General features: G+C 42.7%; 1 protein-coding gene across 1 annotated transcript; it reads right to left on the bottom strand.

The window, feature by feature from the left end:
• Window positions 1-33,619: 33,619 nt before the first annotated feature.
• LOC311137061 (TBC1 domain family member 15-like) lies at window positions 33,620-53,732 on the bottom strand. Its single transcript, XM_084171383.1, has 17 exons — window positions 53,627-53,732; window positions 52,732-52,827; window positions 52,562-52,636; window positions 51,998-52,154; window positions 51,480-51,687; window positions 50,007-50,109; window positions 49,643-49,852; window positions 47,129-47,257; window positions 46,767-46,870; window positions 46,455-46,549; window positions 38,900-39,016; window positions 38,566-38,666; window positions 38,304-38,403; window positions 35,493-35,590; window positions 35,174-35,290; window positions 34,955-35,041; window positions 33,620-34,813 (listed from the first exon to the last, which is right to left on the bottom strand). Exons 1-17 carry the CDS (start codon window positions 53,648-53,650, stop codon window positions 34,610-34,612), a joined length of 2,025 nt encoding a protein of 674 aa, XP_084027509.1. The 5' UTR covers window positions 53,651-53,732; the 3' UTR covers window positions 33,620-34,609.
• Window positions 53,733-72,089: the final 18,357 nt, after the last annotated feature.

Genomic DNA, 72,089 nt, shown 5'->3' with positions numbered 1-72,089 from the left:
TCACAGACCTGTTCGTTTTTCTTTAAGAAGCCCTCCTGTTCTCCACTCATTACCTGTATTAACTGCACCTGTTTGAACTCATTACCTGTAAAAGACGCCTCTCCACACACTCAATCAAACAGACTCCAACATCTCCACAATGGCCAAGACCAGAGAGCTGTGTAAGGACATCAGGGATAAAATTGTAGACCTGCACAAGGCTGGGATGGGCTACAGGACAATAGGCAAGCAGCTTGGTGAGAAGGCAACAACTGTTGGCGCAATTATTAGAAAATGGAGGAAGTTCAAGATGACGGTCAATCACCCTCGGTCTGGGGCTTCATGCAAGATCTCACCTCGTGGGGCATCAATGATCATGAGGAAGGTGAGGGATCAGCCCAGAACTACACGGCAGGACCTGGTCAATGACCTGAAGAGAGCTGGGACCACAGTCTCAAAGAAAACCATTAGTAACACACTACGCCGTCATGGATTAAAATCCTGCAGCGCACGCAAGGTCCCCCTGCTCAAGCCAGCGCATGTCCAGGCCGGTCTGAAGTTGGCCAATGATCTGGATGATCCAGAGGAGGAATGGGAGAAGGTCATGTGGTCTGATGAGACAAAAATAGAGCTTTTTGGTCTAAACTCCACTCGCCGTGTTTGGAGGAAGAAGAAGGATGAGTACAACCCCAAGAACACCATCCCAACCGTGAAGCATGGAGGTGGAAACATCATTCTTTGGGGATGCTTTTCTGCAAAGGGGACAGGACGACTGCACCGTATTGAGGGGAGGATGGATGGGGCCATGTATCGTGAGATCTTGGCCAACAACCTCCTTCCCTCAGTAAGAGCATTGAAGATGGGTCGTGGCTGGGTCTTCCAGCATGACAACGACCCGAAACACACAGCCAGGGCAACTAAGGAGTGGCTCCGTAAGAAGCATCTCAAGGTCCTGGAGTGGCCTAGCCAGTCTCCAGACCTGAACCCAATAGAAAATCTTTGGAGGGAGCTGAAAGTCTGTATTGCCCAGCGACAGCCCCGAAACCTGAAGGATCTGGAGAAGGTCTGTATGGAGGAGTGGGCCAAAATCCCTGCTGCAGTGTGTGCAAATCTGGTCAAGACCTATAGGAAACGTATGATCTCTGCAATTGCAAACAAAGGTTTCTGTACCAAATATTAAGTTCTGCTTTTCTGATGTATCAAATACTTATGTCATGCAATAAAATGCAAATTAATTACTTACAAATCATACAATGTGATTTTCTGGAATTTTGTTTTAGATTCAGTCTCTCACAGTTGAAGTGTACCTATGATAAAAATTACAGACCTCTACATGCTTTGTAAGTAGGAAAACCTGCAAAATCGGCAGTGTATCAAATACTTGTTCTCCCCACTGTATATACACAAAAGTATGTGGACACCCCTTCAAGTTAGTTGATTCGGCTATTTCAGCCACATCCGTTGCTGACAGGTGTATAAAATTGAGCACACAGCCATGCAATCTCATAGACAAACATTAGCAGTATGGCCTTACTGAAGAGCTCAGTGACTTTCAACGTGGCACCGCCATAGGATGGAAAAATACGTTTCCAACAAGTAAATTAGTCACATTTCTGCCCTGCTAGAGCTGCCCTGGTCAACTGTAAGTACGGTTATTGTGAAGTGGAAACATCTACCCTTTTTGATGTAGCTTATTTTTAGATATTGTTTGGAACAATATGCTCTTCAAACTCATCAAATTTCCAGAGTGGGCTCTCTGGTACTTTTAAAGATATTACCCATTTTATACATATAAATTGACGTTAAAGGTCCTTAACCAATTACAGCCTACCTTTAAATTCACTTTCCCCGTTGACTGTGTTGGTGGTACTAGTAAAATGTATCATAACTTCAGAATTAGCAGAGAGCCCAGTGTAAAAATGTAAAAATGTAATGTACTTGTAGAGTATATTGTTCCAAACAATATGCCTTTTAAAATGAACAAAATCAAAAGGGCTTTTAAGATTTATATTAATAATTTTTATGTTGAATACGTTTACACATTTGTATTTCAGAATCTAGACATACTCTGTATGTTAGCGCACACTATAAGGAGTATAATGGCACCAATATGTTGTCTGTATCATGGACGGTTCACAGATCACTACAGGAGGCATGTATAGGCTAAAAAGGGCCTAAAATGGTCACGTTCATCATTTTCAAAACAAAAAAATGGTTTGTGATACAAATGTAAAAAGTACTTCAAACATCCCTCCTTCCAATGAAGTTCATATGTGAGAATTGCCAGAACAATCTGCGATGGTTTGGAATCACTCAGCAAGTATTAAAATCGCTCATGACAACTGCATGCTCCGGGTGACTTTTCTTTGCAGTCAAGTATTTTTCTTCTCCCCAACAGGGAGTTTGCCAAGACAATCAAGAGGCCGTTCTCAGTGTACTACAACCCCTACACCCAGAGCATAGACCTGCTGAAGGACACCAGGAGCATTGAGAATGGGGTGCAGGACCTCTGCAGGGACCTGACCACCGTCTGTGACGCCCTGGACAAGATGAATACATACCTGGGAATATAGCTCTCTCTCTCTCTCTCTCTCACTCTCTCACTCTCTCACTCTCACTCTCTCACTCTCTCACTCTCTCACTCTCTCACTCTCTCACTCTCTCACTCTCTCTCACTCTCACTCAATTCAATAGACTTTATTGACATGTCAAGTAAAATTACTTACATTGTCAAAGTATAGCTATAACAAAAATGGTGGGACCAACAGCAATAATAGTAGTAGTGGAAATGGGATTACCATTAACAGCAACTACAATATCAATGAGAATAACAATACATTAAAGCAATAGTAGTCGACCAATCTCAACATGACTGAGAAGACACATTACATGGTATGAAAGCCAAAACCGGAAATATTATTGACATTACACTTTTCACTGGCTGTCCCTCAGGCTGTGGCAGGAGGACACATATTTGGCTGCCAAAATTGCACTATTTGGCTGCCAAAATTGCACATTTTGGCTTTTCACCCAATAAATATTGGATTTTTTCTTCCTCTTTTATAGTTTCATATTCATTGTACTGAATGATAATTTTTGGAAAGAAAGATTCTCTTAGGTCTGAGTATTTGTCACAGTGTAGTAGGAAATGCAGCTCTGTCTCTACCTCTCCCCGGGGGCAGAGTGAGCACAGCCTGTCCTCTCTGGGCAGCCAGGTTTGCCTGTGACGACCGGTCTCTATAGGCAGACTGTGCTCACTGAGTCTGTACCTAGTCATTGTTTTCCTCAGTTTTCTATCAGTCACAGTGGTCAGGTAGTCTGCCACCATGTACTGTCTGTTTAGAGCCAAATAGCATTGACATTTACTTTTATTTTTTGTGGTGTCTTTCCAATAGGTGATATATTTTTCTTTTTGCTTTGTGATGATTTGGTTGGGCCAGATTTTCTGAGTGCTGTCCTGAGGCTCTATGAGGTTGCTTTTGGTTAGTGAACTGAGCCTCAGAACCAGCTGTCTGAGGGGACTCTTCACTTGTTTCCTCTCTTGACATAGTAGAGCTATGTTTTGGAGTCACTTGTTTTTAGATGGTTGTAAAATTTGATGGCTCTTTCTTCTATTCCAATAAGGAGGGGGTATTGGCCCAATTCTGCTCTACATGCATTATTTGGAGTTTTTCTTTGCACTTGCAATACAGTCTTGCAAAACTCTGCATGCAGTATTTCGATTAGATGTTTGTCCCATTTGGTAAATTCAGTATTAGAGAGCGGACCCCATACTTCGCTGCCATATAGAGCAATTGGTTCTATAACTGATTGGAAAATGTTGAGCCAGATTCTAATTGGAATTTCGATTTTAATATTCCTTTTAAAGGCATAGAATGCTCTTCTTACTTTGTCTCTCAGCTCATTCACAGCCATGTGAAAGCTACCTGTGTTGCTGATATTTAGTCCTAGATAAGTGTAATTTTTGGTGTGTTCTAATAGAACTGTGTCCAAATAGAATTATATTTGTCATCCTGATTTCCGGACCTTTTTTGGAATATCATTATATTCGTTTTCTTTAGATTAACGGTCAGGGCCCAGGTCTGACAGAACCTGTGCAGATGATCTAGATGCTGCTGTAACCCCTCCTTAGTGGGAGACAGTAGCACCAGGTCATCTGCGTACAGCAGACACTTGATTTCAGTGTTGTGTAGGGTGAGACCAGGTGCTGCCAATTCTTCTAATGTTTTTGCCAATTAATTTATGTAGATGTTAAATAGTGTTGGACTTATTGGGCAGCCCTGTTTCACTCCACGTCCCTGAGAGAAGAAGTCTATTTGCATGTTGCCGATTTTAATCGCACATTTCTTTTTAGTGTACATTGATTTAATAACATCATATGTTTTCCCTCCAATACCACTTTCTATTAGTTTGTAAAAAAAGACCTTTGTGCCAAATTGAATCAAATGCTCTCTTGAAGTCTACAAAACACGAGTAGATTTTGCCTTTGTTTTGGTTTACTTGTTTGTCAGAGTGTGGAGGGTATAAATGTGGTCTGTTGTACGATAATTCTTTACAAATCCAATCTGGCTTCTGCTTAGGACGTTGTGTTCATCAAGGAAATGATGTAGTCTGCTGTTTATGATACTGCAGAGAATTTTCCCCAAGTTGCTGTTAACGCAAATTCCTCTGTAATTATTTGGGTCAAATTTGTCTCCATTTTTATAAATTGGTGTGATCAATCCTTGGTTCCAAATATCAGGGAAAATACCTGCAGTTAGGATAATGTTGAAGAGTTTGAGTATAGCCAGTTTGAATCATCTCTCTCTCTCTCTCTCTCTCTCTCTCTCTCTCTCTCTCTCTCTCTCTCTCTCTCTCTCTCTCTCTCTCTCTCTCAAGCTGTTTTATTGGCATGAAAAACATTGTCAATATTGCCAAAGCAACAATGTACACAACAATAAAATTATAAACAATAACAAATAATAATATAAGATGGTAGTAAATAATAATCAAAATTAAATACAAAAATAATAACAATAAAATGGTAACAGTCAATAGTTGAAATGTAATACATCTAAATATGGAAAATGAAACTATAACTAACTTATAACTAAATAACGGTCATCTTCACCATTACATCAGTACTACAACTACCATCATCATTACTACCACCACCATCATTAAACTGCCATCATTACCATTACCACCCATACCACTATTTGGAATGATAAACAACAATAATAATGGTAATAACAATAATAGCAATAACAATAATAATAAGTAAGTTACTATTTATTATGCAGATGTTATTATTCAGTGTCCCTCAGGCTATGGCAGGCAAATACATATTTGGCTGCAAGAGGAGCCATTGCTCCTTCGCCCATGAGTATTTTTAGTTTTTCTTCTGGGTTTAATAAGTTCAAATTTGGAATAAATGTAGTCATTTCTGTGAATAATGAATCTCTTTGTGAGGAATATTTATCACAGTAAAGGAGAAAGTGCATCTCTGTTTCTACCTCCCCTGTCGTGCAGTGACCACATATACGCTCCTCTTTGGGTAGCCATGTCTTTTTATGTCTACCGGTTTCTATTGCCAATTGATGGTCACTCAGCCTGTACTTGGTAAGGATCTGTCTCTGCTTCGTATCTCTGACAGAGTAGAGATAATCAGCCAATTCATATTCTCTGTTTAAGGTCAGATAGCAATTTAGTCAGCTTTGGGATTTTGTTTTGTTTTTCCAATGTTGTAAATATGAGTCCTTTGATTGGTTCATGATTTTGTTAATTGGAATTCTTTCTTTTGAAACAGTGCTGGTGTCAGCTTGGTTGGTTAGGTCCAACACCAGCTGACTGAGAGGGCTCGTTTTTGGGCTCAGCTCTTGGGTTTTAAGTGCTTTAAATTGCAGACGTGAATTTGGACTTGAATTTAGATGTAGCCAAAATGTTAATGATTTTTTTCTGTATTTTCATTACTACTGGAAAGCGGCCCAATTCTGCCCTACATGCATTAGCATTCGTTTCTCTGGACTTGTAGAATTTTCCGACAGAATTCTGCATGTAGGTCTTCAATTGGATGTTTGTCCCACATTTTAAAGTCCAGTTTATTGAGTGGCTGGACGGAACCAAAGCAAAGAAAGTAAATATCAAAGCCCCCTCTCCTACCTTACCTGCCTACCCACTACTTACTTAACTAGCACCTCCTGGTGCACTAACCAAAATACAAGGGATGGTCCGCCCAGGTCTTTCCTAGTGTGCATAGACAGTATATTTCTACGGGTAATGTATGCCCACGGGCCTCTTGCCTAAGCACTCCCTAGGTGCCTTCCCCTTCCCCCCTTGGGAACAAATGAAACAAAATTGCACAAACTGGTTCACAACAAAACCTGAGAAAAAAAACTAACTCAGGACAGTAAAGAAACTCTCTAAGCAACAAACTAACACAAAACATTACAATTGGTTCTCACAGCAACAACTACACAGTACATACCAAATGTCTTAGCTACAACCAACATGCTATAAATCTCAGCCATTCTGGTTCCCCCCCCCCCCCCTTCTGAGCAACTGGTGCTTATATAGCTTCAGAAGGAGTTGGTAATTGGAGACAGCTGCGTCCGCTCTCCAATCATCAATGTTTATCGACCAAACAGCTGCTTGTTGGGGAATCTCAGGAACCCATTTCCTGAAATACATACTTGAAAATACACAAACCACAACACAGAAACTGGGGAATGTAACAGCCCCCAAACCTCACTTCCGTAAAGAGCTATTGGAAGGATTACACTGTCAAATATTTTGGTCCAAATTCTAATTGGGATGTTGATTTTGAATAATTTCATTTTTATTGCATACAATGCTCTGCAGGCTTTTTCTTTGAGTGCATTCACTGCCATATTAAAGTTTCTCGATGCAGATATGGTCAGACCAAGGTATTTGTAATTTTTAGTGTGTTCAATTATGGTGTTGTTCAGGGTGAATTTATATTTGTGTTTCAGACATCTTTTTTTTGTTGAAAATCATGATTTTAGTTTTTTTATTTATTTACTGCCAGGGCCCAATTATGGCAATATTTGCTCTAGAATGTTAAGGTTCTGTTGAAGACCTTCTTTGGTTGGTGATAGAAGTACCAAGTCATCAGCATATAGCAGGTATTTTACTTCTGTGTCAAATAGTGTGAGTCCTGGGACTGGAGAATGGTCCAACATGTCTGCTAATTCATTTATATAAATGTTGAAAAGATTTGGACTCAAACTGCAGCCTTGTCTCACACCTCGACGTTGTGAAAATAATTATGTTCTTTGGTTTTTGATTTTTATTGCACACTTGTTTTCTGTGTACATACATTTTATTAAGTCATACACCTTACCACCAAGCCAACTTTGGAGAATTTTGTAGAATAGCCCTTCGTGCCAAATAGAATCAAATGCTTTTTAAAAGTCAATAAAGCAAGCAAAGATTTTGCCCTCTCTTTTTTTTGGTGGACGTGTTTATTAATTAGTGTGTGTAAGGTGTATATATGGTCATTAGTGCGATGGTTAGGGAGAAAGCCAATTTGAGATTTACTTATTACATGTTTTTCTTGAAGAAAGGTTTGAATTCTTGAATTCAAAATGCTACAGAAAACCTTTCCCAAGTTGCTGTTTACGCAAATTCCCCTGTAATTATTGGGGTCTTTCTCTCTCTCATTATCGTTATCCTTCTCTCTCTCTTGTTATCCCTCCCTCCCTCTCTCGTTCTCTCTCTCTCTCTCTCTCTCTCATTATCATTATCCCTCCCTCTCTCTTGTTATCCCTCCCTCCCTCTCTCGTTCTCTCTCTCTCTCTCTCTCTCATTATCATTATCCCTCCCTCTCTCTTGTTATCCCTCCCTCCCTCTCTCGTTCTCTCTCTCTCTCTCTCTCTCTCTCTCTCTCATTATCATTATCCCTCCCTCTCTCTTGTTATCCCTCCCTCCCTCTCTTGCTCTCTCTCTCATAATCACACAAATATTACTTTTTGGTTTTGGTTCACTTCAGTTTGAATCAGTAGTGTGATGCCAAGTGCTGTAAACCTCTAAACATGTTATAGCACTGGTGATGATTTACTCACGGTTCGGGTGTGTAGAGGGGGGTCGGTGCTGTGGCGGACATATTGAGTGCAGTTGAACACTCTGTCAGCCAGACCAGCCAGGAAGTCTTGAGGAGACAGATATCCTGCCACAGGCCTTACTGTGAACCCAGACCTCTCTGAAACAGTCTCTCACACACACACACACACACACACACACACAACAGGATCAAGATATGATATGGTCAATGTCTTTGGGGAACTTTGAAGGAAGGAAATGTCTTCTTTCAGTTTTTTGGACCAAAGTTTCAATGATAGATGTGTTTATTAGGGTCAGCCTGAGGTAACACAGACAAACATCTCAAGAGGATCTTTTTGCAAAATGAAGGTGATGTATAAGAATCATCTTCAGTAATGACTGACTAGTGATGCATTTGAGAGTGACAGTGTCAGTGAGGAGAAGCTACAGTATCTGAGGCTGGTTCAGTCTTGCTCTTTATGAGGAAATGTGTTATGGTTCTACGGTACACTGATAATGGTGACAACAATGTACTGTTACACTCATCAGGGTTTTTACAGTTGTTCATCAGCCTAAACCTTTCAAGAACAGGGACACGTCCTCCAGTTGAGGGATGTTGTCCTCCCGATACCCACAATTCTTTGTGAGCAGGGGGAGGTTCTTCAGGTACTCTCTGCAGGCGTGTGTGGGGTAGAGCTTGGTGAGCTCCCTGTATACCACGTCCCAGGTCCTCACCTCCTCTGGGGTGTATTCGATGTGGGGGATAGGCTGGCCACTGGGGAGTGGAGGTGGACGCAGATGAGTAATGTAATAAAAAAAACATATTACAAACCTTGTTATAAGACATTCTAAAGCCTCATAACAGGTAATAAAGCATTATACCTGCAGTATTACTTAAATGTTATTATATCACTTGCACTGAGCTGTTACTTTTAACTTATCTGTATTTAATATGTAATCCAACTAATTATAGTGTAATGACATAGTACTAATTACATTATAATTACAGCACAATAAGAATTATAAAGTATTTATGTAAAAACAAAGTAAGGTTACCACAGTAAAGCAAGAGAAAAAGAAGAGGCTACTCATACTTTTTGTAATTCATGGCCATTTCCACAAAGTACTTCCTCCTCTGTACGTTATCTTTGAAGCTCTGGTGTCAGAGCAGAGGACAGGGGGTGAGATAACGAACAGGGTCACACAGAGAGTATCTGTCATCTCAACCAGGCAACAGTGTGTGAAATATTTCCTGTGATTTCCTTGAGCGTATCGCAGCCCAAATATCACAATAATTGATCATCATAATCATACAATTATAATCCTTAGTTATACCAACACTATGTATCTAATATTTATTTAATAAGGTTGGTAACTCAGTTGAGAGCCAATTCTCATTTTGCAATGATGACCTTGGCAAGCACCAAAGACACAGGAAACACTTACTGGATGTTCTGCATCTAGTTCTGATCCATACATCAGCACTCTGTGAGAACATTGGTCGAGCACTAAATTCTACAAAGCAAAAATGTCAAAATGGTCGACAAAAGCACATTTTGTCTTATTAAAAGTCACTCAGTACTCACACACGTCCATTAAGAGACATTTACTCCTACGAGATGAGACAACAAACAACATAAGATTATAAGATGTGTAAATTCACTCTGAACCATGACCAACAAAGCAAATGTTTTCTTGTACTTTTTTTACATTTACATTTTAGTCATTTAGCAGACGCTCTTATCCAGAGCGACTTACAGTTAGTGAGTGCATACATTTTCATACTGGCCCCCCGTGGGAATCGAGCCCACAACACTGGCGTTGCAAGCGCCATGCTCTACCAACTGAGCTACAGGGGACTGCTGTAAGTCACTCAGTATTCACACGTACAGTGGGATCTGAAATCATTGACACCCTGTCACGAACGTTGAGAGACGGGTCGGACCAAGGTGCAGTGTGAAAAGCATACATGTTTATTAAACTAAATAAACAAGAAACAACGTAACGTGAAGTCCTCAGGCTAAACACATACAAGCCTAACATGGAACATAAACAAGATCCCACAACTAAGGTAGGCAAACAGGCTACTTAAGTATGATCCCCAATCAGAGACAACGAGCGACAGCTGCCTCTGATTGGGAATCACACCCGGCCAAACCTAAAAATACAATTCTAGATCCTAAACATAGAAATTCTAACATAGAGTTTCACACCCTGACCAAACTACCTAGAGAATAACAGTCTCTCCAGGTCAGGGTGTGACACACCCTTGATAAAGATGAACAATAAAGACTGTATAAAATAACTAATTCAAATACTAAGCTATATTGTATGCTCTAATGTTTTGGGAAATCATATTATTTTATACTAAGATAATTGCTGAGCATTTGCAGTTTGTTTTGGTTGTGATTCAGATTATTTTGTGCCCAATAGAAATGAACGGTAAATAAAGAGTCATGCCATTTTGGAGTCCCTTTTATTGCAAATAAGAATAGAATATACAGTGTATTCAGAAAGTATTCAGACCCCTTGACTTTTTCCACATTTTGTTACATTACAGCCTTATTCTAAAATGGATAAAATTGTATTTACACACAACACCCCATAATGACAAAGCAAAAACAGATTTTTAGAAAAAACTGAAGTATGACATTTACATAAGTATTCAGACCCTTTACTCAGTACTTTGTTGAAGCACCTTTGGCAGAAATGACAGCCTCGAGTCTTCTTGGGTATGACGCTACAATTTTGGCACACCTGTATTTGGGGAGTTTCTCCCATTCTTCTCTGCAGATCCTCCCAAACTCTGTGAGGTTGGATGGGGAGCGTCACTGCACAGCTATTTTCTAGTCTCTCCAGAGATGTTTGATCGGGTTCAAGTCCGAGCTCTGGCTGGGCCACTCAAGGACATTCAGAGACTTGTCCCAAAGCCACTCCTGCGTTGTCTTGGCTGTGTGCTTAGGGTTGTTGTCCTGTTGGAAGGTGACACTTCACCCCAGTCTGAGGTCCTGAGTGCTCTGGAGCAGGTTTTCATCAAGGATCTGTCCATACTTTGCTCCATTCATCTTTCCCTCGATCCTGACTAGGCTCCCAGTCTCTGCCGCTGAAAAACATCCCCACAGCATGATGCTGCCACCACCATACTTCACCATAGGGATGGTGCCAGGTTTCCACCAGCCATGACACTTGGCATTCAGGCCAAAGAGTTCAATCTTGGTTTCATCAGACCAGAGAATCTTGTTTCTCATGGTCTTTAGGTGCTTTTTGGCAAACTCCAAGTGGGTTGTCATGTGCCTTTTACTGAGGAGTGGTTTCAGTCTGTCCAATACCATAAAGGCCTGATTGGTGGAGTGCTGCAGAGATGGTTGTCATTCTGGAAGGTTCTCCCATCTCCACAGAGGAACTCTCGAGCTCTGTCAGTGACCATTGGGTTCTTGGTCACCTCCCTGACCAAGGCCCTTCTCCCCCGATTACTCAGTTTGGCCGAGCGGCCAGCTCTAGGAAGAGTCTTGGTGGTTCCAAACTTCTTCCATTTAAGAATGATGGAGGCCACTGTGTTCTTGGGGACCTTCAATGCTGCAGACATTTTTTGGTACCCTTCTCCAGACCTGTGCCTCGACACAATACTGTCTCGGAGCTCTACGGACAATTCCTTCAACCTCATGGCTTGGTTTTTGTCTCTGACATGCACTGTCAACTATGGGACCTTATATAGACAGGTGTGTGCCTTTCCAAATCATGTCCAATCAATTGAATTTACCACAGGTGGACTCCAATCAAGTTGTAGAAACATCTCAAGGATGATCAATGGAAACAGGATGCACCTGAGCTCAATTTCGAGTCTCATAGCAAAGGGGCTGAATACTTATGTATATAAGGTATTTCTGTTTTTTAATCCATTTTAGAATAAGGCTGTAACATAACAATGTGGACAAAGTCAAGGGGTCTGAATACTTTCTGAATGCACTATATTTCTAAACACTTCAACATTAATGTGGATGCTACTTTTATTACGGATAATCCTGAATTAATCTAGATAATGATGAGTGAGAAACGTACAGAAGGTCATAGATCATACCCCCCAAGACATGTAACCCACCTGCAGTGGTGTAGTGCTATTTTTTAAGGAGCACACATTCATAACTTCATAATTTCCTCAAAGTTTGTACCGACAGATGTAGCCAATTGAATAGCCTAACAATGATTCAATAATCCATGCCTTTTGGGAATGCTATGAAGTCAAAGTTATGAGCGGAGTTGGCTGTCAGAAGTATTACAATGTACATTTACTTTTAATCCATCTGTCTGCATATTTGAAGACGTCATATGAGGGGCCAGTGAGATTGTCTTGAAAAAAAAGTATACTTAAAAAATGGAAATCAACCAATCCTCCATTGTTAAGACAATGGAAAAATCATATGCTTCATTATCTGAAGATTGAAAGAGCTTGGGCAGGATGTTGTTTGTGTGCGTCTGTATGTTGTCTTTTGTATGTTTTTGTTTTGTATTGTATTAAACAAATATTTTAAATAAAAAATGAATAGCGTATCATTATAGAATATCCATAAAATGCACCCTCCAATTGCAACGTCTGCCTATGCCCACACAAATTGTCTCCAGAAACATTTATAGATATATATACACTTTTTTTTTTAAACCAATTTCGTAATATCCAATTGGTAGTTACAGTCTTGTCCCGTGCGAAGGTTGAGAGCCATGCGTCCTCTGAAACACGACCCCGCCAAGCCACCCTGCTTCTTGACACACTGCTCTCTTAACCCGGAAGCCAGCCGCACCAATGTGTCGGAGGAAACACCGTACAGCTGGCAACCGAAGCCAGCGTGCATGCGCCCAGCCGCCACAAGGAATCGGTAGAGCGCGATGGGACAAGGACATCCCAGCTGGCCACACCCTCCCATAACCCGGACGACGCTGGGCCAATTGTGCGCCACCTCATGGGTTTCCCAGTCGCGGCCGGCTGCGACAAAGCCCGGGATCGAACCCAGATCTGTAGTGATGCCTCTAGCACTGATCAGTGACTTAGACCGCTGCGCCACTCGGGAGGCCCCAAACATTTATATTTTTAATACCCTCAAACACCAAGTTAGGCATAGGCATGCTGTATATGACACTTTTAAATGTGCCTTTAGAGGCCATGCAATTCAATACTCATCTTTAAAACAAAAGCAATTTAGGTCAAAATAGTTCATATTAACAAAGGAATTAGAGGGACTAACAGTACAGATAGATAACAAAAACTTTACCATAAAGGCACAGAATAAGTTAGAGGAAAAACAAAAAGAAATGGAGGAACTTATTCAAGAAAGATCAAGTGTAATATATTATAAAAAATAAAGCGAAATGGATGGAATATGGGGAAAAATGCACCAAATAATTTTTTAATCTTCAACATAGAAGTGCTACCAAAAATAATTTACTGAAACTTGTTATAAATGACGGAGTCACCCATGATTCACCAAACAATATTTTGAAAGAAGAAGCAAAGTACTTTAAGCATATGTTTTCGTTTCAGGAGGAACTTCTTGATGCAATTAAAGCCTTTAAGTCCGGGAAAACTCCAGGGCTGGATGGCTTAACAGTTGAGATATACCAATTATTTTTTGATATACTCAGAGGACCGTTATGAACAGGTTTTAACCTCTCCTTTAAAAATGGTAGATTATCAGATACTCAATAGGAAGGTCTGATTACATTATTACTGAAACAGGACCCAAGTGGTAAATATAAAGATCCAGTCCATTAAAAAAGTTGGAGGCCCCTTACACTTCAGTGTTGTGATGCAAAAATTATAGCTAAACGCAGAGCGCATAGAATTAAAAAAAGGTATTGTAGGATATTATTCATCCTTTTCAGACAAGTTTTTTTACATGGACAATACATTGGAGATAATATAAGACAAGTACTGGAAACAATAGAACACTATGAAAAATCTGGGAAACCATGCCTGGTATTCATAGCTGACTTTGAAAAGGCTTTTGATAAAGTACGACTGTATTGTGTGTAGATTGATGAGGGAATTAAACAACAACAAAACATTTTTTAGAATAAGGCTGTAACGTAACAAAATGTGGAAAAAGTGAAGGGGTCTGACTACTTTCCCGAATGCACTGTATATTATACAATGAGGGAAAAAAGTATTTGATCCCCTGCTGATTTTGTACGTTTGCCCACTGACAAAGAAATGATCAGTCTATAATTTTAATGGTAGGTTTATTTGACCAGAAAAACGCATTTCAAAAATGTTATAAATTGATTTGCATTTTAATGAGGGAAATAAGTATTTGACCCCTCTGCAAAACATGACTTAGTACTTGGTGGCAAAACCCTTGTTGGCAATCACAGAGGTCAGACGTTTCTTGTAGTTGGCCACCACGTTTGCACACATCTCAGGAGGGATTTTGTCCCACTCCTCTTTGCAGATCTTCTCCAAGTCATTAAGGTTTCGAGGCTGACGTTTGGCAACTCGAACCTTCAGCTGCCTCCACAGATTTTCTATGGGATTAAGGTCTGGGGACTGGCTAGGCCACTCCAGGACCTTAATGTGCTTCATCTTGAGCCACTCCTTTGTTGCCTTGGCCGTATGCTTTGGGTGATTGTCATGCTGGAATACCCATCCACGACCCATTTTCAATGCCCTGGCTGAGGGAAGGAGGTTCTCACCCAAGATTTGACGGTACATGGCCCCGTTCATCGTCCCTTTGATGCGGTGAAGTTGTCCAGTCCCCTTAGCAGAAAAACACCCCCAAAGCATAATGTTTCCACCTCCATGTTTGACGGTGGGGGTGGTGTTCTTGGGATCATAGGCAACATTCCTCCTCCTCCAAACACGGCGAGTTGAGTTGATGCCAAAGAGCTCCATTTTGGTCTCATCTGACCACAACACTTTCACCCAGTTCTCCTCTGAATCATTCAGATGTTCATTGACAAACTTTAGACGGGCATGTATATGTGCTTTCTTGAGCAGGGGGACCTTGCGGGCGCTGCAGGATTTCAGTCCTTCACGGCGTAGTGTGTTACCAATTGTTTTCTTGGTGACTATGGTCCCAGCTGCCTCGAGATCATTGACAAGATCCTCCCGTGTAGTTCTGGGCTGATTCCTCACCGTTCTCATGATCATTGCAACTCCAGGAAGTGAGATCTTGCATGGAGCCCCAGGCCGAGGGAGATTGACAGTTCTTTTGTGTTTCTTCCATTTGCGAATAATCAAATGTTGTCACCTTCTCACCAAGCTGCTTGGCGATGGTCTTGTAGCCCATTCCAGCCTTGTGTAGGTCTACAATCTTGTCCCAGACATCCTTGGAGAGCTCTTTGGTCTTGGCCATGGTGGAGAGTTTGAAATCTGATTGATTGATTGCTTCTGTGGACAGGTGTCTTTTATACAGGTAACAAACTGAGATTAGGAGCACTCGCTTTAAATGTGTGCTCCTAATCTCAGCTCGCTACCTGTATAAAAGACACCTGGGAGCCAGAAATCTTTCTGATTGAGAGGGGGTCAAATACTTATTTCCCTCATTAAAATGCAAATCAATTTATAACATTTTTGACATGAGTTTTTCTGGATTATTTTGTTGTTATTCTGTCTCTCACTGTTCAAATAAACCTACCATTAAAATTATAGACTGATCATTTCTTTGTCAGTGGGCAAACGTACAAAATCAGCAGGGGATCAAATACTTTTTTCCCTCACTGTATATATATTTACAAAACATATATATGGGAGATTGGAAATTATGCAGACAATGACATTGATGTAAACCACAATCTATCTGCAATATTAAACCTGATCTACCCCTTTAAAAAAATGTTAGGCATAGGCTATCTAATTTCAAAATAGGCCATCATCACTGTCAAATCTCCATGCCTATCATTTGATTGATCTCAATCAGTTTCATGGGAATATGCATTTAGATCTTCTTGAATTACTGTTTCGTGAGCAAATTAGAGCAGATGGCCTTTCTTGTATTGTGTTTCAATCAAAGCATACAGTATATCCTGCCTAGTAGCGCGCTCTTTTGAGTTTTGGCACATGAGAAAAAAAGATAATATTCCGCTTCAGCTAACCATTCTAAAATGTAATTAGAAAGTAGGTGTTTTGGTGTAACAGTAACATTATAGGCCCTAACCATTTGTACTATTATGTGTGTTTTACCACGTTATTTGTAATTTATTTTGTACATAATGTTTCTGCCATCGTCTCTTATAACCAAAAAGAGCTTCTGGATATCAGGACAGCGATTACTCACCTCGTATTGGACGAAGATTTTTTCTTCAACGAGGCGGCCGCGAAGGATATCATACAGACACCCGACAAGGCCCAAATCCCCGTCATTCGCGTGAGGAAGAGACAGAGATATCGTGGACGTAGATCGGGGTGCCTTGTAAGGATCCGACGGCGAGCGAGTAAACTGCCTCTTCCATCAATCCTATTAGCCAATCTTCAATCATTGGATAACAAGTTGGATGACCTAAGATTACGGTTATCCTACCAACGGGACATTAAAAACTGTAATATCCTATGTTTCACCGAGTCGTGGCTGAACGACGACAATGATAACATACAGCTAGCGGGCTATACGCTACATCGGCAGGATAGAACGGCTGACTCCGGTAAGACAAGGGGTGGCGGTCTGTGTATATTTGTAAACAACAGCTGGTGCACAAAATCAAATACTAAGGAAGTCTCGAGGTTTTGCTCGCCTGAGGTAGAGTATCTTATGATAAGCTGTAGACCACACTATTTACCAAGAGAGTTTTCATCTATATTTTTCATAGCTGTCTATTTACCACCACAAACCAATGCTGGCATTAAGATTGCACTGAATGAGTTGTACAAGGCCATAAATCAACAGGAAAACGCTCATCCAGATGCAGCGCTCCTAGTGGCCGGGGACTTTAATGCAGGGAAACTTAAATCCGTTCTACCTAATTTCTACCAGCATGTTAAATGTGCAACCAGAGGAAAAAAAACTCTAGACCACCTTTACTCCACACACAGAGACGCATACAAAGCTCTCCCTCGCCCTCCATTTGGCAAATCTGACCATAACTCTATCCTCCTGATTCCTGCTTATAAGCAAAAACTAAAGCAGGAAGCACCAGTGACTCGGTTAATAAAAAAGTGGTCAGATGACGCAGATGCTAAGCTACAGGACTGTTTTGCTAGCACAGACTGGAACATGTTCCGGGATTCTTCAGACAGCATTGAGGAGTACACCACATCAGTCACTGGCTTCATCAATAAGTGCATCGATGATGTCGTCCCCACAGTGACCGTACGTACATACCCCAACCAGAAGCCATGGATTACAGGAAACATCCGCACTGAGCTAAAGGGTAGAGCTGCCGCTTTCAAGGAACGGGACTCTAACCCGGACGCTTATAAGAAATCCCGCTATGCCCTCCGACGAACCATCAAACAGGAAAAGAGTCAATACAGGGCTAAGATTGAATCATACTACACTGGCTCTGACGCTCGTCGGATGTGGCAGGGCTTGAAAACTATTACAGACTACAAAGGGAAGCACAGCCGCGAGCTGCCCAGTGACACAAGCCTACCAGACGAGCTAAACCACTTCTATGCTCGCTTCGAGGCAAGCAACACTGAAGCATGCATGAGAGCACCAGCTGTTCCGGATGACTATGTGATCACGCTCTCCGTAGCCGATGTGAGTAAGACTTTTAAGCAGGTCAACATTCACAAGGCCGCAGGGCCAGACGGATTACCAGGACGTGTACTCCAAGCATGTGCTGACCAACTGGCAAGTGTCTTCACTGACATTTTCAACATGTCCTTGACTGAGTCTGTAATACCAACATGTTTCATGCAGACCACCATAGTCCCCGTGCCCAAGGACTCTAAGATAACCTGCCTAAATGACTACCGACCCGTAGCACTGACGTCTGTAGCCATGAAGTGCTTTGAAAGGCTGGTCATGGCTCACATCAACAGCATTATCCCAGAAACCCTAGACCCACTCCAATTTGCATACCGCCCCAACAGATCCACAGATGATGCAATCTCTATTGCACTCCACACTGCCCTTTCCCACCTGGACAAGAGGAACACCTACGTGAGAATGCTATTCATTGACTACAGCTCAGCATTCAACACCATAGTGCCCTCTAAGCTCATCACTAAGCTAAGGATCCTGGGACTAAACACCTCCCTCTGCAACTGGATCCTGGACTTCCTGACGGGCCGCCCCCAGGTGGTAAGGGTAGGTAACAACACATCTGCCACACTGATCCTCAACACGGGGGCCCCTCAGGGGTGCGTGCTCAGTCCCCTCCTGTACTCTCTGTTCACCCATGACTGCATGGCCAGGCACGACTCCAACACCATCATTAAGTTTGCCGACGACACAACAGTGGTAGGCCTGATCACCGACAACGATGAGACAGCCTATAGGGAGGAGGTCAGAGACCTGGCCGTGTGGTGCCAGGACAACAACCTCTCCCTCAACGTGACCAAGACAAAGGAGATGATTGTGGACTCCAGGAAAAAAAAGAGGACTGAGCACGCCCCCATTCTCATCGACGGGGCTGTAGTGGAACAGGTTGAGAGCTTCAAGTTCCTTGGTGTCCACATCACCAACGAACTATCATAGTCCAAACACACCAAGACAGTCGTGAAGAGGGCACGACAAAGCCTATTCCCCCTCAGGAGACTGAAAAGATTTGGCATGGGTCCTCAGATCCTCAAAAAATTATACAGCTGCACCATCGAGAGCATCCTGACTGGTTGCATCACCGCCTGGTATGGCAACTGCTTGGCCTCCGACCGCAAGGCACTACAGAGGGTAGTGCGTACGGCCCAGTACATCACTGGGGCCAAGCTTCCTGCCATCCAGGACCTCTATACCAGGCGGTGTCAGAGGAAGGCCCTCAAAATTGTCAAAGACTCCAGCCACCCTAGTCATAGACTGTTCTCCCTGCTACCGCACGGCAAGCGGTACCGGAGTGCCAAGTCTAGGTCCAAAAGACTTCTCAACAGCTTCTACCCCCAAGCCATAAGACTCCTGAACAGCTAATCATGGCTACCCAGACTATTTGCACTGCCCCCCCACCCCATCCTTTTTACGCTGCTGCCACTCTGTTAATTATTTATGCATAGTCACTTTAACTCTACCCACATGTACATATTACTTCAACTATCTCAACTAGCTGGTGCCCCCGCACATTGACTCTGCACCGGTACCCCCCTGTATATATAGCCTCCCTACTGTTATTTTATTTTACTTCTGCTCTTTTTTTCTCAACACTTTTTTTGTTGTTGTTTTATTTTTACTTTTTTTGTTAAAAATAAATGCACTGTTGGTTAAGGGCTGTAAGTAAGCATTTCACTGTAATGTCTGCACCTGTTGTATTCGGCGCATGTGACCAATAAAATTTGATTTGATTAGATTTATTATATTCGGTTCTGTTATGTAAAATGCTAATTATTTTATTCAACTTTGACCTAACTTTACTAAATGAGCACCATTGTGAGAAGTGATAAACTTATATTTGTAATAATTATAATAATACAAATAATAATAATAATAATAATAAGTGATGAGTGTGACTATTAGGTCAAAAGTGGAAAGTTTGGAGACAACGAACAATGTGACAGAGGGGCGACTCCATGACCTGGAAACAGCCTGAACTAAGAAGGGGAAATCAATCTCCTAAAAAAGACAACAGAATCACTCGAATCATTCCCATGAATTCAATGTGCGGGTCACAGGACTTGAATCTGGTGTGGAAGCGGCAACCCAACTTCATTAAGGAGCAATCGTTTATATTAACTAACTGTTTGGGCAGGAGAAGCTGAGTCCCATGCCGCTGATAAACATTGCGCACCACACGGGTCCTCTCCGGAACCGCTCTCGGTGTATGATTGTACAAATCCACAGTTTTGAAGTCCAACTGCAAATTGTTCGCCTCGCAGCGGAATCGGGGGCTCTGACCTATGCGGAGAAGAGGATGAGCATTTACCCAGATCGGAGTGCCGAACTGCTGAAACAGAGGGAGACCTACAACGAGGTGAGATCCCAGCTACGCAAGCTAAACCTGAGATGCGGCTTCATCCATCCGGCAAAATGTATCTTGACCTTCCAGAATACAACCCACACGTTTTCCACTGCCAAGGAGGCTCAAGACTTCATTGAGAAGCACATCAAGCCCAACACACAAGGGGACGAGCCGACAGATCTAGGATAATCCCAATTTGACTGGCTTAATATTCAGATATGCCATCCACGCACAATCACGCAGCCATGGCTGTGATGCTGCCCTCAGCGTAAATCAATGATGAGGACTCCCCCTCAATTGGGTAAAAGAAACACCATTATTATTATTGCTGAACATTGGACTTCGTTATTATCATATTGCCTATGGTCCAGGACATTTAGACAATGATGACTCCACGCAAATAAATGAACAATGGACAATATATTAAAGCAGGGCTGCAACTTTCACTGGGGACGGGGGGACATGTCCCCCCCACATTCTGAAATTGTATTTTTGTCCCCCCCAGTTTTATCATTGGAATGTGATAGAAAACGAGGCACCTGTGTGCTTTAGGACCATGCGGACGCCTCCGAGCGGTCGGGTAGGCTGTTTGGAGTCCGACTGGATTTTAAAAAGGTTATGTCCCCCACACTGTGCTTAATTTGAGCCGGATCCTGCCGGAATGTCACGCCCTGACCTTGAGAACCCTGTTATTCTCTAGTTAGTTTGGTCAGGGTGTGAATGTTGACATATTCTATGTTATATATTTCTATGTTGGCCGGGTGTGGTTCCCAATCAGAGGCAGCTGTCGATCGTTGTCTCTGATTGGGGATCATACTTAGGCAGCCATTTTGCCTACCTTTAGTTGTGGGATCTTGTTTGCTGTTAGCCTTTAGAACTTCACATTATATAAATATTAAAACATGTACGCATACCACGCTGCACCTTGGTCTGATCCTTTATACAACGAACGTGACACGGAACAGGATCCGGCACCTCTCCGTTTTGGACTGTTTTGTTCGGGAACCTATTTGGCCGTATCCGGTACCTCTCGTGGCATGAACAATTATTTTCACTTTTTGCAATGTACAAATTCAAATAAAAGCGATCAAAGTTCATTCAAGTTGCCTCTTCGTTAATTCTCCTACCCCCACAAAAAAACATAATGTGAAAAAGTAGATTTTCAGCCCGGGCCTAATATTCTAAGGATTGATTTGGGTTGGGCCGGCCCTGGTTGCTCAACATTGTAACCTATGTTTGAGTCCAACGCGTGGCCTTGGCTGTGTGAGAAGCATGCCAGTATCTCTCACATAACTAGAATGAGATTCACTTTCTATGATCACTCTCCCTCTCTGCTCTGATAGACATGAGCCTGCAACTCTCATCTCTCCAGCGTTGCACTTCATCATTTATTTCCTCATAGAATCATAGCTGCGCAAATGGTTCTGGAAGAACTGCTGCACCCCTGATACATTGAAATACATTTGCCAAAGTTATAGAATTACTGCGGTCTGTTCAGAAATAAATGAAATCATTCAGAATAGCCTGCTACACCATGGGAAGGCCTATAATTTAGCCACAGAGGATCAATAGCTTCTTTTTTTAAATAGCCTTGCTGTGGATTGTAGCCCAATAACAAGGAATAGCCTACAGTCAGGAACGCGCGGCAAATCTGTCATTTGAAAAACAGCACGCAGACAAAACAGGCCTTTCACAATATTTCAAATACAATCGAGGGAAAACACAGGTTGGAAAGCAATGGCTCCTGCTGAAAATATAAAACTCTATCCTGTAGGCTACCAAAATATTTGATAAACTTCCAAATATTGTTTTATAAATGAGAGAGAGAGAGAGGCTTTTGGTACGAGTGCATCGACAATCACCAGTGAGTAAGCTGCGCATCATTAATACAGCCGTTCACAAAAGTTCATTTGGGAGAGATGTGAATACAGCATTAATTTCACTTTTATGAAAAAAAAGGTAAGGATGCCACCCAGTGTTCTCACTATCGCCCCCTATCTTTGAAAAACACAGATATTAAATTGTTTTCTTAAAAACAGACCAAAGCGGGTTTGTTAAAAAGCGTTTATCCTCGGATAACCTCCATCGACTATTACATATCTTAGATGCTTCATCAGAAACAACAGGTCCTTGAGCTGGATTATCTCTCGATGCAGAAAAAGCTTTTGATAGACTAGAATAGTCATATCTCTAGTCTGTCTTGGAACCAGGGGCGGTGTGTTCATTAGGGCGATATGGGCGACGCACTGCCAAATGGGAAAAGGAAGGGATTTTTTTTCTAATCAATTATATCACGACAACAGTAGTTATCAGTGTTCTAATCTAGACGTCTGATCTGCCACTAAATGTCCAATCAGGCTAAAGTTGTGCTTCAAATGGCCCCGCCCGTTTTGGGGCGATTTCAGTCAGGTTGAAAATCGCCCCAGAAGTCTCTCAGACTCTCATGTAAAATATTTTTTTTTTCAAATATCAGAGCTTTCAATACAATCTCTAGACCAAATTTAATAATTCAACAGGTTTCTACTAAAGGGGGAAAGTCCTACACCCGAGGATTTTCCAAAAATTGGTACGAACGAAAAACCTGGCTAGCAGGCTGCGATGTAGCTAATGCAGTCTTCTGCTACCCCTGCTTACTCTTTCACCCTGAAGGCGGCACGGCAGACAGCACCGCTTGGACAGCGACTGGTGTAACGGACATGCACCATCTTTCAGAAAAGATTAAGAAACATGAGCTGTCAAAGACAGCTGTGGTCCTCTGTAGCTCAGCTGGTAGAGCACGGCGCTTGTAACGCCAAGGTAGTGGGTTCGATCCCCGGGACCACCCATACACAAAAAAAAAAAAATGTATGCACGCATGACTGTAAGTCGCTTTGGATAAAAGCGTCTGCAAAATGGCATTAAAAAAAAAAAAAAAAAAAAAAAAAAAAAAGACCCACATGGATAGCGGTTTGAGATTGTCTGCTTTGGGGAGAGTGAACATTGCCACTCAACTGGATGAGGGATACAGGCTAGCTGTCCGCCGCCACAACGATGAGGTTAGCAAGAACCGCCACATCCTCAGCCGGCTAATCCAGTGTGTGAAGTTTTGCGGAGTGTTTGAGTTAGCTTTGCGAGGCAAAGATGAAACTGAGGGCTCCACCAACCCTGGTATTTTTATTGGACTTGTCAACTTTGTGGCACAATTAGATGAGGTGTTTGATGACCATCTTAAAAATGCTAAAGTTTAAGGGTACATCAAAGACCATTCAAAACGAGCTACTGGAGTGTATGCTAGCGGTCATGAGGGAACATATTGTGGAGGAGGTGAAGTCGGCGAACTTCGTAGCTATCCAAGCTGACGAGACCACGGACGTTTCTACACAGACACAGCTGGTGCTTGTGCTGAGGTACATAGATAGCAACCACAAAGTGCAGGAGCGCTTTTTTGAGTTCCTTCCCATCTCGGAATGAACCTCAGTCTCAATCGCCAGTGTGCTTTTGGAGAGACTGAACGGTCTTTTTGCCGACGACGAGAAAGTCAAACTCATTGCGCAAGCTTACGATGGACGGGTTCATTGGGTTCATTTGACCAGCCCACCGTGAGAGAGGCATCTGGCTACGTGAGGATGCTACATGATGAAGATTTTATTTTTTTCCTGGGGCTTTTTTCACAAAATCATGCCCCACGTCGACATTCTGTACCAGAAGCTACAGAAGAAGGACATCGATGCTGTCTTCATCAAACGTGCCCTCGACAGTTTCACAAGCAGTGTGCAGGCCATAAGGTAAGATTAAACAATATCATTCGATCTTTCTCAAAGCAGAGCTTTATTTGAAAATGTATGCATGAAAGGAGACTGCATTTGTGTTTGAAATTACATTATTGTCATTATATATGGCCAGTGGTGTAATCTAGCTTATTTTATATACTATGTGTACTGTACAGTGGTGCTCATAAGTGTATGAACACATTCTAAAGTTGACTAAAAAGAGGAATAAAAAAATAAAAAAATCATATTTTGGAAATTGATACAGTGCACTGGCACTGTACCAGGTTCTCATGAGCTACAACCTCCAGGAGACGTTCTCTGTGACTCTGTTGAACATCCTCATAACTACTCCCATGACAACAGCTGAAGCTGAGAGATGTTTCTCAACTTTGACACGAGTTAAGACATTCCTGCGAAATTCAATGGGCCAGGAACGTCTGAATGCACTGGCCATGCTTTCCATGGAGAGGGAACTAGTCCTCAGCATGCCTGATTTTCAATGAGAAAGTCATTGACCGCTTTGCTGCATTGAAAGAGAGAAGAGAACAGTTTCAGTACAAGTAATGTAGCCTCTCTCTCTCTTTGTCCCTCCCTGTCTCTCTTTAACACACACACGCCCAAATCAGTTCACAGTTGATGTTGTTTAAAATAGTTATTTTTCATTTTTTAAAAAGTAAAAAAAAAAAATAATAATCTGTTCATGTTCATTTTTACAAATCTATACAATTGGCCAGAATATGGTTGTTCATATTTACAAATCTATACAATTGGCCAGAATATGGTTGTTCATTTTTACAAAGCCATACAGATAGCTGTGTTTACCTTTTCTATAAATTATTTTCAAATTCTGTTTTCAGGCAAAATGTCTATCACTGTTCATTTTCACAAATCTATACAAGAGGGCAGAATATGGAAGTCTATAAAAATGTCTTATTACCAATAACTTGCATCAATGTTTTCAGTAGCCTCTATCAAAAGCTCCTGCTTGCTTGTTGTGAATTATGCTCAGGTGCACATATTTCCAATTCAACCATGAGGCCTTTTTGAAGCAAGTAATGTGTATATCAGTATTGACTTATATGCTGCCCCTGTCTTCATGTTGTTGCTGGACATATCTTTTTTAAAATGTGTGTAGGTCACCTAAATCATCAGAAAAATTGCCCCCCCTGAGAATTTTTTCAGGAGCCGCCACTGCTTGGAACATATGGGAATTGGCTCCAATTTCATTAATATGATTAAAATACTATATGCCAGTCCCTCAGCCATTGTTATTAACAGGCAATATCTGCTCTTCTCTTTTCAGAATCACCAGAAGCAGCAGACAAGGCGATCCATTTTCACCTTTGCTATTCTTATTATCCATGGAACCCCTGGCCAAGGCAATTCATCAATCGAACGAAATAACAACAATTTCCCTAAAATCTACTGATCACTTAATCTCATTATACGCAGACAATATTTTACTATATCTAGACAATGTATCTTAAATCGCTCCCAAATACATTATTGAAGATCATAGATAAATTCAGTTTCATCTCAAGCTATAACATTTATCTAACCAAATCAGCCCTACTGCCTCTCAAGACCCCAATGGAGGACTCCATCTCTACTTATGGAATCCCAATCGCTTCCCATTTTAAATTGTTTTAATTTATAAAGACCTTTTACAAAAAGTCCCACTGTACTTAACATCTTTACTAAACTTTAGACATACGAGTTACCACACCCGGTCTCAGGGATGGCTAACTCTGGCAAATCAGCTTTTAGTTTTCTTGCACCTTATTTGTGGAACAATCTTCCAAATGCTCTTAAATTTGATGTTTTGGTGACTCTAGGGCAAATCAGAAAGCTTATTGAGGTCCTTATTACTGATTAATGTGTTTGTTTTTTATGACTGTGTTTTTTTCTGCTTGTATTTATTTTGATGTATGTATTTTCAGCAATTTATGTAATTCAGGGCTCATCTGTAAAAGAGACCTTTGTCTCAGCATGACTCCCTGATAAAATAAAGGTTAAATAAATAAATATTTGGGTGTAGATATATTTCCTTCCTTAGATAAAACCATTGGCAGAAACTTTATCAGAACGTTCAAATTAATTAAATACGACCCCAGTAGATGGAATAATATCCCAGTTGCTTTAACCGGTAGAATATCTATTGTCAAAATGAATATATTGCCACGGCTGAATATCTGTACTCCAACACTTCCCATGGATCCACCTTCTGGCTATTGGGATAAAATTCATAGTGCGGTATCAAAATGTATATGGTCCCGGATACAATTAACACATTTACAAAAAGGGAAAGATGTAGGAGGACTATCTATACCAAACTTTAAATTGTATTTCCAGGCTCTAGCATTTCGCCCCATCCTAAATTGGTTTAAACATGATTCTTCTTCCCCCTTGCTGAGTATAGAGAGAAATATCGTGTCTCCTATTGCCCTGGAAGAGGTGGTCTTCACTAATATATCCCTTAAACAATGTAAACTATGCTTTGGTTCTATTATTGCTCACACAATTTATATTGAAAAACAATGTAACTTGGAATCAAAATGGCTGGGCTCTCAAAAGGACTGATCTCCATAATATATAAACAACTTTTGGAAAGCTCATATTCTGAGCTAGCCATTCAAAAAGTATGGTACACAGATCTAATTGAATCTGAACAACCCTTTAACTGGAACAGAATATGGAAAAATATGACATTGGCATCCCGTAATCCGAACCATCAATTTATACATTTTACATTTGTTCACAGACTATTTTAACACCAAGGAAACATTTTACAATGAAATTGGCCCCAACTCCCAACTGTTTACAGTGTTCCCTAAATCAGGTAGGCACATGCCTTCATATGACATGGGAGTGCCCTGCAGTTAAATGCTTCTGGGGCAAAGTTACAAAATTCATTTAGAAGTGCATGAATTTAAATATTAAATGCTTTGCATCTATTATGTTACTTAATGATTATAAACCCTTGAATCTCAATCAATCAGAGAAGATTACTGCGGAAAATATTGTTGACTCTAAGATGGCAACTGGGGGGCAGGGTATCTTTGTATGCATTTCTTTTATTGTTTTTTTGTACCTGTAACACCCCCTCAAAAGGAGCAGGCGGATCGCCACTGCAGTGAGGCAACCGTGTTCCATCCTGGGGCTCGCGTCTGGCTCTCCACCAGGAACCTCCCACTCCGCCTGCTCTGCAAGAAGCTGAGCCCCCGGTTTGTGGGGCCGTTCAAAGGTCCTCCGGAGGGTCAACGAGGTGACTTATAGGTTACAGCTTCCCACTAACTACTGGATCTCACCTTCTTTTCATGTTTCTCTCCTCAGGCCGGTGGTTCCTGAACCCCTGGCTGAGGCCATCCCCTACGACACCCTTCCTCCTCCTCTGGACATCGAGGGAGGTCCCGCCTATGCTGGACTCGCCCTTCTGGACTCCAGACGTCATGAGGGTCGGCTCCAGTACCCGGTGGACTGGGAGGGGTACGGTCCAGAGGAGCGGTGTTGGGTTCCGGTGGAGAACATCATCCGAGAATTCCACTTTCGGCGTCCGGACCAGCCCGCTCCTTGCCCTCGGGGCCGTCCTCCTGGCCAGCGTCATCCTGCAGCTGGAGCCGCGCGTCGGGGGTGGGGTACTGTCACGTCTACTCCTGCTCCCCCTCTCCGGCGCTCGACGTCGTCGGTCTACTAACCACTGGTCCTGGCAACCCTCATTACGCACACTTGCGCCTTATCTTCAGGCACACCTGGACTCTATCACTTTCCTGATTACTCCCCATATATATAGCACTTTGTTGTTATTTCCCATCAGGCGTTATTGAGTCTGAATTCATGTCCCGACACTACTCCTGTTTTAGTATTGTTTATTGTTTGTGTTCAGTTAAACTCTCCAACTGCACCTGCTTCCTGACTCCCAGCGTCTACATTACATGCTAGGTGCATCATTGCGCATGAAAGAACAGTGAAGACATGAGACACAGCTCAAAATCTCCCCTATTGATCTTGTTTAGGGACAATACAAATATCCTACTTAAACTAGCCTACAACACCACAATGCAATGAATAATTGCATTATTGTTTTCAAGTGAGTACAACATTTTATCCTACTCTAGGCTACATCCAAAATATACAGTGCATTGGGAAAGTATTCAGACCCCTTGACTTTTTTCACATTTTGTTACGTTACAGCCTTATTCCGCTGTGGAGCTTTGCAGCTCCTTCAGGGTTATCTTTGGTCTCTTTGTTGCCTCTGATTAATGCCCTCCTTGCCTGGTCCGTGAGTTTTGGTGGGCGGCCCTTTACATTTACATTTACGTCATTTAGCAGACGCTCTTATCCAGAGCGACTTACAAATAATGGATTTAATGGTGCTCCGTGGGATGTTCAAAGTTTGGAATATTTTTGTATAATCCAACCCTGATCTGTACTACACAACTTTGACCCTGACCTGTTTGGAGAGCTCCTTGGCCTTCAAGGTGCCGCTTACTTGGTGGTGCCCCTTGCTTAGTGGTGTTGCAGACTCTGGGGCCTTTCAGAACAGGTGTATATATACTGAGATCATGTGACAGATCATGTGACACTTAGATTGCACACAGGTGGACTTTATTTAACTAATTATGTGACTTCTGAATGTAATTGGTTGCACCAGATCTTATTTAGGGGCTTCATAGCAAAGGGGTGAATACATATGCACGCACCACTTTTCCGTTATTTATTTTTTAGAATTTTTTGGAACAAGTTATTTTTTTCATTTCACTTCACCAATTTGGACACTTCACCATTTTGGACTATTTTGTGTATGTCCATTACATGAAATCCAAATAAAAATCAATTTAAATTACAGGTTGTAATGCAACAAAATAGGAAAAACGACAAGGGGGATGAATACTTTTGCAAGGCACTGTAATTGTATGTGTGGGGTACAGAGATGAGGTAGTCATTCAAAAATCATGTTAAGAACTATTATTGCACACAGAGTGAGTCCATGCAACTTATTATGTGACTTGTTCAGCACATTTTTACTCCTGAACTTATTTAGGCTTACCATAATAAAATGGGTTGAACAATTATTGACTGAAGACATTTCAGCTTTTCATTTTTAATAAATTTGTAAAAAAATTCTAAAAACATATTTCCACTTTGACATTATGGGGTTTACACTGTAGTTATTTTAAAAAATAAGGTGACCCCGAAAGCCAGATGGACATGTGTAAATTAAACGTGCATTCAGTCCTTATATTACTGTAGCAAATGCTGCAGCAAATGTAGGGTCCACAATGGAAATAAAATACTTTTTAAATTATTTGTGAATATACAGTACCAGTCAAAAGTTTGGACACACCTACTCATTCCAGGGTTTTTCTTTATTTTTAATATTTTCTACATTGTATAATAATAGTGAATACATCAAAACTATGAAATAACACACATGGAATCATGTAGTAACCAAAATAGTGTTAAACAAATCAAAATATATTTTATATTTGAGATTCTTCAAATACCCACCCTTTGCCTTGATGACAGCTTTGCACACTCTTGGCATTCTCTCAACCAGCTTCACCTGGAATGCTTTTCCAACAGTCTTGAAGGAGTTCCCACATATGCTGAGCACTTGTTGGCTGCTTTTCCTTCACTCTGAGGTCCAACTCATCCCAAACCATCTCAATTGTGTTGAGGTCGGGGGATTGTGGAGGCCAGGTCATCTGATGCAGCACTCCATCACTCTCCTTCTTGGTAAAATAGCCCTTACACAGCCTGGAGGTGTGTTGGGTCATTGCCCTGTTGAAAAACAAATGATAGTCCCACTAAGCCCAAACCAGATGGGATGGCGTATCGCTGCAGAATGCTGTGGTAGCCATGCTGGTTAAGTGTGCCTTGAATTCTAAATAATTCATAGACAGTGTCACCAGCAAGGCACCCCCACACCATAACACCTCCTCCATGCCTTACGGTGGGAAATACACATGCGGAGAACATCTGTTCACCCACACCGCGTCTCACAAAGACACGGCGGTTGGAACCAAAAATCTCAAATTTGGACTCCAGACCAAATGACACATTTCCACCAGTCCAATGTCCATTGCTCGTGTTTCTTGGAGTAAGCAAGTCTCTTCTTCTTATTGGTGTCCTTTTGTAGTCGTTTCTTTGCAGCAATTCGACCATGGAGGCCTGATTCACACAGTCTCCTCTGAACAGTTGACGTTGTGATGTGTCTGTTACTTCAACTCTGTGAAGCATTTATTTGGGCTGCAATTTCTGAGGCTGGTAACTCTAATTAACTTATCCTCTGCAGGTAACTCTGGGTCATCCATTCCTGTGGCGGTCCTCATGAGAGCCAGTTTCATCATAGCGCTTGATGGTTTTTGCGACTGCACTTGAAGAAACTTTCTAAGATCTTGAAATGTTCCGCATGGACTGACCTTCATGTCTTAAAGTAATGATGGACTGTTGTTTCTCTTTGCCTACTTGAGCTGTTCTTGCCATAATATGGACTTGGTCTTTTTCCAAATAGGGCTGTCTTCTGTATACCCACCCCCCCACCTTGTCACAACACAACTGATTGGCTCAAACGCATAACGAAGGAAATAAATTCCACAAATGAACTTTTAAGAAGGCACACCTGTTAATTGAAACGCATTCCAGGTGACTACCTACTTTTTTAAACCGTGCAGAGGCAATTTGATGAATGGAAAGAGACATCTGTTACAAAACACCAAAAGGTTTAATGACATTCTGAGATTGTCATGCCAAGCCTTCGATACTGGGTAAACCTAGAAGGTAGGGAGGAATGTGATTTCTGTTTGTCGAGATTGACTAAGTCTATTTCTTGTGGTGTTGAAAATGCAAACCATGTCGGTATATTTTGTTTATTGGTTGTGTGGTGCATTGGCACAGAAACCTGTTGGTAGAAAATTAATTGTATATATTTTATGTAATTATAAATATGGCATAAAAATGTTGAAAATCTGATTTTCCCCTAGTTGATCATTGTCTGCAACTGGCTCTGATCATGAAGTACTGAAACAGGCAGGGAGAGTGAGCTCCTCTGTGGTCGTCCGCGAACTCTCAACCTTCTGGCCCGTAGCCCTGTGTGGCATCGACTGTGCCACAAAAGCAAAGTACAGTCGTGGTCAAAAGTTTTGAGAATGACACAAGTATTGGGCTTCACAAAGTTCGCTGCTTCAGTGTTATGAGATATTTTTGTCAGATGTTACTATGGTATACTGAAGTATAATTACAAGCATTCCATAAGTGTCAAAGGCTTTTATTGACAATTACATTAAGTTTATGCAAAGAGTCAATATTTGCAGTGTTGAACCTTCTTTTTCAAGACCTCTGCAATCCGCCCTGGCATGCTGTCAATTAACTTATGGGCCACATTCTGACTGATGGCAGCCCATTCTTGCATAACCAATGCTTGGAGTTTGTCAGAATTTGTGGGTTTTTGTTTGTCCACCCGCCTCTTGAGGATCGACCACAAGTTCTCAATGGGATTTAGGTCTGGGGAGTTTCCTGGCCATGGACCCAAAATGTCGATGTTTTGTTCCCCGAGCCACTTAGTTATCACTTTTGCCTTATGGCAAGGTGCTCCATCATGCTGGAAAAGGCATTGGTCGTCACCAAACTGTTCTTGGATGGTTAGGAGAAGTTGCTCTCGGAGGAGGTGTTGGTACCATTCTTTATTCATGGCTGTGTTCTTCGGCAAAATTGTGAGTGAGCCCACTCCCTTGGCTGAGAAGCAACCCCACACATGAATGGTCTCAGGATGCTTTACTGTTGGCATGACACAGGACTGATGGTAGCGCTCACCTTGTCTTCTCCGGACAAGCTTTTTTCCGGATGCCCCAAACAATCAGAGAAAATGACTTTACCCCAGTCCTCAGCAGTCCAATCCCTGTACCTTTAGCAGAATATCAGTCTGTCCCTGATGTTTTTCTTGGAGAGAAGTGGCTTCTTTGCTGCCCTTCTTGACCCCAGGCCATCCTCCAAAAGTATTCGCCTCACTGTGCGTGCAGATGCATCTTCACATACAATTTACATATGCACACGTGGCTATGCAATTGAATTGAATTAATATATTGTCCAAACAAAACTGAATGAGATTTTTTGGCTATACTCAATAAAATGGTGCTGTCCATTTTGAATACTCTCTTTCTGCCCCTTCAGAGTCACTACCAACCCCACTGTTTACAGGTAGGTGCTGCAGAATGAGCAAGCACCGGTCAGTCCACACAAGGCAGCATGAGCCTCCTCTTTAATGAAAACCCAGGGAGATGACAGTTAAATAAGCTGCTTACCAATAAGCAATCGGCTGACTGATGCAATTTCCTGTGGGACAGGAAATGAAAGAGCGTTGGGAGATGGGAGCCGAGGACCAGGTTTTGCTGCTTTGTTCTAATTGTGACGGTCCGTTATGAGATTGTTGTGATAGACAGGCTACATCCACCTCACTGATGGCAGTTCCCTCCCAGTCTGAGACCCTCATTCTAATTATGTCTGAGACATCTCCAAATGTATTCCATCAAAGACCCAGGCATTTCTAAAAACTGTCACCAAGGCTGAAGAAAGTCACGTCCTGACATCCATTAGAATTGAATGGGGCAAAATGCCATTTGGAAGCCATGCATGCCTGCATTTTAAGTGGAATTATGAGGGACTCAGGGAGAAGTTGTGGGGTAGGTTAAAAGGCTCTGCATGGTCAATCCGAAGTCTGCAGTGGCTTTACAGCATATACTGCGATGCGGCCTCCGCAGAAGTCAGAGCATTCATAATTATTGTGCTTCGCAGAGCAGAGCTGTTGTCAAGGAAGTAAGTTTGTGTTTATACAGGACTTCCCACCCCCACCTACAGTCAACCAATCATGTCAATGTGGAGCTATACGGAGCCCTCCGCATTGTTACAAAATCTGGGAGGCGCACGGCGATGCGGTACGGAGCTCGATTTGGCCTCCACAATTGCGTCAAACCCTCCATACGGAGCCTCCGGATCACACTGCCAGAGCAAGCATAAATTGATTGAATACTTCATGCAGCAGTGAAATAACTGAAAATGTCTCTGGCCCACAGTGTGACATTTCTGCACAACTTAATGAATGATTGGAGGAAGACATTTGAAGACAAAATGGTGTTTACCATGTAAACATTGGAGACAAAGGCTAATGCAGGTAGCTGGCATTATGGAAGAGTGCTTAAAATCCAGTAGGTGGTAGCTCAATTGGTAGAGCATGGCGCTTGTAACGCCAGGGTAGTGGGTTCGATCCCCGGGACCACCCATACGTAAAAAAAATGTATGCACGCATGACTGTAAGTCGCTTTGGATAAAAGCTTCTGCTAAATGGCATATTATTATTATTGAGGTATTCTGGAAACACACCAAGAACACAACAGCTATGTCCCCATGTGAATTAGGACAGGGGACTAATGCCTAAAGTGACAGGTAACGGTTCTTGTAAATAGATAGGAAATAGAAAACTGCTCTGTTATCAGTGCCTGAACACTACTGTACATTCATCCAATTAAACTTGTAATTTCCAAGCAACTGCAAAAGGAAAGATGGAGATTTATTCTTAATCTAAAGTCGAGTGCATTTTCAAACAATGAGATGGGAAAGGTGTATCCAAATGACTAAAAATAGTATTTCAACTGTTGTTTTACACCATAATGAAAACAGTATACAGACATACTCTTCTTAGTCATTTGGCTAGGAAAGTTGGGAAATGACAACACATGTAACAGTGTAGTATACAGACATACTCTTCTTAGTCATTTGGCTAGGAAAGTTGGGAAATGACAACACATGTAACAGTGTAAACCATATACAAGACCAGAAGAGTTAGAGTTTATTTCCTGAACTGAACGAATTCCGAGGAACTCTATCGTTTCCTTCCTGGGCCAGATACACAGTCCTCAATTCAATATGTTGGAAAACAAGCAAAATATAGTATTAAATAAAGTACGGTTTAAACAGTTACCAAATTATAATATCATTGATATTTTGGAGAAAACAATACATTGACATTGTTTTTTGCCAAATATGGTCAAAGGAAGTCTTACAGGACCGTGTATGAGTGATGGAGGTGTGCCCACATTTTCTCTAACAGGGTTTTAAATATATATGAAATGAGTGTGGAAAAGAAATCTTCCCTCAATAGGAAAATGTAAAATCTCAGACCAAAGTAACACATTAGTACTGGAGTATGATTACACAATTAAAGGCTATACTTTTATTTTGATTCAGGGAGATGTTCTTGAGTTGTTTTGTTTTTCACATTTTCAATTTGAAAAGTGTCTTATTGTGACAAAACATTTTACAGTGCTTTTGTCATTTACTACCAAATTGATACCTGGCTAGATCTTGATAAAAGTAGTTGTTTGTTTTTCAAACGTGAATCAATCAACATTTAAATCCTAGGATTTGAAAACTTGTGTGCGTGATTCAGGAAAAAGGTTATAGTTGAAATAAAAACAGCATATTATTACTTTACAAATGAACTCAACTTGCCAGTCTTTACAAAAAAAACTTAGCAAGGAAGAATTACTTACATTTACATTTAAGTCATTTAGCAGACGCTCTTACGACTTACAAATTGGTGCATTCAACTTACTATTTCAATGAAAGACAATATGATACAAGAAATTACAAAAATAATAAAATTTGAATAATATTAAATCCTTTTTACATTACTTTCTCTTCTTATAGGGCCTTGATAAGCTGGCTTCAGTTATCAACTTATCCAATAACTGAATCCAAAATACTCTTTCTGGTATGTGGACATTGCAAAGTCTCTGTGTGAATGATATTGTTCACTATGATATGAAAGTGACTTTGCAGCCGTTATGAGGGGGTTCTCTGTAATGTCCATTGTGACCATTAGAGAAGACCTCCTGCCTCTGTGTGGGTCTGGGGGACTGAGGAGAATCAAGAGGTGTCCCAAACACCCGCCCTTCTAATCTGGGAAGTTCGCTTTCTGTGTTGAATCCCAGGATCTCAATTATTGAATGAGGCAAATCCTGAAAGGAAAGAAAATAAGAGTATGTAGATTATATACAACCAATATGTAACCTATATGTAATTCTGAACCTGCATAGTTTGTTTTAATTAACTCTTATGGACTTTTAATTGATAGTACAAAATTACATCTTTCAACATACCTTACAACTTCTGATCTGCATACAAATAGCCTCTGATTTGTGAAGGATTTCTTCAATGTCCAGTTTCATTGAGAGTTCATTGATGTGCTGGATTAACATTCAAAACAATGACATTTAAAACGAATTCACTTGGAAAACACTCCAAACAACCGTTCTTGAAAATGTCTGATATAATTTTTCAACTGACAAACCAGTCAATCAGCAAATGACTGCTGTTACCTTGAGGATCTCATTGAAGCCATAGTTTTCCTCCATGATTTTCAGTTTCTCTGAGTCTAGGATGGCACAGCACACCAGCAAATGGAAGTTTTGGCAGGGCAAGCCAGTCCATATGACCTAAGCAGAACCAGGAAGTCTTATTAAGAAGAACTATCAGAATGCAAAGATAAATCATGAACTCAAAAAGAAAAAGTAATAAAATCATCAACTTGAATCAATCAAATCTCAAGAGCAAGAGACTGAAATGGATTTCCCCCTAAATGACAAAAGAGATACTTAAGCTAATAGGTCAAAGTTATATGGCCAGAACAGAACTCACCTCCCACATACGAAGAACATCTGGAAAACTGAGCTCCCTCTTGAAGCGGATCAGTAACCACCGGAAACAGAAATACAGGTAACCTGAATCCTGCGACTCTGGAGGAACCAAAACACAGAGGAGAAATCAGAGGAAACCAAGGATGAAATGAATGTTGTTGAATTTGAATTTCAGTGCCTTCAGGAAGTATTCACATGCCTTGATTTTTTCCACATTTTGTTGTGTTACAGCCTGAATTTAAAATGGATTACATTGAGATTCGTGTCACTGGCCTACACATAATGTCAAAGTGGAATTGTATTTTTTCAACATTTTTACAAATTCATTAAAAATGAAAAGCTGAAATGTCTTGAGTCAATAAGTATTCAACTCCTTCGTTATGGCAAGCCTAAATAAGTTCAACAAATTTGCTTAACAAGTCACATACGTTGCATGGACTCACTGTGCAATAATAATGTTTAACATGATTTCTGAATGACTACCTCATCTCTGTACCCCACACATATAATTATCTGTAAGGTCCCTCAGTCGAGCAGTGCATTTCAAACACAGATTCAAACACAAAGACCAGGGAGGTTTTCCAATGCCTCGCAAAGAAGGGCACCTATTGTTAGATGGGTACATTTAAAAAAAAGAAAAGCAGACATTGAATATCCCTTTGAACGTGGTGAAGTTATTAATTATACTTTGGATGGTGTATTAATTCACCCTGTCAATACAAAGATACAGGCGTACTTCCTAACTCAGTTGCAGGAGAGAAAGGAAACCACTTAGGGATTTCACCATGAGGCCATGGTGACTTTAAAACAGGTACAGAGTTTAATGGCTGTGATGGGAGAAAACTGAGGATGGATCAACAACATTGTAGTTACTCCACAACACTAACTTAAATGACAGAGTAAAAGAAGAAAGCCTGTACAGAATAAAAATATTCCAAAACATGCATCCTGTTCAGGGCCTAAAATTGACTTTTTGGTCCACCAGCCACTGTGGCAGGTAGATTTAAAAAAAACTCTACCATCAACTCAGAATTCTTACCAGCCAAAATATTTTTCTCCCGCTAAAATTACACCAACAAAACAGATTAGCATTCTTTGTAATGTTTCTAAAACAATAAATATATTACTAGTAAGAAGTAATATGGTATATTGTTTAATTACATTTTTGTGACCAGTCTTTTAACCAAAATATCACAGATGAGACAAATCTTCACCTGCCCCTTTAAGTGCGGAATGTTGCCGTGGTAACATGACTTGTCATGTTTGTGCCTGTGAGATTGTGTCGGACTAGTAGAAGCATTGTCTTCTCTTCCCTAGCAGTTGAAACTCAAACATTGAAAAATAACCTAGCTTGTGGCCAAAACAATGTAAATAGCCAAGAAACACAAGGACAAAGTCTCACTTCAGTAGACTTTAGTTTCAAGTAAATTAGACCGAATTTTATGCCTGTGCGCAGCGCTTCTAAAAATGAATATTTCACTCAGCTCTTCACGTGCGCCCCCAGCCAGGCAGTGTTGTAGCACGAGGTGGGATAGGCTATATAGGATTTGTAGTTCTGACTTTGTGCTAATATTTTACCAGCTATGAAACAAAAACGGCAGAAATACTTTGAAAACAGCTTCCGCAGCATTTATTTTATTATAAATGTGATCATACTTGACTATTTTTATTCACAAATGCGAGTGAAATGCTCGGACTGTGGAGCCCTGTCTCTAGTGAAGTAAACATCTTACCCGCCAATGCCAAAATCTACCCGCATTTGACAGGTGGTGGGTGGTGATTTTAGGCCCTGATCCTGTTTGCAACAAAGCACTAAAGTACTACTGCAAAAAATTTGGCAAAGTGTTCTGTTTGGGGCAAATCTAATACAACTCATTACTGAGTACCACTCTCCATATTTTAAGCATAGTGGTGGCTGCATCATGCTATGGGTATGCTTGTAATTGTTAAGGACTGGGGAGTTTTTCAGGATAAAAAAGAAACGAAAGGGAGCTAAGCACAGACAAAATCCTAGAGGAAAACCTGGTTCAGTCTGCTATCTACCAGACACAGGGAGATTAATTCACATTTCACCTTTCAGCAGGACAACCTTTCACAAGGCCAAACCTACATTGGAGTTGCTTACCAAGAAGACAGTGAATGTTCCTGAGTGGCCGAGTAAGTTTTTACTTAAATCTACTTGAAAATCTATGGCAAGACCTGAAAATGGTTGTCTAGCAATGATCAACAACCAATTTGACAGAGCTTGAAGAATTTTGAAAATAATGGGCAAAAGTTGCACAATCCAGGTGTGGAAAGCTCTTTGAGACTTACCCAGAAAGACTCACAGCTGTAATCGCTGCCAAAGGTGCTTCTACAAAGTATTGACTCAGGGGTGTGAATACTTATGTAAATTATATGTTTTTTTGAACCCCAGGCTGTAGTAACGCCACAACACTGCGATGCAGTGCCTTAGACCGCTGCGCCACTCGGGAGGCCGCCTGTATTTCATTTTCAATAAATGTGCAAAAATGTCTAAAAACACATTTTTACTTTGTCATTATGGGGTATTGTGTTTAGATGGGTGAGGGAAAAATAATCAATTTAGAATTCAGGCTGTAACAAAATGTGGAATAAGTCAAGGGGTATGAAAACTTTCTGAAGGCACTGTATATGCAAGACTGCTGTATTGATTGAGAATCTGTTTAAGGATTTACCTCAATCTTTACGGCTTCATTTGTAAATTATAATGATAAAAAAAAAACATGTATGCCTTTTCTAAGCTGAACATAAAGAGGTGAATGTTAGAGGGAGAGCAGGTGTTGTTAGGTACCGAGGTAGTTCCAGAAGGACAGGTCCAGCAGCCTCAACAGAGTACTGAGCTGGATCAGTTGAGTCTTCATGCCTTGCATCTGCTCCTCAAAGTTCTGGTGCTGCACACGCGCAAACAACACATACACACGGAGACAGACACAGGTGCACGGACACACACGTCAGGTCATAAAAACAGCACACTCAGGCATATCAAAGTAAACATAAACAAGTCAAAACACACACAAAAACAGCACTAGACAAAACAATGATAGATTTCTTACCATTTGATCCATGAAGGAGACAAAACACCAGAAGGCATCCACCTCGTTCTCCATCACATAGAGAATCGGGGAGAGGAGGTCGCTCATTCCCTGGACATACCCTGGAGACGAGTATAATTCCCACAACGTTAATTAAGGTGAGCATTACAAATCCCACTGATATGCAGTTATCAGCTGTGGTTGCTGAATTAGCTATGTTACTACGGGTGAATTGCAACAATTTATTATCCTCAATAAGGGACTTCAATAGAATCTATGCCAATCAGATGACCTTTTAAATCAGACATAAATGATGATTTCTGCTGTACGACTTGGCAATAATGCTATCACTTACCCAGATCAAAATCATACATGCAATACGTCATCAGGATGTCATGGAGTAACACCAGGCCTGGGTTGTCTATGCCCTCATAGAACCTGTTGGTTCGGTCTGTTCTGTTCACATCCTTCTCTGAGAAGACAAGACATTCACAGATGATAAATAAACAACCATATTTAGCCTATTTCAGGAAGGACACACCATGCTAACAGAGGCATTACACAGATGCTTCCTCAAAGCTGAATATTCTCTAATCAAACTTAATCTAAAGAATTTAAAATTCAACACACACTTTACAGTAAAACTAACTCAGTAAGAGATAAAACAGACAAAAGGCAATACATAAATCGCCACCATTATTGCTAAAACAGGATTAACATGTAATCAGGGTTCTAAATTAACTTTTCATTGGTAGCACTGGTGCTTAGAACTTAAAAAGTAAGGAGCACCAAAAAAGGTTTTTGTTTTTTACTGCAAATGACTGTCCTAGCATTCTTAATTGTCATCAGTTGTTACCTTGATGATGTAGAACGCATCACTAGAGAGTGGGCAAGACATTAGAATAAAACAACTTTTAATAATTGTATTCAAAGTGCAACTGCAAACATATTTACATACAGGGCATTCGGAAAGTATTCAGACCCCTTTTCCACATTTTGTTACGTTACAGCCTTATTCTAAAATTGATTATTATTTTATTTTAATTATCATCAATCTACACATAATACCCCATAATGACAAAGCGAAAACAGGTTTGTAGACATTTTTGCAAATGTATTAAAAATAAAAACATAAATACCTTATTTACATAAGTATTCAGCCCCTTCGCTATAAGACTCGAAATTGAGCTCAGGTGCATCCTGTTTCCATTGATCATCCTTGAGATGTTTCTACAAATTGATTGGAGTCCACCTGTGGTAAATTCAATTGATTGGACATGATTTGGAAAGGGACACACGCGTCTATATAAAGGTCCCACAGTTGACAGTGCATGTCACTGCAAAAACCAAGCCATGAGGTTGAAGGAATTGTCCGTAGAGCTCCAAGACAGGATTGTGTCGAGGCACAGATCTGGGGAAGGGTACCAAAAAAATTATGCCGCATTGAAGGTCCCCAAGAACACAGTAGCCTCCATCATTCTTAAATGGAAGAAGATTGGAACCACCAAGACTCTTCCTAGAGCTGGCAGCCCAGCCAAACTGAGCAATCGGGGGAGAAAGGCCTTGGACAGGGAGGTGACCAAGAACCTGATGGTCACTCTGACAGAGCTCCAGAGTTCCTCTGTGTAGATGGGAGAACCTTCCTGAAGGCCAACCATCTCTGCAGCACTCCACCAATCAGGCTTTTATGTTAGAGTGGCCAGACAGAAGCCACTCCTCAGTAAAAAGGCACTTGACAGCCCGCTTGGAGTTTGCCAAAAGGCACCTAAAGGACTCTCAGGCCATGAGAAACAAGATTCTCTGGTCTGATGAAACCAAGATTGAAATCTTTGGCCTGAATGCCAAGCGTCACGTCTGGAGGAAACCTGGCACCATCCCTATGGTGAAGCATTGTGGTGGCAGCATCATGCTGTGGGAATGTTTTTCAGCGGAAGGAAATGGGAGACTAGTCAGCATCGAGGGAAAGATGAACAGAGCAAAGTACAAAGAGACCCTTGATGAAAACCTGCTCCAGAGCGCTCAGGACCTCAGACTGGGTCGAAGGTTCACCTTCCAACCTGGACAACGACCCTAAGCACACAGCCAAGACAACGCAGGAGTGGCTTAGGTACAAGTCTCTGAATGTCCTTGAGTGGCCCAGACAGAGTCCAGACTTGAACCCGATCTAACATCTCTGGAAAGACCTGAAAATAACTGTGCAGCGACGCTCCCCAGCCAACTTGACAGAGCTTGAGAGGATCTGCAGAGAAGAATGGGAGAAACTCCCCAAATACAGGTGTGCCAAGCTTCTAGAGTCATACCCAAGAAGACTCGAGGCAGTTATCGCTGTTAAATGAGCTTCAACAAAGTTCTGAGTAGAGGGTCTGAATACTTATGTAAATGTAATTTCCCTTTTTTTTTTCTTTGCTAAAATGTCTAAAAACCTGGTTTTTGCTTTGTCATTATGTGGTATTGTGTGTAGATTGATGAGGAAAAAAACAGTTGAATCCATTTTAGAATAAGGTAATGTAACAAAATGTGGAAAAATTCAAGGGGTCTGAATACTTTTACAAATGCACTGTAGGAAACTGATTAGTTTTGGACAAACAAATGTAATATAGAAAATGTATTGTATTCAAAAGTGCAACAGCAAACATTTATATAGGTGATAAACAACCATTGTATTTAAAATTGCAACTGCAAACTAAATTGTTATCCATTACTGTATTCAGCTAACAGATAATAATAATACAACTATGTAGGTAATAATAATAATAATGTTTTAACAAGGCAACATGCTGACTATGAACTTATACTTGGATAATTAAATAAATGTTTAATCTCCTCTCACAATAACTAGTCAATTTCTTTGATCGAGAATCTAGCTAATAAATAGGGTAAGGGTAGGGACATTCCAAGGATTCCGGATAGCACTAACCCGCTTCCCGGATAGTCTCTGCGATGGTGCCAATAATGTTTGCGCAGGACACTGTTTCCATGTCGGGTTGATTTGTAATCCATTATTTTTCTGGGTAAGTAGCATGGGTCTGAATTTGGTAAAAACCTGGTAGTAGACGTAGTGATGTTGCTCCTGCCACTGCCCTGATGCACTTGTCGTGGCACTTGATGTGCTTTTGGCTTGTTTTAGCAACAACTCGTGTTTTAGGTTGCAAAATAAGTCCTCCCTGCTGCTATTACTCCACACTTTCGACTCACAGAACATTGTGCTGCTAGTTTTGTCCCTCCTTAACCACTTGAATTCGTGAAGCAACCCCTCTCAAAACATGTACACTGAACAAATAATATAAATGCAACATGTAAAGCAGTGGTCATCAACCTTTTCTGAGTCAAGATCACTTTGAGTCAAAATGCAAGCAGAGATCTACCGCTCAGATTTGTTTAACTTAAAAAGCATAAGCCTACGCAACATGAACCAATTAAAAACAGTTCTGTAGCAAGGTTTGCAGTAGGCTATACAGTGGGGAGAACAAGTATTTGATACACTGCCGATTTTGCAGGTTTTCCTACTTACAAAGCATGTAGAGGTCTGTACTTTTTATCATAGGTACACTTCAACTGTGAGAGAGGGAATCTATAACAAAAATCCAGAAAATCACATTGTATGATTTTTAAGTAATTAATTTGCATTTTATTGCATGACATAAGTATTTGGTCACCTACCAACCAGTAAGAATTCCGGCTCTCACAGACCTGTTAGTTTTACTTTAAGAAGCCCTCCTGTTCTCCACTCATTACCTGTATTAACTGCACCTGTTTGAACACGTTACCTTCATAAAAGACACCTGTCCACACACGCAATCAAACAGACTCCAACCTCTCCACAATGGCCAAGACCAGAGAGCTGTGTAAGGACATCAGGGATAAAATTGTAGACCTGCACAAGGCTGGGATGGGCTACAGGACAATAGGCAAGCAGCTTGGTGAGAAGGCAACAACTGTTGGCGCAATTATTAGAACATGGAAGAAGTTCAAGATGATGGTCAATCACCCTCGGTCTGGGGCTCCATGCAAGATCTCACCTCGTGGGGCATCAATGATCATGAGGAAGGTGAGGGATCAGCCCAGAACTACACGGCAGGACCTGGTCAATGACCTGAAGAGAGCTGGGACCACAGTCTCAAAGAAAACCATTAGTAACACACTAAACCGTCATGGATTAAAATCCTGCAGCGCACGCAAGGTCCCCCTGCTCAAGCCAGCGCATGTCCAGGCCCGTCTGAAGTTTGCCAATTACCATCTGGATGATCCAGAGGAGGAATGGGAGAAGGTCATGTGGTCTGATGAGACAAAAATAGAGCTTTTTGGTCTAAACTCCACTCGCCGTGTTTGGAGGAAGAAGAAGGATGAGTACAACCCCAAGAACACCATCCCAACCGTGAAGCATGGAGGTGGAAACATCATTCTTTGGGGATGCTTTTCTGCAAAGGGGACAGGACAACTGCACCGTATTGAGGGGAGGATGGATGGGGCCATGTATCGCGAGATCTTGGCCAACAACCTCCTTCCCTCAGTAAGAGCATTGAAGATGGGTCGTGGCTGGGTCTTCCAGCATGACAACGACCCGAAACACACAGCCAGGGCAACTAAGGAGTGGCTCCGTAAGAAGCATCTCAAGGTTCTGGAGTGGCCTAGCCAGTCTCCAGACCTGAACCCAATAGAAAATCTTTGGAGGGAGCTGAAAGTCCGTATTGCCCAGCGACAGCCCCGAAACCTGAAGGATCTGGGGAAGGTCTGTATGGAGGAGTGGGCCAAAATCCCTGCTGCAGTGTGTGCAAACCTGGTCAAGACCTACAGGAAACGTATGATCTCTGTAATTGCAAACAAAGGTTTCTGTACCAAATATTATGTTCTGCTTTTCTGATGTATCAAATACTTATGTCATGCAATAAAATGCAAATTAATTACTTACAAATCATACAATGTGATTTTCTGGATTTTTATTTTAGATTCCGTCTCTCACAGTTGAAGTGTACCTATGATAAAAATTACAGACCTCTACATGCTTTGTAAGTAGGAAAACCTGCAAAATTGGCAGTGTATCAAATACATGTTCTCCCCACTGTATGCCCAATACATTATCACTGCATATTGGCTATGCTGGAATTGCCCTGACAATGTTGTTCTTCTCCGACCATTTTGAAATTATATTTAAAACATTTAGGTATATGATCAAACTGGTAATTGATACTTTGTTGTATTACTTGTGAGGCACAGCTAAGTGAGCATAATATTTACTTTTAATTTTTTTTTTACTGAACTGATGGCCTGCATCTGATGGTCAGTCTGAGGGGAGGGAGGGATCAGCAGTGACCTCCTTCCCTCCGCTGAGAAAAGGGGCCACAGTCTTCCAGTTTATGGAGAAACTCAAGTCGCACAGCATTATTTCTGCCTCATGCACCAATTAATGTTGCTACTCCTATGACCTGAGAAAGTGAAATATTGCCGCTAATAATAACAATGCAAGCTTATCGGAACACTTTGCTATACTCATTCATTGCAGCTGCAGTGCTGGTGGCTTATAAAGCTTATAAAGGTGTTGAACAAAGTGTTGACAGTACTGAATAACAACTTAAACATGAACTTACTCATAAAAACAGCAGCTTTTTGCTGTAGTCATTGAGTCTAGTCATGGTTTTAAAAGTTTAGAAATCTCAAGAGTATCAACTTTGCTGTGCGTTCAAGGCTTCTTTTTACAGTCAATGGCTCAAGGAAACTGTGCCGACGCGGTGATCTGAGCTACTTGATTGGCCAGCGGTAGGCTTATAGGTGCACTTGATTTGCACTCTGGGTCTGCCGGGTAGGCAGAGTTCTGGGAACACTTTTCCTTCCCGGCGCTAGGGCTGCTGAATCATGAAAAAATTCATTCAATAAAAAAAAGGCTTTATTTTCTGTTTTTTTTACATAAATGTTTGGTGACGGACTAGGAATGCCTTGGAGATCAACCAGTCGGCTGGTTGGTGACCACTTATGTAAAGTTTTAGTCCCATGTTTCATGAGCTGAAATAAAATATCCCAGAAATCTTCCAAAGGTACAAAAAGCTTATTTCGCTCAAATTTTGTGCATAAATGTGTTTACACCCCTGTTAGTGAGCATCTCTCCTTTGCCAAGACAATCCATCCACCTGACAGGTGTGGCATATCAAGAAGCTGATTAAACAGCATGATCATTACACAAGTGCACCTTCTGCTGGGGACAATAAAAGGCCACTAAAATGTGCAGTTGTCGTCACACAACACAATGCCACAGATGTCTCAAGTTGAGGGAGTGTGCAATTGTCATGCTGACTACAGAGAATTTAAATGCTCATTTCTCTACCATAAGCTGCTTCCAATGTTGTTTTACAGAATTTGTACGTCCAACCGGCCTCAACTGCAGACCATGTGTAACCACGCCAGCCCAGGACCAGCACATCCGGCTTCTTCACCTGCGGGATAGTCTGAGACCAGCCACCCGGACAGCTGATGAAACTGTGGGTTTGCACAACCGAAGACTTTATGCACAAACAGTCAGAAACCGTCGTAGGTAAGCTCATCTGTGTGCTCATCGTCCTCACGAGGGTCTTGACCTGACTGCAGTTTGGCGTCGTAACCGACTTCAGTGGGCAAATGCTCACCTTCGATGGCCACTTGCACAGTGGAGAAGTGTGCTCTTCACGGATTAATCCTGGTTTCAACTGTACCGGGCAGATGGCAGACAGCTTGTATGGCGTTGTGTGGGCGAGCGGTTTGCTGATGTCAAAGTTGTAAACAGAATGCCTCATGGTGGCGGTGGGGTTATGGTATGGACAGGCATAAGCTACGGACAATGAACACAACTGCATTTTATCAATGGCAATTTTAATGCACAGAGATACCGTGACGAGATCCTGAGGCTCATTATAGTGCCATTCATCTGCCGCCATCAACTCATGTTTTAGCATGATAATGCACGGCCCCATGTCGTAAGGATCTGTACACAATTCCTGGAAGCTGAAAATGTCCCAGTTCTTCCATGGCCTGCATACTCACCAGACATGTTACCCTTTGAGCACGTTTGGGATGCTCTGGATCGACGTGTACGACAGGGTGTTCCAGTTCCCTACAATATCAAGCATTTTTGCACAGCCATTGAATAGGAGTGGGACAACATTCCACAATCAACAGCCTGATCAACTCTATGCGAAGGAGATGTGTCGCGCTGCATGAGGCAAATGGTGGTCACACCAGATATTGACTGGTTTTCTGATCCACGCCCCTACTTTTTTTTTTTTTTAAGGTATCTGTGACCAACAGATGCATATCTGTATTCCCAGTCATGTGAGATCCATAGATTAGGGCCTCATTTATTTAAATTGACTGATTTCCTTATATGAACTGTAACTCTTTGAAATTGTTGCGTTTATATTTTTGTTCAGTGTAGATCTTTTTCAGACGAGGTCGATCGTTAGCATCATCTTCTTCCCGTTGGTAATTTTCATAATTCGTTTTTTGTTAGAGAAAGCTTAAATTCCACCGCGTTTCATTTTAGTTGTTTATCTTGCTAGCTAATGCCATTACAGAGCTGCCAAACAGGGGCTGCACAGTTCTGGAGGGAAAGTTTGCGCAAAAAGGGATTGGTTGTGCCTGGTGTGTGATTGGTTTAATTAGCTACATTTAAGAATTTGTAGCATTATGATTGGTTATGATTTGTAAACAATGTATCAGCCTGTCTTGTTTGAGCAGTGAAGAGAAGAGAGTTGTGGTGAAATATTGTTATGCATCAAGTTTTCTTTATAGGATTTTTTTGGTTGACGCATGGTGCTCCCAAAATAAAAGTACTAGTCGCACAGCAACATGTTTAGTCAAGTGCGACCAAATTGGTAATGTCTGTACTGTTGTCTCTGGCTGGAACAGCCTGATAAGACAACAGGGTGAATGGGATCGACATTTACCTATCAGGCTCCTGAAGTCTCTTAACCTGGAGTTCCTCCTCTCCTGCTCCTCACTCACCGACTTCCACTGGAGCTTCATCCTGAAGTACTCATCCCTTATTCACCAGGGAGAAAACAAAAAGAAAACACCTCAGAAGGACAGTTTACTCATCTTATATTAGCCTATGGCTCTGCTGGTTAACAAAGGCAAATGTCAAAAAAGGCTGACCTTCATTGTAAGACCACGTTGGCCACTTTGATTAGTGATAATACATTTGTTATAAAAACATGGCTGCTTCAAATATAATGTCTGTCTTGTTGAAGCACACATACGTTTTCCTCCTCTGTAGGCCTTTCCTCTCCTCGTAGGTGCTGTCCCAGGGGAAATACCCCAGCAGAAACTTCCAGGCCTCTTTCCTCACCGCATGGCACAAACCCTGCAGGATCAAGACATTATTTAGAGGAACTTTACGGACAAACCCAGAATTTATAGTTACTACAAACGAATATACACAGAGAGCCAGTTTCCCGAGACACAGATTATATAAAGTCCGGGACTAAAAAGCATGTCAGTTCAATAGAGATGCTCCATTGAAAGGTAATTTTGGTCCAGGACTAGGCTTAATCTGTGTCTGGGAAACCAGCCCAGAGAGTTTCACTGGAGAAGGTGCTTTAACCCCATAAATTCAACATACCCCTTTGAATATGATTTTCTTAAGGCGAGGGACATTTTTCATCCTTCCTTCCTTCTCCTGGTTCTCAGCCCAGTCCTCTGCAGACAGTGGCTGCCTCCTCGTTACCTCTGGCCTGGCTCCCAGGTCGATCTGAGACAAACAAATCACTAACCAATAAGACCATGCACTCTTCTGCTCTGTAAGCATGTTAAAAGACAAACTCCAGCTGAAGACAGACAGAACCGATACCACTGTCAGAGAAACCGACACCTACGGTCGGAGAAACCATTCATAGGCACTAGACCAGGGTTGGCCAAGCCTCCTCCTGAAGAGTTACTGGGTGTCCAGACTTTTGATTCAACTCTGCTCTAACTAGGCTGGACAATAGAATGAGTCAAAATTCAAGGCTGAAAAACGGCCAAAGAACATTGGCTGAGCTGGAACACTAGCGCGAGGCCATCGCAAACTAATTGAAACGAAACGCCGCTGAGCCCCTTCTGACTGGAGTGACGCCAAAACATTTCTACCCTTTTATTTTACCACTACAATCTGTTTTTAGGACGAAACTGAAAAATAACAAGTCATGTAGAAAGTAAACACTTCTGCCCAACCTTATGTCATTAGAAAAAGGAGATTATCCTGATTAAAATGGTGTCAGACTTGAAAAGATTGTAAATATAACCATTGTGAGATACAATAGGGGGAGCTCAAAGTTCAAAAAGCAAAAAGTATTTTGAGGCTAGCGTTTGATGAGTACGCTGCCCAGCCTTAAATAATTTGAAATAGACAGACATGTCCGTGTAGAATTTTCCCATAGGGAAACAATGGTGCAGCCTTTAGAGTTAGTTGCAACAGTAATGTGTACTTTTTGACATTTTAAATGCTAGCTTTTGATGACAACGGAGTACGCTGCCCAGCCTTACATCATTACAAAGAGGAGATTCTCCTGATTAAAACAATGTCTGACTTGAAAATAAATCTAAATATATAGACATACAGTGCATTCGGAAAGTATTCAGACCCTTTGACTTTTTCCACATTTTGTTACGCCTTATTCTAAAATTGATTAAATTGTATTTTTTTCCCTCAAACTACACACAATACCCCATAATGAGCCTGGACTTGAACCTGATCGAACATCTCTGGAGAGACCTGAAAATAGCTGTGCAGCGACACTCCCCATCCAACCTGACAGAGCTTGAGAGGATCTGCAGAGAAGAATGAGAGAAACTCCCCAAAATCAGTTTTTTTGTTCTTATAAATTTGTAAAAATGTCTAAAAACCTGTTTTTGCTTTGTCATTATGGGGTATTGTGTGTAGATTTATGAGGGGGGGGGGGGGACTATTTAATCAATTTTAGAATAAGGCTGTAACATAACAATATGTGGAAAATGAAAAGGGGTCTGAATACTTTCTGTATGCATGTACACTACCAGTCAAAAGGTTGGACACATCTACTCATTCAAGGTTTTTCTTTATTTTTACTATTTTCTACATTGTAGAGTAAGACTGACCTTCATGTCTTAAAGTAATGATGGACTGTCATTTCTCTTTGCTTATTTGAGCTGTTCTTGCCATAATATGGATTGGTCTTATTTTTTGGTTACTACATGATTCCATATGTGTTATTTCATAGTTTTGATGTCTTCACTAAAGTTTTCTAGGCTACCCTACCCTAGAATTAGGGTTGTGGCTAGGGTTACTATCCGTTCAGGGTTAGGGTTAAGGCTAAATCAGGTTATACCTAGGGTTAGGGTTTTTAAGGCAAAAACAGTATGGGTTTATAGCTCTCCTGCTTCTCCCTGTGGCCTTCTGCGGGTACTACAAACCTCATTCGCAACACTTGCTAGGCTCATAATCTGAGGTAGCAACTGCATCAGATCTACAAATCAATGAGCTAGACCTATCCATTTGGTTTGCAACTCAGTGAACCAGCACAGCATTCGCTCAATTCCATGCTTACAATCAAACAGATTTTGATGGCTATGCGCCAGCCATCTCTAGCACTGTGGGTCACCACAACGTGTACCAAGGCGAACAGTGAGATCGCTCACCAAGTACCCGTAACCTTGTTAATAACAAGTTACCTGAGGTAAGCCTTCAAGGTTAACGCGGGCAGGTCTCATTGCTAACAATAGCGAAGCTGGCATTGTGACGCAGAACAATGGGCTGGGAATAGAATGTTAGGAAGGCGAGTTGGTGCCACGGTGCTCAATAGAACTAATAGGCGATTACTTCAAAACTACGGCAAGCAGCTGGGACATATGGTAATATTATGAAACTGGGCTCCATGGCGGATGCAATGAACTCGTTTTTATCAGAAAAGGGCAGTTAAAAATGTAATGTGTCCCAGCCTACTCTAACACACCTCACAACAACAGCCCTACTGTACTACATCTGGAACAAGCCTGAACACTCAGTAGCTCTCCAAGTAGGACGGTTGGCCTGTTTCTTCCCTTTCAGATCCCCACAGCATCTTGGGGTGCCAGGGGTCACGGCCGAGGTGCTCCTATGTCACACTCTCCATCCACTCACCCTGGTGATGACCTCGAAGCCCGGCTCCTCCTGCTGGTTGATCTCCAGGCCAGGGATGACCTCTCCCAGTCCAAGGATGTCCAGGTCAGCCACCTCCTCCGGGGGGCGCTGCTGCTGTTCCAGCTCTGGGCCACGGAACGCATCGAAGATGTAGTTGGTGACCTTGGAGAAGCCCCCCAGGGTCGTCGTGTACGGATCATTCTTCAGCTTCTGTAAGGGAAAACATGTCTTATCATGACTGACCACTACGCTCACCATAGTTTCACATCATGGTAAGCACTGCGGTCAGTCTGGTTAACCAGGCTAGGTAAGTGCCATATGTATCACTATGACAACTATTTGCATGACAATAGTAGCCTCTTACAGTAACAAGGCCGTAGTTGTTGTCATCCAGAAGGTTCTCGAAGGACTGAGAGAGAGCTCTGTTGGGAGTGCTGACCAGCAGGCAGGTTTCATCATCCGGGGCCCTGAAAACATACGAGGAAATAAAACCAAGCGTTTGCTATAGACCTTATGAAAATCACTAGCATTAGCATATAGATAAGAAACCCCATGAAAAAGCCAGCAGTGTTTCAGGTGGTGAAAACCCCCTCTATTGAGCCAAAACATAGAAGACGGGTAGTTTTAAGGAATGCTATCTACCAATTAACCCCAGAGTGGCATACAACGAAGCATGCAAGATCTACTCAGGCTTTTATAAATCTAGCCAGCTTCAGTTAGCTTCACATTCCAGGTCAGGCTTCATCCGTACTATGACGGTGGATATTGCTCAGACAATATCCGTCTGCTGCTAACTCTAGCAGGCTTGTAACTGCGGGTGCATGTCACACGTGGCAGGTCGAACGCCAAACTCTTCTGTGAGACAATGCTGAAACATCAATCCATGGGCGAGTCAGTGCCACATTTCCATTTGTCCCAGACCTGTTTTAGGCATATATTTTTTTATACGACGGGATGCCCTTAATTTCGAGCCCTGGAGGGAAATATTTTATAAAGACAAAAAGTTTTTGGTTGTAATTGTAATGTTGCAATATATTTTATAGGCTACTAAAGGTGGACCACCCTTCCTCCACGAAAGCCTTAAAAGGAGCAATGTTTTATTTTGAGAAAGGCTTGAATAGGCAAAGAAGCCAATGGGCAGAGTGTAGCCACATTTTTTGTCTGATTCTCTATAGTAAAAAAAAAGATAGTAATGCATTTTATTTCGTAAAGTGGTTCCTTGCATCATACAATGATGTAAAAATGGTGTTAGACCTTTTTAGATTTTTGGACAAGTGACTTGAGCTTTCGGACAAGTAAAAAAAAACAAGTGGCTAAAAAAAGTTCATGTCAAGCCCTGTACACACTCATACAGTGTCTTTATATTGAGTCTTTGTCCACTGTCGCACCATTCACTGGCTTTTGGAAGAACATACAGTAGTAATCAACAACATAATAATCCTGTGATTCAAATGGGCTCAGAGGATCCCTCTGCTGGTGATTCACCACACTGCGCCCACTACAGTCACATCACCTGGCCTACATAACATCGTCAGAGGTCGTTTAGCGTCCACGATTCCACTTAAAAACAAAATGTAATCTGCAATAACCATGGTAACGAATGGAATCAGAATATATTAATGTCTGATCCTGGTTCCTCTCTAGGTTTTTTACTGGGGACTTTTTCCTGACCACTTCTGCTGGCTCTTTGGTTTCTACTGTAAAGTACTTTGTGACAACTGCAGATGTAAAAAAGGCTTTATAAATCAATTAGATTGATTGATCAATCGTCAAATAACTACTTATTTTTCAGAACCAGTTGGACTAGTTTAGCTGACCAGAACGCTGAAGCACTCACTCAGTGATCAAGGCGTATCTCCTCAGGCAGTCCAGGAAGCCTTCACTACCCCCTTGGTGGAAGTGGAGGGCTGGCAGGGAGGTGGGGGGCTCCTTCAGTCTGAACACCAGGCGGGACCAGCCCTCCTCCTTCACTGTGATAGACCTCAGGTCCCACACACTGAAGGTGAAAGCCCACTTGCTTTTCTCATGTGTGTTGTTCAATGCACCTGGAAGAAAGCAAAGAAATTAATCCAGTTTCATTCTGACCTCAACTGGTGAATCAACATGCAATTCAAACTATGTTCAGTCCTTAATAAACCATAGTGGAGATTGACAAAGGAAAGCCCAAACCTTGGCAAGAGATTCTCATTCTTTCATATCATATCAATCCCACAACTTAGTCAACTTCTGCTGTAAGTGAACTCATGTGTTGAGTGAACCCATCTGAACAAAGCTCATGTTACATGTAGGAGGCATTCTATTGGTCTCACCCAGCACCGGGTGAGCTACAACGAATGCACCCAATTGTCCACCCACCCTCTCCGTTGCAGCAGGGTTTCCTCTTGGGAAAGGAGACTGCATTGATCATGTCCCACTCAGTCTCGTAGCTCTGCTGCTCCACCACCACAGCTTGCTGAGGAGTCGACCTCTCCTCCCCGGGACACTGGGCCCACTCCATCACTGAGCTGGAATCCTGGGGGAATGGAATGGATTCACCTCGTAAATAACATGATGAGTCAGATCTTTACCCATCATCATCATTCAAATTCTAAAATCTTAAAACAGATGTGTGAAAGGTGTTGCTAAATGTTGGAATTCTCGAATTTGCTGAATCATGAAGAATGTTTATGGAATGTTGGTTCATGGAATAGTTATTGGAAGGCAGCTGTTTGTGGAGACTATCCCCATCAGCCATTGTTTACCATTTTGACAAATACACACAAATCTTCAGTAAAGCTCTGTCAGATAATACCCTTAATACTTGTGATCTTGAATGCATTATCAGTTTTCCTTCCAATTTACATGGCGATCACTGCACAAAGGTGCTGAACAATTGGTTGGCATTTTGGTGAATTAAACATTCCAAAAGAAATGTCAAACCTTGCCAGCACACAGCATGTTAGATGGATCAACAGTGTCCTCCAAGGGTTTGTATTCCACGATAGTTTCACCATCCTGGTAATCATTAAAAACACAATAAGCATAAATACAAGTCCCTGGAATTCAATAATTGAAAAGCAATCAACAACAACTCAGGAACTGATATCAACCTTATCAATGAGCCGTAGGAACCCAGAAACAAGTAGATCTTGCTCTTCACTGTCTTCATTTGAGTGTATGAAAACACCTTCATGTTCAAATAACACCTGAAGAAAAATACATTACAGCAGGAAAATTTGCTATGGTAACAATGGGTGAATTTATTTTACATTCTACATTATATTTTCTCAATACACTAGCCTATTAGCCAACAACAGTATTTAGCAGTATAGTAACGTTAAATCCAAGAGCACTGGCAAAAAACTAAAAGACACCACTAAAGACAAAAAGTTGTTATGAAAAGGATGTCCACTGAAGCATCCTGATTGAAAACACCACCACAAACTACACCGAGTTCATTGGTTACCGTTAGTTAAATAGTATCTGTCAGGAGAGCCTATCTGAAAGAACAGACAAGTAAAGCAGTCATTTTAGTGGGAGGGTAGATAGTAAGCTAGCTAGCTAGGGAATCCAGAGAATTGAACTAAGGTCAACAAGCCGGTGACCTAGCTAGTTAGCACCTAGACCTGCAAGGAGCTAACGTTAGATGCTAACCGAGCAGTCACTTGGCCGACGCATGGTTGTTTTTTTACAACCAGCAAGAGGAAACTGATAGTATCAGGTAACGTAGCTATTTACAACACACACAGCGTCATGAAATTCAACTACCGAGATCTACTTATATGCTTTCGTGGCATTGTTGTGGGCTGTAAGATAGCTAGCTAGCTAGCTAGCTAGTTTAGCAAGAAAAACAGCTGATGGACACCACCACAAAGTGGGTCTGATCAAGCGTCTGTATCAACATAATCTCCTTCACCCACATTTAGTGATGGATACATCTAAATATGAAAAAGCTGACAGTAAAGGCGCAAAAACGATATTCCAAAAGTTGTGCATTTTCAGTACCTTGGGAGGAGTATCAGCCGCCATATCGCCTGCTAGCACTCACGACGACGTAGCACAGTTCAGCTCACGTGCCTGACAGCTTCAACAACAGTGACAACTCATCTTCCGCATTTCCGGGCAACGCAGGCGCAGTTAGTTAGCTCAGGCGTTACCGCCTGATGGGTAACTGGAGAATGGGGGTCCTGTGACAGCGGCGGCTTTTCACAAGCAGGCTTTTAATGTGCTGGGCTTTGCTGTACAAACACAACTTTTCACCTCATAAATGTTTTATATGGAATAATGGGTCGATACCGTAATTACCATAATTGGTTCTCAAACAACATTGTCCTAGTCAGCCAAGTAGTTGGTATTAGAAGGAATCTGTTAACACAGAGATAATTTATTGAAAGAAACAACTATACCTAATGGGATAAAATCTTTACTACAGAATAATGCATGTTCTGGAAAATCTCCTATTGTAAGTGATATTGCTGTGAATGGCATAGGTTTACTAGATACGAACTTCAACAATCTTTTATTAAGGGATATTTTCATTTGACATTTTAGTCATTTAGCAGACGCTCTTATCCAGAGCGACTTACAGTTAGTGAGTGCATACATTGTTTTTCTTCATACTGGCCCCCCGTGGGAATCGAACCCACGACCCTGGCGTTGCAAGCGCCATGCTCTACCAACTGAGTTACACGGGGCCTATTTTCTACAATAATTATATTCCTTCTGCTATATTTTGTTGGGCTTCATCGTTTGATGTGAACTTGCGCGGTGCTTGTCTCACTCCACACAAATTTATGGTGATCAACAAAGTAAAGGAGATCTCCTTTAAGATTACTACTTTTATTTTGACACACCCACTCGCCCATACTCCGGTCACCATATTGGGATGCAGCTACCCCCTTCTCAATTCCCCAAGAAGGGACCATCTGCAAAGTGCACGTTTTGTTCTTGATTTAAAAAGAGAGGCAGGTGAATTCATTGCCTATAGCCACAGATTATCCATTATATTCACCAGATACTGCCACTAACAATGAAAATAAATGTATAAAAAAATGGAAGGCAGTCAGGAGGAGGCAAGAGATGGCAGATATCGGTGTGAACAACAGGCACAATGGTTATCACTAGTTACCACAGCCAAAGTCAAAATTAACTATATCATAAAAATTCATGAAAACAGAAATTCGCTTTTGGGTTTTAATTTATGTTTAGGCATAAGGTTAGCACTGTGGTTAAGGTTACAGTTAGGTCTCCTGAGTGGTGCAGTGGTCTAAGGCACTGCATCGCAGTGCTAACTGTGCCACTAGAGATCCTGGTTCGAATCCAGGCTCTGTCGCAGCTGGCCGCGACCGGGAGACTCATGGGCGGCGCACAATTGGTCCAGGGGAGGGAATGGCCGGCAGGGATGTAGCTCAGTTGATAGAGCATGGTGTTTGCAACGCCAGGGTTGTGGGTTTGATTCCCACGGGGGGCCAGTATAAAAAAAAAATGTAAGTTGCTCTGGATAAGAGCGTCTGCTAAAATGTAAATGTTTAAAATCACATTTTTGAAGAAGATAAATTGTAGAAATAGGCGGGGTTTATGACTTTGTGGCTGTGATAACTAGTTATGACTAGGGAAAACTCCAATATCAATTGTTTTTCTCAAAGTTGTCCTGCTTATATCAGTACACTCGTAATAACCTAATCATTAGCAAACTTCTATTCGATCAAATAAGCCATTCAGTTTTTTGTTAACCAAATTCGACACTGTCTCATTGACCTCCATACAAAAACTCCTCGCTTGGCGAGCAAAAAAATGAAAAAAAGGCACCTGCCAAGTTATCCCTCCCACTTTTCCTCTACCTCTGAATATACCATCTCCATAGTCATGGCATGCTTGGTTCAATAGCTATTGACAAGAGAAAACCGAATATCCAATATAAAATAAATAAAGGGTTCTATGGTTGTCATACCATGGATAATTTAGCTATTTGATTTAGAATTTTAGGACCCCTTTAAATATCTAAATAAACATTTAAACATTATTTGATAAAATATTGAATTTGGCCTTTACTACTATAGCCCATTAAAACACATTGAATAACACATTCATAAATGGCCAAAAACACTGTCAAAAAATAAATCATAAGGAATAAGGTATTGAAGTGTCTGTCCTATAGCTAGGAGATATAAGAAAGCAAAATAAAATCAGTTGAAGTCGGAAGTTTACATACACCTTAGCCAAATACATTTAAACTCAGTTTTTCACAATTCCTGACATGTAATCCTAGTAAAAATTCCCTGTTTTAGGTCAGTTAGGATCACCACTTTATTTTAAGAATGTGAAATGTCAGAATAATAGTAGAGAGAATGATTTATTTCAGCTTTTATTTCTTTCATCACATTCCCAGTGGGTCAGAAGTTTACATACACTCAATTAGTAAATGGTAGCATTGCCTTTAAATTGTTTAATTTGGGTCAAACGTTTCGGGTAGCCTTCCACAAGCTTCCCACAATAAGTTGGGTGAATTTTGGCCCATTCCTGCTGACAGAGCTGGTGTAACTGAGTCAGGTTTGTAGGCCTCCTTGCTCGCACACGCTTTTTCAGTTCTGCCCACAAATGTTCTATAGGATTGAGGTCAGGGCTTTGTGTTGGCCACTCCAATACCTTGACTTTGTTGTCCTTAAGCCATTTTGCCACAACTTTGGAAGTATGCTTGGGGTCATTGTCCATTTGGAAGACCCATTTGCGACCAAGCTTTAACTTCCTGACTGATGTCTTGAGATGTTGCTTCAATATGTCCACATAATTATCCTTCCTCATGATGCCATCTATTTTGTGAAGTGCACCAGTCCCTCCTGCAGCAAAGCACCCCCACAGCATGATGCTGCCACCCCCGTGCTTCATGGTTGGGATGGTGTTCTTCGGCTTGCAAGCACCCCCTTTTTTCCTCTAAACATAACGATGGTCATTATGGCCAATCAGTTCTATTTTTGTTTCATCAGACCAGAGGACATTTCTCCAAAAAGTACTATATTTGTCCCCATGTGCAGTTGCAAATCGTAGTCTGGCTTTTTTATGTCGGTTGTGGAGCAGTGGCTTCTTCCTTGCTGAGCGGCCTTTCAGGTTATGTCAGTATAGGACTCGTTTTACTGTGGATATAGATACTTTTGTACCTGTTTCCTCCAGCATCTTCACAAGGTCCTTTGCTGTTGTTCTGGGATTTATTTGCACTTTTCGCACCAAAGTACGTTGATCTCTAGGAGACAGAACGCGTCTCCTTCCTGAGCGGTATGATGGCTGCGTGGTCCCATGGTGTTTATACTTGCGTACTATTGTTTGTACAGATGAACGTGGTACCTTCAGGCATTTGGAAATTGCTCCCAAGGATGAACCAGACTTGTGGAGGTCTACAATTTTTCTTCTGAGGTCTTGGCTGATTTCTTTTGATTTTCCCATGATGACAAGCAAAGAGGCACTGAGTTTGAAGGTAGGCCTTGAAATACATCCACAGGTACACCTCCAATTGACTCAAATGATGTCAATTAGCCTATCAGAAGCTTCTAAAGCCATGACATCGTTTTCTGGAATTTTCCAAGCTGTTTAAAGGCACAGTCTACTTAGTGTATGTAAACTTCTGACCCACTGGAATTGTGATACAGTGAATTATAAGTGAAATAATCTGTCTGTAAACAATTGAAAAATTACTTGTGTCATGCACAAAGTAGATGTCCTAACCGACTTGCCAAAACTATAGTTTGTTAACAAGAAATGTGTGGAGTGGTTGAAAAACGAGTTCTAATGACTCCAACCTAAGTGTATGTAAACTTCCGACTTCAACTGTATATATACGTTATTTTTTTTACACATATTTAACCCCTTTTTTGGGTAGGCATAAAACTACCTCTATACTTCCATTATTTTTTTAAACCGGTACCAGTTACCTTTAGACCAGTCCAGTGGCACTTGTGGGGGTCTTTGAGCAAAACGGAGAACATCGTGTCCCTGAGAATATCCCCTTTCCACAGTGGGGTCACATTAGTTCAGAAGCTACAGACATTTTCAGGATTTGTCATGGTCTGACAAACACCACTGTAGCTCGGCAACTTCCACACCAGATGCGGAAGGCCGACATAGGCGGATGCGGTGGATTGAGACACAGCCCATGCAAAGAAACAGCTTAAATTGACGGATTTTGATGGGGATTTTTTTATTATGTTACTTAGATTGATGCACCGGTGCGTGAACAGACTCTGGATCAGTTTGGGTCTATTCTCGACAGTTTAGAAGGTCCAGAAAGGTACATTAGCAGGTCACTCATATGATGTATTTTGTCAGGATGTAGCCTGGTGTTAAGATTGGCTTGCTACTATAGGGAAATATGGACTTCTCCTTTCCAACTCCCCGCCCGTTCTTAATGCTGAAGCCAATTTTACTTTCAGCAAGCAAGAGCAAGCGTACATCTCTCCTCCAATAGCCTATTAGTACGCTAAAGAAAATAAGTCGAAATAAGTGTCCAACAAGTTTTTGTAGTCTGTCTTTTCCCGGGACTCCACAAGATTTAAGAGGAATAGCTGTGGCAGTGGAGAGGCCAGGTGCGTAATTGCGCAACAGAACAATGAAGACAGACAGGCTCGAGATGTAGCCTGTAGCCTAAGTTAGAAGCGTATGCATATTAGCCCATAATTCATCAACTTAATGTTAGGCTTAATACTGCAGTGAATATATCCTGTCAATTTACACAGCGAAAAAAAAAGAAAAGTTGTTCAGATAACGAAATCATAGGTAGCCTACACTATGTGCGCTCCCAAGGCTGCACTGAGTGCTCTCTCTCCCAGCAGTGTTGCCAACTCATCAGTAAGGAAAGTAGTTATTGTCGCTAAAAGTCGCTAGAAGTCGCTAAATGACGTCATCACCTAATTTGCATAATTGGGCATGTGCATGTAATTGTGATGGACGCTGTAGGGGAGAGGAATAACGTCGTGGGAGAGACAAAAAAGTGAGTAAAAAACACCCTACATTTACATCCCGCCCTGAATGTAAGCCAGGGCGGGATCAGCCAGCGGCGGTTTCCCGCATGCGCGATTCATTTGCAGTCTGGGCGCGGAGGGGTGAACATCTCCTTCTCTGACTGCAGCTGGGAGGGACTGCTGCGCGGACTGGGCCGCCTGTGAGTGCTTTGGGACAGGGGTGGGACGGGGTTATGGGACAGGGGTGGGAAGAGTAAGAACAATACGTGCTTTCATGTCAGAGTCTCCAAAAGTCTCCAATAACACCAGAAAAAGTCGCTAGATTTGTCGCTAGTTGCTTTTTTGAAAATGTGTCGCTAGAGGGGTCTGAAAACTCGCTAAGTTGGCAACACTGCTGGTCCCTGCTGGTACACAGCTCGAAAAGCTACCCTATTTTTTTTCTTTTCTTTTTTTTTAGGGACAAGAAATGTGTCATACCTAGGCTTCAACAACTCAATGTAATGAAGAATGTTATTATTCTTTTCAAGTTAGTTCAAAACTCTAGTCTAGGCTGTAAACTGCCTTTTTCATTTGAATAACCGCTCAAAAACCTGGCATTTTGAATGCATATTCATATCGAAATAACTGCATCTAGCCTGCCTGATTGGGCAACCATTTGGGTCAGTTATGTTTTTTTTCTAGGCAGTTTAGCCTACAAGGTCCAGGCACATTATCAGACCAGTAATATGGTGTATTTTGTCAGGATGTATCGGCGTTCCAATAGTTTTTCCACCATTCAATTTTCCCATAGGGGATTTTAGAAACACTTTAAAATAAGGGCTGTGTTTTGTGTAGGCTTACCCTGGCGTGATGTTTTGATATCTAAGTGAGTTTCAGAGATTGTCAGAATATGAATGTCACGCCAGGGTAAGCCTACACGAAAAACAAACTTAAAGATACCAACAAAAAAAATATTCCAATCAATGTTGCTAAATATCATGTGGCTGGCCATGGTACTGATTTCTGTCTGTCGCTGTGTTTGTGTGCACGCGTGTGCGTGCGTAAGTAAAACAAAAATGTTGACTCACCCTACTTGTAGACTAGTTGAACGCAATGCCATCCTCCTCTCTTTCATGTTGGCAAAACGGTCTATGTTTTTGTTGTCATAGGCTACCTAGCTAAAATGCTTGCTAGCCTGACTTCCTCGCATGGGCAACAATGAACCATCTAAGGTAGTTAGCTATCTAGCTAACGTTAGTTAATGTGAGCCTACTAGGCTACATATTGAACTTCAATCGTCTCAGGCCAGTTGCACAACATATTCATTTATGGTTAGATCAGAATCGCTGTCATAACAATTTGGCCTGTACAGAGAATTAAGTCAAAACCCCAAGTCCAAATCCCCATCTCCATCCATGGCTTAGGAAAGGGACGATTTTAGCAAGCTAGCTACTGCAGGACATCAACACAAGCAGATCAGAAACAGACAAGTTTTTCTGAAAATGACATTTTGCAAAGGAAGTGATTCGATTGGTCTGAAGCCAAATCCAAACTGGCCTCCCTTGGGGAGTGTTTTGCTGCACCGGGACAACCCACAGTTGAGCTCAGCACAAAGCTGATTGGCTAATTATTATTATTTTTAATTATCAAGGTAGGCCAAATGCTTGCTGGCATCAATCAATCAAATGCTACAGCGGCAACATGTTATACTTTTTTGGTCCAGACAGCATCAGATACATGGGCTACACATACTAAGACAGAGGGGCGCTATTTCCCTCGCTCAGATGATTTCTCAGGTGAGATTCAGCCACTTGCAAATTCACCGAAAATTATGAAAACACAGAGAGAAACTAAATTAATTAATTAATTTATTTGTTAAATATTTGGGGAAGCCTGGCTTCCCTTGGCATCCATGAATACACGCCACTGCAGTCAGCTTGCCTCAGCCGTGGAAAACCTGTTGAATACAGTGCCTTGCAAAAGTATTCAACCCCCTTGGTGTTTTTCCTATTTTGTTGCATTACAACCTGTAATTTAAATTGATTTTTATTTGAATTTCATGTAATGGACATACACAAAATAGTCCAAATTGGTGAAGTGAAATGAAAAATATTACTTGTTTCAAAAAATTCTAAAAAATAAATAACGGAAAAGTGGTGCGTGCATATGTATTCACCCCCTTTGCTATGAAGCCCCTAAATAAGATCTGGTGCAACCAATTACCTTCAGAAGTCACATAATTAGTTAAATAAAGTCCACCTGTGTGCAATCTAAGTGTCACATGATCTGTCACATGATCTCAGTATATATACACCTGTTCTGAAAGGCCACGGAGCTCTCCAAACAGGTCAGGGACAAAGTTGTGGAGAAGTACAGATCAGGGTTGGGGTATAAAAACATATCAGAAACTTTGAACATCCCACGGAGCACCATTAAATCCATTATAGAAAAATTGAAAGAATATGGCACCATAACAAACCTGCCAAGAGAGGGCCGCCCACCAAAACTCATGGACCAGGCAAGGAGGGCATTAACCAGAGAGGCAACAAAGAGACCAAAGATAACCCTGAAGGAGCTGCAAAGCTCCACAGCGGAGATTGGAGTATCTGTCCATAGGACCACTTTAAGCCGTACACTCCACAGAGCTGGGCTTTACGGAAGAGTGACCAGAAAAAAAGCCATTGCTTAAAGAATAAAATAAGCAAACACGTTTGGTGTTCACCAAAAGCCATGTGGAGACTCCCCAAACATATGGAAGAAGGTACTCTGGTCAGATGAGACTAAAATTGAGCTTTTTGGCCATCAAGGTAAACGCTATGTCTGGCGCAAACCCAACACCTTTCATCACCCCGAGAACACCATCCCCACAGTGAAGCATGGTGGTGGCAGCATCATGCTGTGGGGATGTTTTTCATCGGCAGGGACTGGGAAACTGGTCAGAATTGAAGGAATGATGGATGGCGCTAAATACAGGGAAATCCTTGAGGGAAACCTGTTTCAGTCTTCCAGAGATTTGAGACTGGGACGGAGGTTCACCTTCCAGCAGGACAATGACCCTAAGCGTACTGCTAAAGCAACACTCAAGTGGTTTAAGGGGAAACATTTAAATGTCTTGGAATGGCCTAGTCAAAGCCCAGACCTCAATCCAATTGAGAATCTGTGGTATGACTTAAAGATTGCTGTACACCAGCGGAACCCATCCAACTTGAAGGAACTGGAGCTGTTTTGCCTTGAAGAATGGGCAAAATCCCAGTGGCTAGATGTGCCAAGCTTATAGAGACATACCCCAAGAGACTTGCAGCTGTAATTGCTACAAAAGGTGGCTCTATAAAGTATTGACTTTGGGGGGTGAATAGTTATGCACACTCAAGTTGTCTATTTTTCTTGTCTTATTTCTTGTTTGTTTCACACAAAAAAATATTTTGCATCTTCAAAGTGGTAGGCATGTTGTGTAAATCAAATTATACAAACCCCCCAAAAATCAATTTTAATTCTAGGTTGTAAGGCAACAAAATAGGAAGAATGCCAAGGGGGGTGAATACTTTCTCAAGCCACTGTATCTCTTCAGGTATGCTCAGCTGCACCATAAGATGCCGCTTGTTGTTGACTTACATTGCATTTGATGTGACACTGTACAGTTATAAACTATTTGTGTATTAATATTCCTCCTCCCTTTTGCAGTGCCTGAAATAGTTTTGTATTTATTATGGATCCCCATTTCCTGGGGTCCAGCAAAATTAAGGCAGTTATACTATTTTAAAAACATTAAAATACATTCACAGATTTCACAACACACTGTGTGCCCTAAGGCCCCTACTCCACCACTATCACATATCGACAATACAAAATCCATGTGTACGTGTGTGTATGCATGTGTCTGTGCCTATGTTTGTGTTCCTTCACAGTCCCGCTGTTCCATAACGTGTATTTCTATCTGTTTTTTAAATCTAATTTTACTGCTTGCATCAGTTACTTGATGTGGAATAGAGTTCCATGTAGTCATGGCTCTATGTAGTACTGTGCGCCTCACATAGTCTGTTCTGGACTTGGGGACTGTGAAGAGACCTCTTGTGGCATGTCTTGTGGGGTACACATGGGTGTCCGAGCTGTGTGCAAGTAGTTCAAACAGACAGCTCAGTACATTCAACATGTCAATACCGCTCACAAATACAAGTAGTGATGAAGTCAATCTCTCCTCCACTTTGAGCCAGGAGACACTGACATGCATATTATTAATGTTAGTGGTCTGTGTACATCCATGGGTCAGCCGTGCTGTCCTGTTCTGAGCCAATTGCAATTTTCCTAAGTCCCTTTTTGTGGCACCTGACCACACGACTGAACAGTAGTCCAGGTGCGACAAAACTAGGGCCTGTAGGACCTGCCTTGTTGATAGTGCTGTTTAGAAGTGAGAGCAGCAATTTATTATGGACATACTTCTCCCCATCTTAGCTACTGTTGCATCAACATGTTTTGACTATGACCGTTTACAATCCAGTGTTACTCCAAGCAGTTTAGTCACCTCAACTTGCTCAATTTCCACATTATTTATTACAAGATTTAGTTGAGGTTTAGGGTTTAGTGAATGATCTGTCCCAAATACAATGCGTTTAGTTTTAGAAATATTTAGGACTAACTTATTCCTTGCCACCCACTCTGAAACTAACTGCAGCTCTTTGTTAAGTGTTGCAGTAATTTCAGTCGCGGAGTAACTGACGTGTATAGTGTTGAGTCATCTGCATACATAGCTTTACTCAAAGCCAGTGGCATGTCGTTAGTAAGGGTTGAAAAAAGTAAGGGGCCTAGACAGCTGCCCTGGGGAATTCCTGATTCTACCTGGATTATGTTGGAGAGGCTTCCATTAAAGAACACCCTCTGTGTTCTGTTAGACAGGTAACTCTTTATCCACAATATAGCAGGGGGTGTAAAGCCATAACACATACGTTTTTCCAGCAGCAGACTATGATCGATGATGTCAAAAGCCGCACTGAAGTCTATCAAAACAGCCCCCACAATCTTTTTATCATCAATTTCTCTCAGCCAATCATCAGTAATTTGTGTGAGTGCTGTGCTTGTTGAATGTCCTTCCCTTAAAGCGTTCTGAAAGTCTGTTGTCAATTTGTTTACTCTAAAATAGCATTGTATCTGGTCAAACACAATTTTTTTGCGAAAGTTGACTAAGGGTTGATAACAGGCTGATTGGTCGGCTATTTAAGCCAGTAAAGGGGGCTTTACTATTCTTAGGTAGCGGGATGACTTTTGCTTCCCTCCAGGCCTGAGGGCACACACTTTCTAGTAGGCTTAAATAGAAGATATGGGAAATGGGAGTGGCAATATCGTCCGCTATTATCCTCAGTAATTTTCCATCCAAGTTGTCAGACCCCGGTGGCTTGATATTGTTGATAGACAACAATAATTTTTTCACCTCTTCCACACTCACTTTATGGAATTCAAAATTACAATGCTTGTCTTTCATAATTTGGTCAGATATACTTGGATGTGTAGTGTCAGGGTTTGTTGCTGGCATGTCATGCCTACATTTGCTAATCTTGCCAATTAAAAAATCATTAAAGTAGTTGGCAATATCAGTCGGTTTTGTGATGAATGAGCCATCTGATTCAATGAATGATGGAGCTGAGTTTGCAGCTGTGGATAGTGCTGCATCACACCATGGGTAAGGCTGGAGGCCACAGTGAGCACACGCATCGAGGGCACCCAGTCGGTGACACGCAAGTCGGACAAGATGTGGCTGGAGAAGCTGGTGCAGTGCTTCTGTCCACATTACAAATCCTTGACAGGTTCTTCAAGCTCTACCTCAACAATGTGTCCATGAGGGTGCTGCAGAAGACTTGACGGCCAACAAGATTGTGTCCCTCTTCACCTTGGTCCTCAATGAATACTTACAAAAGTCTGTACTGCCCTCTCTGTGACACATGTAGCATCAGTGACATCTGGGCACCCGTCCAATCATAGTTACCTTTCTATTATCTTAGGTTGTAAACTAAATATATGGTCGCTGCTGCTGTCGTAAGTGCCAGCTCAGAAATATAGTTTGTTTAGCCTGCCTGCATTACATGGGACCCACTGATAAATTATAGATATTCTCTCTGATTTTCTGTGAATGGGTGTGTGTTTCTGTATGTAACAGTGTTGCTTCCGTCCCTCTCCTTGCCTCAGCTTGGGCTGAAACCATGGAACCTCTGAACACATTGACAACTGTCAACCACAAAGCATCGTAACCTATAGCCCTTTCAGAGCTAGGAAAACAACTACTTCTAGGTTTCAGGGCGGGTGAAATCACGGATTAAACGCATGTGCCTGTGCTTGTGACTATTCGTGAGTTTATGGGTATTTGTGTGTAAAATGTGGATTCAGGCATTGTGTGTGTGTGCGTGCATTGCTGTATGTGTGAATGTCCACAGTACAGTACATACATGGTTCTCTCATGAACATATCCCACTGTGATTATGTGTTCCAGTGTGGAGATGATGCGTCACCCAGAGCTATTATTATAGTTATTAAAGACCAACCAGGTTGAGATGCGCAGAAAGACCGGCTTACTCTCCAACGCGGCCACAGTCCAACATCACAGACTGGCTGCACAAGACTTTGCAGACGGACAAGAAGGACGGACAGAAAGATACGGAGCCAGAAGCTGATAAATATGGGTACCACTAGACCACTGTCCCAGCCATAGTCTTCTAGGTGTTATAGCTATACTGTATCCCCCTCTGTCGCATCAGCCTGAATTTCATTCAACAACAAATGGGAAAACTATGTGGTCCAGAGATGCTACAGTAAGGTTACTTTCAGTGATGGAACAATTTGGACTAGCTCGTGTCCAGTATTGGTGCCGAAAGGTACTAGCCTTGGGCTGGTGGGCTTGCTTAATTTCCATCCCTGGTTACTTTACTGTACATGTGTATTTGACAAGAACTGTGAATTGACTCTTGTCTGAATAAGAACCACAGCAAGGGCTCTAGTTTAATACACTGTACATCCATTGTTAATATTGTCAGGAGTTATCACATGACACCTGTTTTTTACCCTCTCCTCACATCAGATGTTTGTGGGTGCCCAGATCGACGAGACCTTCAATGAGAAGGTCTTGAAGCTCTGTTTAAAACAGATGAACTCATTCCTCACCAAGTAAGAATGGTTAGAAAAGTTTGTCTTAATAATTGTGTAATGTTTTTGGTCCTGACTTTACACTGAGGGAGGTAAAAGTATCTCAGGGAAAAATATAAACGCAACATGCGACAATTTCAATGGTTTTACTGAGTTACAGTTCCTATAAGGAAATCAGTCAATTTAAATAAATTCATTAGGCCCATATCTATGGATTTCACATGACTGGGCAGGGGCACAGCCATGGGTGGGCCTGGGAAAGCATAGGTCAACCCACTTGGAAGCCAGGCCCAGCCAATCAGAATGAGTTTTTCCCCACAAAAGGGCTTTATTAAAGACAGAAATACTCCTCAGTTTCATCAGCTGTCCGGGTGGCTGGTCTCAGACAATTCCGCAGGTGAAGAAGTCGGATGTGGAGGTCCTGGGCTGGCATGGTTACACGTGCTCTACGGTTGTGAGGCCGGTTGGACGTACTGCCAATTGTCTAAAACGATGTTGGAGGCGGCTTATGTGTCACGGTTTCGGCCGAGGCTGCCTCTCTTCCTTGCTCGGGCAGGCTTCGGCGTTCGTCGTCTCCGGAATACTAGCTGCCACCGTTGTATGTTTCTATGTTCGTTTGGTCTTGTCTGGTATTGTACACCTGTTGTCGTTTAGTGTCATTAGTGTCCTATAAGTTCTCGTTGTGTTTGTCAGGTGTTGTGTGTGATTGTTTTCACTGTCGTGCATTTGCGCCATCATATACGGTTTGCTCGGTTGAGCTGTTCTCCTCTGTTTAGGAGAGTTTATTCGCACATGTTTAGTGCGCCCGTTTGTTTTACGCCTGCGTGCGGAGTTCTCGCCTCAGGGCTTTTCTTCGTGTTTCAGTTTGTGCATTTACTAAAGTCTTTTGGACTTATTTCCTGCGTCCTGCGCCTGATTCCAACACCACACCCACCTACAGCAAACTCTGACTGAATCACACACCATTAGAATGGAATCAGCAGGAGCCGCAGCAGCACAGGAGACGTTGGAGGACAGGGTCCGGGAGCAGAATGACCAGATCCTGCGGATCGGGACCGCCCTGCAGGAAGTGATCACCACCCTCCAACGCTGGGAGACCCGAGGGACACCCCCAACGCCACCTTCCCTGCCATCACCATCGGCAAGTCAGCCCATTCCCGCTCCGGAACCCAGAGGAGTTCGACTCTCGCTCCCGAGGGCCTACGATGGGACCGCTGCCGGGTGTCAGGGCTTCCTTCTCCAGGTGGAGCTTTACCTGGCCACCGTGCACCCGGCGCCCTCGGGACACGAGAGCGTGTCCGCCCTTATCTCCTGCCTTTCCGGCAAGGCGTTAGAATGGGCCAACGCCGAGTGGAGGAGGATAGACGCTACCACCATCACTTACGCTGAGTTCTCCCGCCGCTTCAGGGCGGTGTTTGACCATCCACCGGAGGGGAAAGCGGCGGGGGAGCGTCTGTTCTGCCTCCGGCAGGGGAAGAGGAGTGCCCAGGAGTTCGCGTTGGAATTCCGTACTCTAGCGGCGGATGCAGGGTGGAATGAGCGGGCCCTCATCGATCACTACCGCTGTAGTCTACGTGAGGACGTCCGTCGGGAGCTGGCCTGTCGGGACACCAGCCTCTCTTTCGACCAGTTAGTCGACATGTCCATCAGGCTGGACACCCTGCTGGCTACCCGCGGACGTCCCGAGGGAGGTCCGTCCATTTCACCCTCCAGCGTCTCCGAGCCGAGCCCCATGGAGCTCGGGGGCGCTGGCGCTAGAGAGAGGAGGGGTCGGAATACGAGGGGGTCCATCTCCTGCACCAACTGTGGTCGGGGAGGACACACCGCGGCTAGGTGCTGGGGATGGCCTCCTAGGGGAGAAGACGACAGGCCCCGCACTGGGGAGTCCTTCCAGGTGAGTAGGCGCCCCACTCACCCAGAGCTCTCTGTTGCGCACCTCTGTATACCTGTGCGTTTTCCACAGGTAGCACCTCATTCCCAGCATAAGGCGCTGGTAGATTCAGGCGCGGCTGGGAATTTTGTTGATAGGAAATTTAGTTTAGACTTAGGGATTCCCCTTCTTCCTGTTGACGTCCCCTTCCCCGTTCATGCCCTAGATAGCCGTCTGTTGGGATCGGGCTTGATCAGGGAGGTCACGGCGCCACTTAGGATGTGTGCGCAGGGGGGTCATCAGGAGATGATCCAGCTATTTCTGATCGACTCGCCTGCGTATCCGGTGGTGCTGGGCATGCCCTGGTTGAGTACCCATAACCCGTCTATTTCGTGGCAGGAGAGGGCTCTGATGGAGTGGTCTGCCCAGTGTGTGGGTCGATGTTTAGGCGTTTCCGTAGGGGCTACCTCGGTGGAGAGTCCAAACCAGGTGCCCGCATTGCACATTCCCCCTGAGTATGGGGATTTGGCTATTGTGTTCAGTAAGTCGAGGGCGACGCAGTTGCCTCCCCATAGGCAGGGAGATTGTGCGATAGACCTCCAGGCAGGAGCTGCGCTCCCACGGAGCCATGTGTATCCTCTGTCTCAGGAGGAGAAGAGAGCTATGGAGACTTACATAGACGAATCTCTGAGACAAGGATACATACGGCCCTCCACTTCCCCTGCGTCCTCGAGTTTCTTTTTTGTGAAGAAAAAGGATGGTGGGTTACGCCCGTGCATTGATTACCGTAGTCTCAATCAGATCACGGTGAAGTACAGTTATCCACTCCCGCTGATTGCGACCATGACGGAGTCATTGCACGGGGCGCGTTTCTTCACTAAATTAGATCTCAGGAGCGCGTACAACTTGGTGCGCATTAGGGGGGACGATGAATGGAAGACAGCCTTTAGTACCACCTCGGGCCATTACGAGTATCTTGTCATGCCATACGGGTTGATGAACGCTCCTTCAGTTTTCCAATCATTCGTGGATGAGATCTTCAGGGACATGCAGGGGCAGGGGGTGGTCGTGTACATAGATGACATTCTCGTGTACTCGTCTACCCGAGTCGAGCATGTGGCACTGGTGCGCCGAGTGTTGCGGAGGCTGTTGGAGCACGACCTGTATGTCAAGGCAGAGAAGTGTCTGTTTTTCCAGGAGTCGGTCTCCTTTTTGGGTTATCAGTTGTCTGCGTCAGGGGTGAAGATGGAGATAGACCGGGTGTCCGCCGTGTGTAATTGGCAAACGCCAACCACTGTGAAGGAGGTGCAGCAGTTTTTGGGGTTTGTGAATTACTACCGGAGGTTTATTCGGGGTTTTGGACAGGTGGCAGCTCCCATAACGTCTCTTTTGAAGGGGGGTCCGGTGCGTCTGCAGTGGTCAGCCGAGGCGGACAGGGCCTTTGGGAGGCTGAAGGACCTGTTTACCTCGGCTCCGGTGCTGGCGCATCCGGATCCCTCTTTATCATTTCAGGTAGAGGTGGACGCGTCAGAGGCCGGTATAGGAGCCGTGCTTTCGCAACGGTCCGGCACGCCACCTAAACTCCGCCCCTGTGCTTTTTATTCCAAGAAGCTCAGTCCGGCGGAGCGAAATTATGACGTAGGGGACAGGGAGCTGCTAGCCGTGGTACAGGCCCTAAAGGTGTGGAGGCACTGGCTTGAGGGTGCTCAACACCCTTTCCTCATTTTGACGGACCACCGTAACCTGGAGTACATCCGGGCAGCTAGGAGACTAAACCCTCGCCAGGCACGGTGGAATATGTTTTTGACCCGGTTCGTATTTAAGATCACGTACATCCCTGGGTCACAGAACGGTAAGGCAGACGCGCTGTCTCGGCGGTATGACACGGAGGAGAGGTCCGTGGAGCCCACTCCCATACTGCCGGAGTCTTGTCTGGTGGCACCGGTAGTGTGGGAGGTCGATGCTGAACTCGAGCGGGCGTTGCGCACCGACCCTAGTCCACCTCAATGCCCGGAGGGTCGGAAGTACGTTCCGCTCGAGGTTCGGGATCGATTGATCTATTGGGCTCACACGTCACCCTCCTCTGGACATCCTGGTATCGGCCGGACAGTGCACTGCCTTAGTGCTAAGTACTGGTGGCCCACGTTGGCGAGGGATGTGAGGGTTTATGTCTCCTCCTGCTCGGTGTGCGCCCAGTGTAAGGCGCCTAGACATCTGCCTAGGGGTAAATTACTACCCCTGCCCGTTCCACAACGACCATGGTCTCACCTCTCGGTGGATTTCATCACTGACCTTCCTCCCTCACAGGGGAATACTACTATACTGGTCGTTGTGGACCGGTTCTCTAAGGCCTGTCGTTTGCTCCCTATGCCGGGCCTTCCTACTGCCCTACAGACCGCCGAAGCGCTATTCACCCATGTTTTCCGGCACTACGGGGTACCCGAGGATATTGTGTCTGATCGAGGTCCCCAATTTACCTCCAGAGTCTGGAGAGCCTTTATGGAGCGGTTGGGGGTCTCGGTGAGCCTCACCTCGGGTTACCATCCGGAGAGTAATGGGCAGGTGGAACGTGTGAACCAGGATGTGGGTAGGTTTCTTAGATCATACTGCCAGGACCGGCCGGAGGAGTGGGCACGGTACGTTCCCTGGGCAGAAATGGCCCAGAATTCCCTACGCCATTCCTCCACTAACCTAACCCCTTTCCAATGTGTGTTAGGTTACCAGCCGGTTCTGGCACCTTGGCAGCAGAGCCAGATCGAGGCTCCTGCGGTGGATGAGTGGGTGCGGCGCTCGGAGGAGACGTGGAACGCTGCACACGTCCACCTGCAGCGGGCCCTCCGTCGTCAAAAGGCGAGCGCCGATCTCCACCGCAGTGAGGGACCGGTGTACGCACCTGGTGATCGAGTCTGGCTCTCTACCAGAAACCTGCCCCTCCGCCTGCCCTGTCGGAAACTGGGTCGGCGGTTTGTGGGGCCATTTAAAGTCCTGAGAAGATTGAACGAGGTGTGTTACAGATTACAACTACCTGTTGAGTATAAATGTATTAACCCCTCATTCCATGTGTCTCTTCTCAGGCCGGTGGTAGCTGGCCCACTCCAAGAAAATGAGATCAGGGAGACTCCTCCGCCCCCATTGGACATCGAGGGGGCACCGGCGTACTCCGTGCGGTCCATCTTGGATTCGAGACGTCGGATCGGGGGTCTCCAATATCTGGTGGAGTGGGAGGGGTACGGCCCGGAGGAACGGTGCTGGGTGCCGAGGGGAGACATTTTGGACCCGTCTCTCCTGACGGAATTCCATCGTAGTCACCCGACGCGCCCTGCTCCGCGTCCTCCTGGTCGTCCCCGAGGCCGGAGTCGGCGCACGTCTGGAGCCGCGCGTCAAGGGGGGGGTACTGTCACGGTTTCGGCCGAGGCTGCCTCTCTTCCTTGCTCGGGCAGGCTTCGGCGTTCGTCGTCTCCGGAATACTAGCTGCCACCGTTGTATGTTTCTATGTTCGTTTGGTCTTGTCTGGTATTGTACACCTGTTGTCGTTTAGTGTCATTAGTGTCCTATAAGTTCTCGTTGTGTTTGTCAGGTGTTGTGTGTGATTGTTTTCACTGTCGTGCATTTGCGCCATCATATACGGTTTGCTCGGTTGAGCTGTTCTCCTCTGTTTAGGAGAGTTTATTCGCACATGTTTAGTGCGCCCGTTTGTTTTACGCCTGCGTGCGGAGTTCTCGCCTCAGGGCTTTTCTTCGTGTTTCAGTTTGTGCATTTACTAAAGTCTTTTGGACTTATTTCCTGCGTCCTGCGCCTGATTCCAACACCACACCCACCTACAGCAAACTCTGACATTATGGTAGAGAAATGAACATTAAATTATCTGGCAACAGATCTGCTGGACATTCCTGCAGTCAGCATGCCAATTGCACACTCCCTCAAAACTTGAGACATCTGTGGCATTGTGTTGTGTGACAAAACTGCACATTTTGGAGTGGCCTTTTATTGTCCCCAGCACAAGGTGCACTTGTGTAATGATTGTGCTGTTTAATCAGCTTATGATATACCACACCTGTCAGGTGGATGGATTATATTGGCAAAGGAGAAATGCTCACTAACAGGGATGTAAACAAATTTGTGCACAACATTTTAGAGAAATAAGCTTTTTGTGCGTATGGAAAATGTTGGGGATCTTTTATTTCAGCTCATGAAACATGGGACCAACACTTTACATGTTGCGTTTTATATTTTTGTTCATTGTATGTACTGTACATCTCATCTACAATTGTCAAATATTGGATATTTCTGGATATTGTGTGACAGAGTGATCAAATCAAATCAAATGTTATTTGTCACATGCGCCGAATACAACAGGTGTAGACCTTACAGTGAAATGCTTACTTACAAGCCCTTAACCAACAATGCAGTTTTAAGAAAAACAAGTGTTAAGTAAAAAAGAGAATAATTAAAATAATTAAAGAGCAGCAGTAAAATAACAGTAGCGAGGCTATATACAGGGGGTACCATTACAGAGTCAATGTGCGGGTGCACAGGTTAGTCATTG

The sequence above is a fragment of the Coregonus lavaretus genome, assembly GCF_964263955.1.
Source record: "Coregonus lavaretus genome assembly, chromosome: 11".
Classification (NCBI taxonomy): Eukaryota; Metazoa; Chordata; class Actinopteri; order Salmoniformes; family Salmonidae; genus Coregonus; species Coregonus lavaretus.
This window is presented reverse-complemented; position numbering and strand designations above follow the sequence as displayed.

Bases quoted from the DNA above. Each gene is read 5' to 3' on its own strand.
- LOC311137061 (XM_084171383.1), bottom strand. From the start codon at position 53,650: ATGGCGGCTGATACTCCTCCCAAG. The intron at 38,667-38,899 runs GTAAGTGATAGC...ACTCGTCTCCAG, and splicing joins CATGTATGATTTTGATCTGG to GGTATGTCCAGGGAATGAGC. The intron at 35,291-35,492 runs GTGAGTTCTGTT...GGTTCTGCTTAG, and splicing joins ATGTTCTTCGTATGTGGGAG to GTCATATGGACTGGCTTGCC.